This window comes from Arachis hypogaea, chromosome 16 (assembly GCF_003086295.3).
Source record: "Arachis hypogaea cultivar Tifrunner chromosome 16, arahy.Tifrunner.gnm2.J5K5, whole genome shotgun sequence".
NCBI classification, from domain to species: Eukaryota; Viridiplantae; Streptophyta; class Magnoliopsida; order Fabales; family Fabaceae; genus Arachis; species Arachis hypogaea.
Window position 1 is genome coordinate 131,495,002 of NC_092051.1, and position 72,089 is coordinate 131,567,090.

At 33.8% G+C, this 72,089-nt stretch overlaps 2 protein-coding genes and 2 non-coding genes across 4 annotated transcripts; 1 reads left to right on the forward strand and 3 right to left on the reverse strand.

The window, feature by feature from the left end:
- Positions 1 to 8,000: 8,000 nt before the first annotated feature.
- On the reverse strand, positions 8,001 to 8,108 carry LOC112761255 (small nucleolar RNA R71). Its single transcript, XR_003181659.1, has one exon. It is a non-coding gene; the product is annotated as a small nucleolar RNA R71 (small nucleolar RNA).
- Positions 8,109 to 19,553: 11,445 nt separating this feature from the next.
- On the reverse strand, positions 19,554 to 22,491 carry LOC112755039 (GLABROUS1 enhancer-binding protein-like). The gene is made up of 2 exons (XM_025802921.3): positions 21,184 to 22,491; positions 19,554 to 20,221 (listed from the first exon to the last, which is right to left on the reverse strand). Exon 1 carries the CDS (start codon positions 22,372 to 22,374, stop codon positions 21,184 to 21,186), a length of 1,191 nt encoding a protein of 396 aa, XP_025658706.1. The 5' UTR covers positions 22,375 to 22,491; the 3' UTR covers positions 19,554 to 20,221.
- Positions 22,492 to 30,153: 7,662 nt separating this feature from the next.
- Positions 30,154 to 30,262, forward strand: LOC112761844 (small nucleolar RNA R71). The gene has a single exon (XR_003182217.1). It is a non-coding gene; the product is annotated as a small nucleolar RNA R71 (small nucleolar RNA).
- A 17,785-nt stretch (positions 30,263 to 48,047) lies between these two features.
- Positions 48,048 to 48,756, reverse strand: LOC140179853 (chloroplastic group IIB intron splicing facilitator CRS2-B, chloroplastic-like). The gene is made up of 3 exons (XM_072219604.1): positions 48,682 to 48,756; positions 48,513 to 48,589; positions 48,048 to 48,183 (listed from the first exon to the last, which is right to left on the reverse strand). Exons 1-3 carry the CDS (start codon positions 48,725 to 48,727, stop codon positions 48,067 to 48,069), a joined length of 240 nt encoding a protein of 79 aa, XP_072075705.1. The 5' UTR covers positions 48,728 to 48,756; the 3' UTR covers positions 48,048 to 48,066.
- Positions 48,757 to 72,089: the final 23,333 nt, after the last annotated feature.

Sequence of the window (72,089 nt, forward strand, 5' to 3'; positions counted from 1 at the left end):
CTGATGAGGCTCATCTATCGGTTATCCAGCCAACCCGACAAGTCTGAATTGTACTTAGACTGTCCCCCGACGTGCATCCCCAAGAGTCTATGCATAGCTTTTTCTCAAATAATCAATATTACTCAATGGGGGTAACATTCCCGGGAATTTATATAGTGCCCGGTCACACACTTACGTCGAAGGGTCAACAGAGTATCGAGTTTTCAACCTGGTACACGTGGTGGCAAGCCACGGCACTTAATCCAGGGAACCTCGTATCTCAGATATTTCAAATTCATAAGCCATGTGAATAATTCAAAGTTCACATCTCAACATTCTCAACTTCATAATCATTTATTAATCCAAATCTCATTTCCAAGTTCATTTCAAAGCCATATTTCAAGTAAAATCCTCATCATCCTCTTTTTCATTCTGTTCGTTAACAATCTCAATTTCAAAACAAAATTCTTTCTTTGATAGACAAATCAATCTTAAAACGTATAATGCTTAAAAACAAATCTTTTTAATTAATTACTTTAAATAAAACTTTCAATTTTATAAAATTTCGGCAGCATCCCCTCTAAAACTCGGACACTGCCACCCTTTTCGGGTCCCATCCAAACATTTCTCAAACCTTTTCTCAATCATTTCCAAACCTCAAACATTTTCCATAATTGAACCTGTTCCAATGTCAAATTATTTTCAAATCAACCAATTCTAATAATAAAACTCTTTTTAAAATTGAATCAGCTCAAATATTAAATCATTCATAAAATCAAACCAACTCACAATCAAACCGCTCCCAGAATCAATTTATTTTCATATCTCAAATTATTTCCAAAATCGTTTCATTTATGTTACTAAGTAAATTCTAAAACCAAGAAAATTCACCTTTCTTAATAATCAAGTAAATGACATTCTAAACCGGTTTTTATCCACAATCACATACCACTCACGCAATCAAGCACCCAATAACTCAGTCCAACAAACCATCACATCCATAAGACAAATATAATCGCAGAAGTAAATCCCTTTGCATCGATATCTATTTATCACAACTCTGTAATATAAAATAGATTTTAAGAAAACCCCTACCTCAGAAAGTCGAATCCGTAGGAATTAACTGTGATAAATCCGTTTATTTTAAATTCGCAGCAACAGTGATAATTCCAATGAAATCGAGGACACCGCATCCATTGGAACAACAGCAACGTTAATTTTGCGGTGATGATGATGGTTGCAGCAGGACAAGAATTTTGAATCTAATATGATCAAGGACAGAAACAGCCCTAGGAATTCAAGACAAAGCAAAAACTAAAATTGAATTAATACAAAAATATGATAACTATAGCAATGACAAAACAGAACGTGCAAATGGATTAAGCCCAAGGGAAAGTTTAGACCAGTACCAGGATAATAGAATCAGAACCAGCAATAGCCCCATCGTTGGTTTTCAGCAGCGGCAACACCTCCACCAGTGACTCCAATTGAGACAAACCCCACCAAACAATATAGCCAAGGACATCAGAGACAATACAGGGTATTTTACAGAGCAATAAGGGTTCAGAGATGGTGTTCTCATGGCTAGGACTTAACTGACTCACCATTAATGATGGCAGCGACGACTCCAGCGTGGCGACACGATGATTCGATGGTGGCGACGGCAACCGGCGCAGGAAGCTGCACAGCGCGGCGACCCTCCTTCCTCTCCTCTTCCTCTGTTCCCAGCCTCTGTTTCCTCCAATCTCACTCTCCCTCAGCTGGCCCAGTCGACCGTGACGGCGACGCGGGTTCAAAACGGCGACGCCTCTCCTTCGACATGGCTGGACGGCGACGCGACACAGCACGGCAAGCGGCGGCGAGGTAGCTGCGCGACCTAGCAACGCGACCTCTCTTCTGCCAAACCTTCTCTCTCTCCCATGGCTCCCTCTGCAAACGCCCTCTCTCCATGGTCCGACAGCGACGCGACGGCGGCGGTGAGGCCCAGCGCGCCGGCGCGGTTGTCTTCTCCGCCCTCCTCTGCTCTCCCTGTTTCTTTTCTCCCTTTCTTTCTTTCTTCTTTTCTTTTTCCTAATTTACTGAAGCTGAAGAAAGGGTGCATCTGGACAAGGACGGTATGGGAAAGGGTATGGCGGTGCAGAGACAAGGAAAGGGAGAAAATGTAATAAAATTAGGGTTTTGGTAAAAATTAGGTATAGGGATAGTTTGGTAATTTTAATAAAATTGGAGTATAAAGTATTAATATTTAAAAACTAATTTAATCTCTAAAATTACTTTAAAATATTATTTGTGGTATAAAAGTACTAATTGATTATCAATAAATTACTCTAATTGAAAATCCATGGTAATATAATTAATTTCTCTTTATCTTTATTAAATGATATAAATTAAATTATCATAAATCAAATCATATAAAATTATTATTATTTCATAACTACCAATTTTATAATTTAAATATAGAAAATAATTCAATAATTATAAAATTAGACAAAATTCTAATTTAAATAGCCAAACTCCATTATTTTCAAATTTCTAGAACATTAAATCATAAATAGGAAAATAATTCTTAGGTATAGAGTTTAAATAAAAAAAATCTTAATTTATTTCAAATCCAATTAATTGCCTTTAATTATTTTTTAATAAAAATAATTTCTGAAATTAAAACTATAAATAAATATATATAATTTGGAATTAGTTCAAAATAGGACTTTTCAAAAGTCTTGGGTCTTACATCCTACACATCTTATAAAAATTTCGTCCTCAAAAATTGATACAAAATGAAAGAGATTTTCATATTACTTCACTCGTGAACTTATTTAAGGAAGAACTTATTTAAGGAAAAGGCAAAAAGTTCTCAGTATATTTATTCATATAATTCCAAATACCAGAATTTTCATATGGCATAAAGGTATAAAGGGTATAAGTGTTATGCGAAACAGAAGTTACAAGATAGGCGTGATGTACAAGGCGATATGTTTCAAACATGTGATGGTAAAGTAAGGCGGCAAAAGGTTATAAAACTAGCCGGAGTTAAAACGATGTGCTTAACGTTCGTATACTAATCTCATACCAACTTCAGAGACTCAACTATTCAAACTTCAACATAACTTATCTCCATCATTCTTAACCGTACTTCATTGAGCAACTCATCCGAAGGTTCTCAACTTTGTTAAACACTTTGCAAACCTTACTGCTGGTCTTAAATCCCACATCAACAGAACTCTTTCACGTAAAACAAGGTTTCACAACTCCCTATGATGTCGTATACTTACGAGTTTCACCTTTTACGTTCACCAAACGTGTCCTAAAGGACTAATGTATCGTTTACTAAGTCTAACAGTCGCAAGAAGTTTACTCAGAAGGATAATAGACCATAGAAAAGAAAGAAAAACACCAAGGACCGCGTTCGCGAGAATTTGAAAGAATAAATACAATTGCATGTAAACAAGGATGCTCAAGTAACGAAGTTTGCTAGAAAAAAAATCAATTGACAACTTCAAAGAAGAAATTCAGCACATTAGTTTGAAACATATCCAAGCTGAGTTGAAGAAGTATGAGGTTTCATAGAAAAGGAATGATTAAAGACTATGGTGACGCATTATCGCGGAACAACTTCAAATGATGACGGGGGTTTCATAGTTTGTGGAGGAATATGATATTAATAGCCATGTTGCAAGAGTTTTAACATAGTCAGAAGTATAAATAGTTAAGATATGCGTAAGGTACAAATGGCGAAGTAAGGAAATTTAAATTACATTTCAAGAAAAGAGAAGGAGGAACGACATATCAAACTGAGTGACACAATTTAGAACACATAAGCCAATACAATATAATAAAAGGGGGGTACTTTACATTTCAAAGATTCAAGGGTCGGCATCGTACCCCAAACGATTCCAATGTTATATCAGGAAGTACAAAATTCATAAAGAGAAGTATAATGACAAGGGTAGACGTTCTGAAAGATTCAAACGGTAGTTTACGAATAAGAGGCGGACGCATTGAGAGTTTAAAGGACTTTAATGGAAACAATGAGAGAAAAATTTTGCATTTATCAGAATTAAAGTCAAGCTGAATCAAAGTATAAGATTTACAAGAGAAAAATGATCAAAGTCAATGGCGTCGTTGATGAGCGGATAATTTATACGCTTTTTGACATTGTTTTTAGTATGTTTTTAGTAGGATCTAGTTACTTTTAGGGATATTTTCATTAGTTTTTATGTTAAATTCACATTTCTGGAATTTACTATGAGTTTGTGTGTTTTTCTGTGATTTCAGGTATTTTCTGGCTAAAATTGAGGGATTTGAGCAGAAATCAGATTTAGAGGTTGAAGAAGGACTGCTGATGTTGTTGGATTCTGACCTACCTTCACTCAAAGTGGATTTTCTGGAGCTGCAGAACTCGAAATGGCGCGCTTCTAATTGCGTTGGAAAGTAGACATCCAGGGCTTTCCAGCAATGTATAATAGTCCATACTTTGGCCAAGAATAGACGACGTAAACTGGCGTTCAACGCCAGCTTTCAACCCAAATCTGGCGTCCAGCGCCAGAAAAGGAGCCAAAACCAGAGTTGAACGCCCAAACTGGCACAAAAGCTGGTGTTCAACTCCAAGAAGGACCTCTACACGTGCAACACTCAAAGCTCATCCCAAGCACACACCAAGTGGGCCCCGGAAGTGGATTTTTGCATCAATTACTTACTTCTGTAAACCCTAGTAGCTAGTTTATTATAAATAGGACATTTCACTATTGTATTTGAGATCTTTGGACGTCTGGTTCTTGGATCAGAGGGGCTAGCCATCTCGGCCATGCCTGGACCTTTCACTTATGTAATTTTCACGGTAGAGTTTCTATACTCCATAGATTAAGGTGTGGAGCTCTACTGTTCCTCAAAGATTAATGCAAAGTACTACTGTTTTCTATTCAATTCATCTTATTTCGCTTCTAAGATATTCATTCGTACTTCAATCTGAATGTGATGAACGTGACAATCATCATCATTCCCTATGAACGCGTGCCTGACAACCACTTCCGTTCTACCTTCGACTGAATGAGTATCTCTTAGATCTCTTAATCAGAATCTTCGTGGCGTAAGCTAGAATGATGGCGGCATTCAAGAGAATCCGGAAAGTCTAAACTTTGTCTGTGGTATTCCGAGTAGGATTCAATGATTGAATGACTGTGACGAGCTTCAAACTCGCGAGTGCTGGGCGTTAATGACAGACGCAAAAGGAGGGTGAATCCTATTCCAGCATGATCGAGAACCGACAGATGATTAGCCGTGCTGTGACAGAACATGTGAGCATATTTTTCACTGAGAGGAGGGGATGTAGCCACTGACAACGGTGATGCCCTTGCATAAAGCCAGCCATGGAAAGGAGTAAGACTGATTGGATGAAGATAGCAAGAAATCAGAGGTTCAGAGGAACGAAAGCATCTCTATTCGCTTATCTGAAACTCTCACCAATGATTTACATAAGTATTTCTATCCCTATTCTATTAATTATTATTCGAAAACACCATTATCAATTTATATCTGCCTGACTGAGATTTGCAAGGTGACCATAGCTTGCTTCATACCAACAATCTCCGTGGGATTCGACCCTTACTCACGTAAGGTATTACTTGGACGACCCAGTGCACTTGCTGATTAGTTACACGGAGTTGTGAACCATGGTCTTGGCATCATGTTTTTGGCGCCATTTCCAGGGAAAGAAAGAGCAATGAATTTTACATAATTAAAGTGTAATCACGATTCCGCGGACCAAGTTTTTGGCGCCGTTGCCGGGGATTGTTCGAGTTTGGACAACTGACGGTTCATCTTGTTGCTCAGATTAGGTAATTTTCTTTTTGTTTTCTTTTCAAAAATTTTTCAAAATTTTCTCCTGTGTTTTCGAAAAAATTTTTAAATAAAAAAATTTGTTTTCAAAAATATATTTTTCTTCAAAATTTTTAAGAATGAATTCTAGTGTTTCATATAACATGTTTTAGCTTGGCTGTCTATTAAGCCATGTCTAACTCCCAGGATTTTGATTGAGGATTATGAATTCATTGCTTCCTTTTTCCCAAATATTTTCGAAAAAAAAATAATACAAAAAAATTAGAAAATCATAAAAATCAAAAATATTTTTTGTGTTCTTGTTTGAGTCTTGAGTCATGTTATAAGTTTGGTGTCAATTGCATGTGCATCCTGCATTTTTCGAAAATTCATGCATTCATAGTGTTCTTCATGATCTTCAAGTTGTTCTTGGTAAGTCTTCTTGTTTGATCTTTGCATTTGCATGTTTTGTGTCTTTTCTTGTTTTTCATATGCATTCTTGAATTCTTAGTGTCTAAGCATTAAAGAATTCTAAGTTTGGTGTCTTGCATGTTTTCTTTGCATTAAAAATTTTTCAAAAATGTGTTCTTGATGTTCATCATGATCTTCATAGTGTTCTTGGTGTTCATCTTGACATTCATAGTGTTCTTGCATGCATTCCTTGTTTTGATTCAAAAATAAAAGAGAAAAACATGAAAATGATGTTTTTAATTTTTCTCTCTCATCATAAAAATTCAAAAATAAAAAAAATATCTTTCCTTTTTTCTCTCTTAAAATTTCGAAAATTAGATTTGACTTTTTCAAAAATTTTTAAAATCTAGTTGTTCTTATGAGTCAAATCAAATTTTCAATTTAAAAATCTCATCTTTTTCAAAAATCTTTTTCAAAAATCAAATCTTTTTCATTTTTCTTAGTTATTTTCGAAAATTTTAAAAATATTTTTCAAAAATCTTTTTCTTATTTTTTATATCAAATTTTCGAAAATAACAATAACAATTAATGTTTTGATTCAAAAATTTCATGTTTGTTACTTGCTTGTTAAGAAAGATTCAATCTTTGAGTTCTAGAATCATATCTTGTGATTTCTTGTGAATCAAGTCATTAATTGTGATTTTAAAAATCAAATCTTTTTCAAAACTAATTTCAATCATATCTTTTCAAAATATCTTCTTATCTTATCTTTTTCAAAAATTTGATTTCAAAATATCTTTTCTAACTTCCTAACTTCTTATCTTTTCAAAATTTGTTTCAACTAACTAACTAACTTTTTGTTTGTTTCTTATCTTTTTCAAAACTACCTAACTAACTCTCTCTCTCTAATTTTCGAAAATATCTTCCCTCTTTTTCAAAAATTTCTTTTTTATTAACTAATTATTTTTACTTTTGATTTTAAAATTTTCGAAAATTACTAACCTTTTTCAAAAACTATTTTCGAAAATCACTAACTCTTTTTCAAAAATTATTTTCGAAAATTCTCCCTCTCCCATCTTACTCTATTTATTTATTCATCTACTAACATCTCATCTCACATCTCTACCCTCCTCACAGTTGTGTTTCTTCCATTACATTACATTCTTTGTCTCCCTCTTTTCTCCCACTCACAAAGGGATCCCTATACTGTGGTATAAAGGATCTCTATTATTATTATTTTTCTGCGCCCTCTTCCTTGTCATATGAGCAGGAGCAAGGACAAGAACATTCTTGTTGAAGCAGATCCAGAACCTGAAAGGACTCTGAAGAGAAAACTAAGAGAAGCTAAATTACAACAATCCAGAGATAACCTTTCAGAAATTTTCGAACAGGAAGAGGAGATGGCAGCCGAAAATAATAATAATGCAAGGAGGATACTTGGTGACTTTACTGCACCTAATTCCAATTTACATGGAAGAAGCATCTCCATTCCTGCCATTGGAGCAAACAACTTTGAGCTGAAACCTCAATTAGTTTCTCTGATGCAGCAGAACTGCAAGTTTCATGGACTTCCATCTGAAGATCCTTTTCAGTTCTTAACTGAATTCTTGCAGATATGTGATACTGTTAAGACTAATAGAGTAGATCCTGAAGTCTACAGGCTCATGCTTTTCCCTTTTGCTGTAAGAGACAGAGCTAGATTATGGTTGGATTCTCAACCCAAAGACAGCCTGAACTCTTGGGATAAGCTGGTCACGGCTTTCTTAGCCAAGTACTTTCCTCCTCAAAAGCTGAGCAAGCTTAGAGCTGATGTTCAAACCTTCAGACAGAAAAAAGGTGAATCCCTCTATGAAGCTTGGGAAAGATACAAACAGTTGACCAAAAAGTGTCCTTCTGACATGCTTTCAGAATGGACCATCCTGGATATATTCTATGATGGTTTATCTGAGCTATCAAAGATGTCACTGGACACTTTTGCAGGTGGATCCATTCACCTAAAGAAAACGCCTGCAGAAGCTCAAGAACTCATTGACATGGTTGCTAATAACCAGTTCATGTACACTTCTGAAAGGAATCCTGTGAGTAATGGGACGCCTATGAAGAAGGGAGTTCTTGAAGTTGATACTCTGAACGCCATATTGGCTCAGAATAAAATATTGACTCAGCAAGTCAATATGATCTCTCAGAGTCTGCATGGAATGCAAGCTGCATCCAACAGTACTCAAGAGGCTTCTTCTGAAGAAGAAGCTTATGATCTTGAGAACCCTGCAATAGCAGAGGTAAATTATTTAGGTGAACCTTATGGAAACACCTATAACTCATCATGGAGAAATCATCCAAATTTCTCATGGAAGGATCAAAAGCCTCAACAAGGCTTTAATAATGGTGGAAGAAACAGGTTTAGCAATAGCAAGCCTTTTCCATCATCCACTCAGCAACAGACAGAGAATTCTGAACAAAATACCTCTAATTTGGCAAACTTAGTCTCTGATCTATCCAAGGCCACTGTAAGTTTCATGAATGAAACAAGGTCTTCCATTAGAAATTTGGAAGCACAAGTGGGCCAGCTGAGTAAGAGGATCACTGAAATCCCTCCTAGTACTCTCCCAAGCAATACAGAAGAGAACCCAAAAGGAGAGTGCAAGGCCATTGACATAAGCACCATGGCCGAACCTGTGAGGAGAGGAGAGGACATGAATCCCAAGGAGGAAGACCTCCTGGGACGTCCAGTGATCAATAAGGAGCTTCCCTCTGAGGAACCAAAGAACTCTGAGGCTCATCTAGAGACCATAGAGATTCCATTGAACCTCCTTATGCCCTTCATGAGCTCTGATGAGTATTCCTCTTCCGAAGAGAATGAGGATGTTACTGAAGAGCAAACTGCCAAGTTTCTTGGTGCAATCATGAAGCTAAATGCCAAATTATTTGGCATTGATACTTGGGAAGTTGAACCTCCCTTGTTCATCAATGAACTAAGTGATCTGGATCAACTGACATTGCCTCAGAAGAGACAGGATCCTGGAAAGTTCATAATACCCTGCACCATAGGCACCATGATCTTTAAGGCTCTGTATGACCTTGGTTCAGGAATAAACCTCATGCCCCTCTCTGTAATAGAGAAACTGGGAATCTATGGGGTGCAAGCTGCTAAAATCTCATTAGAGATGGCAGACAGTTCAAGAAAATAGGCTTATGGACAAGTAGAGGACGTGTTAGTAAAGGTTGAAGGCCTTTACATCCCTGCTGATTTCATAGTCCTGGATACTGGAAAGGAAGATGATGAATCCATCATCCTAGGAAGACCTTTCCTGGCCACAGCAAGAGCTGTGATTGATGTTGACAGAGGTGAAATAGTCCTTCAATGGAATAAGGACTCCCTTGTGTTTAAAACTCAAGGATCTCCCTCTGCAACCATGGAGAGGAAGCAGAAAAAGCTTCTCTCAAAGCAGAGTCAACCAGAGCCCCCACAGTCAAACTCTAAGTTTGGTGTTGGGAGGCCACAACCAAACTCTAAGTTTGGTGTTGAACTCCCATATCCAAACTCTAAGTTTGGTGTTGGAGAGTCTCAACAAAGCTCTGCACATCTGTGAGGCTCCATGAGAGCCCACTGTCAAGCTATTGACATTAAAGAAGCGCTTGTTGGGAGGCAACCCAATTTTTATTTATCTAACTATATTTTTCTTAGTTATATGTCTTTGTAGGTTCATGATCATGTGGAGTCACAAAATAAATATAAAAATTGAAAACGGAATCAAAAACAGCAGAAGAAAAATCACACCCTGGAAGAGCATCTGTCTGGCGTTCAGCGCCAGAACAGAGCATGGTTCTGGCGCTGAACGCCCAAAATGGGCAGCTTCTGGGCGCTGAACGCCAGAAATGGCACACAAATGGGCGTTGAACGCCCAAAATGGCCACCAACCTGGCGCTGAACGCCCAGAGTTGTGTGCAAAGGCATTTTTACATGCCTAATGGGTGCAGGGATGTAAATGCCTTGACACCTCAGGATCTGTGGACCCCACAGGATCATCTCAGGATCTGTGGACCCCACAGGATCCCCACCTACCTCATCATCTCTCTTTCCATTCATGATCATCCCTTCTGTTTTCCATTTACCACTCACATCCATACACCCACTACCTTCAAAATTCAACATCTCTCTCCCACCCAATCCCACCCATATGGCCGAATACACACTCCCATCCATCTCCTCCATATCTTCTTCTTCTTCTTCTATTCTTTCTTCTTTTGCTCGAGGGCGAGCAACATTCTAAGTTTGGTGTGGTAAAAGCATAGCTTTTTTGTTTTTTTTTTCCATAACCATTGATGGCACCTAAGGCCAGAGAAACCTCTAGAAAGAGGAAAGGGAAGACAAAAGCTTCCATCAAGGGTCTATAGCTCAGTGGTAGAACATTTGACTGCAAATCAAGAGATCCTTGAGTTACCTCAGGGGATACATTTTCTTCCACACAATTATTGGAAGCAACTAAGGGTGGAACATCAAGAGCACTCCATCATCCTTCATGAAATCAGAGAAGATCTAAAAGCAATGAAGGAGGAGCAACAAAGACAAGGAAGAGACATAGAAGAGCTCAAGGACATCATTGGTTCCTCAAGAAGGGAACGCCACCATCACTAAGGTGGATTCATTCCTTGTTCTTATTTCTTCTATTTTTCGTTTTCTATGTTATGTGCTTATCAATGTTTGTGTCTTCATTACATGATCATTAGTAGTTAGTAACTTTGTCTTAAAGTTATGAATGTCCTATGAATCCATCACCTCTCTTAAATGAAAAAATGTTTTAATTCAAAAGAACAAGAAGTACATGAGTTTCGAATTTATCCTTGAACTTAGTTTAATTATATTGATGTGGTGACAATGCTTCTTGTTTTCTGAATGTATGCTTGAACAGTGCATATGTCTTTTGAAGTTGTTGTTTAAGAATGTTAAATATGTTGGCTCTTGAAAGAATGATGACTAGGAGACATGTTATTTGATAATCTGAAAAATCATAAAAATGATTCTTGAAGCAAGAAAAAGCAGCAAAGAACAAAGCTTGCAGAGAAAAAAAAAATATAGGCGAAAAAAAAATATAGAAAGAAAAAAAAAAGAAAAAGCAAGCAGAAAAAGCCAAAAGCTCTTAAAACCAAGAGGCAAGAGCAAAAAGCCAATAACCCTTAAAACCAAAAGGCAAGGGAAATAAAAAGGATCCCAAGGCTTTGAGCATCAGTGGATAGGAGGGCCTAAAGGAATAAAATTCTGGTCTAAGCGGCTAAACCAAGCTGTCCCTAACCATGTGCCTGTGGCGTGTAGGTGTCAAGTGAAAACTTGAGACTGAGCGGTTAAAGTCAAGGTCCAAAGCAAAAAAAGAGTGTGCTTAAGAACCCTGGACACCTCTAATTGGGGACTTTAGCAAAGCTGAGTCACAATCTGAAAAGGTTCACCCAATTATGTGTCTGTGGCATTTATGTATCCGGTGGTAATACTGAAAAACAAAGTGCTTAGGGCCACGGCCAAGACTCATAAAGAAGCTGTGTTCAAGAATCATCATACTAAACTAGGAGAATCAATAACACTATCTGAACTCTGAGTTCCTATAGATGCCAATCATTCTGAACCTTAATGGATAAAGTGAGATGCCAAAACTATTCAAGAGGCAAAAAGCTACAAGTCCCGCTCATATGATTGAAGCTATGTTTCATTGATAGTTTGGAATTTATAGTATATTCTCTTCTTTTTATCCTATTTGATTTTCAGTTGCTTGGGGACAAGCAACAATTTAAGTTTGGTGTTGTGATGAGCGGATAATTTATACGCTTTTTGACATTGTTTTTAGTATGTTTTTAGTAGGATCTAGTTACTTTTAGGGATGTTTTCATTAGTTTTTATGTTAAATTCACATTTCTGGACTTTACTATGAGTTTGTGTATTTTTCTGTGATTTCAGGTATTTTCTGGCTAAAATTGAGGGACTTGAGCAGAAATCAGATTTAGAGGTTGAAGAAGGACTGCTGATGCTGTTGGATTCTGACCTACCTGCACTCAAAGTGAATTTTCTGGAGCTGCAGAACTCGAAATGGCGCGCTTCTAATTGCGTTGAAAAGTAGACATCCAGGGCTTTCCAGAAATGTATAATAGTCCATACTTTGGCCAAGAATAGACGACGTAAACTGGCGTTCAACGCCAGCTTTCTACCCAAATCTGGCGTCCAGCGCCAGAAAAGGAGCCAAAACCAGAGTTGAACGCCCAAACTGGCACAAAAGCTGGCGTTCAACTCCAAGAAGGACCTCTACACGTGCAACACTCAAAGCTCAGCCCAAGCACACACCAAGTGGGCCCCGGAAGTGGATTTTTACATCATTTACTTACTTCTGTAAACCCTAGTAGCTAGTTTATTATAAATAGGACATTTCACTATTGTATTTGAGATCTTTAGACGTCTGGTTCTTGGATCAGAGGGGCTGGCCATCTCGGCCATGCCTGGACCTTTCACTTATGTAATTTTCACGGTAGAGTTTCTACACTCCATAGATTAAGGTGTGGAGCTCTGCTGTTCCTCAAAGATTAATGCAAAGTACTACTGTTTTCTATTCAATTCATCTTATTTCGCTTCTAAGATATTCATTCGTACTTCAATCTGAATGTGATGAACGTGACAATCATCATCATTCCCTATGAACGCGTGCCTGACAACCACTTCCGTTCTACCTTCGACTGAATGAGTATCTCTTAGATCTCTTAATCAGAATCTTCGTGGCGTAAGCTAGAATGATGGCGGCATTCAAGAGAATCCGGAAAGTCTAAACCTTGTCTGTGGTATTCCGAGTAGGATTCAATGATTGAATGACTGTGACGAGCTTCAAACTCGCGAGTGCTGGGCGTTAGTGACAGACGCAAAAGGAGGGTGAATCCTATTCCAGCATGATCGAGAACCGACAGATGATTAGCCGTGCTGTGACAGAGCATGTGAGCATATTTTTCACTGAGAGGAGGGGATGTAGCCACTGACAACGGTGATGCTCTTGCATAAAGCCAGCCATGGAAAGGAGTAAGACTGATTGGATGAAGATAGCAGGAAAGTAGAGTTTCAGAGGAACGAAAGCATCTCTATTCGCTTATCTGAAACTCTCACCAATGATTTACATAAGTATTTCTATCCCTATTCTATTAATTATTATTCGAAAACACCATTATCAATTTATATCTGTCTGACTGAGATTTGCAAGGTGACCATAGCTTGCTTCATACCAACAATCTCCGTGGGATTCGACCCTTACTCACGTAAGGTATTACTTGGACGACCCAGTGCACTTGCTGGTTAGTTACACGGAGTTGTGAACCATGGTCTTGGCATCATGTTTTTGGCGCCATTTCCAGGGAAAGAAAGAGCAATGAATTTTACATAATTAAAGTGTAATCACGATTCCGTGTACCAGTCGTTTACCGAATTCAAGAGAATGTATAAGATTTTCATATGGGAAGACCTTTTTAGCTATAGGGAGAGTCCTTATTGATGTGCAAAATGGTGAATTGACTCTGAGAGTCAATAATGAAGAGGTTGTTCTTAATGTGCTTGAGGCCTTGCAACATCCTAGTGATTTTGAGGGATGTATGAGAGTTGATTTAATTGAGCCATTAATTGAAGAGGTTTTTGAAGCGGAAGAGCTTGATAGTGTTTTAGAACCCCTTGAAAGGATGGTTTGCTAGAGATTGATGATTCACTACTACAAAAGGGAGAACCAAACACGCAAACTAAGGAGGAAGGGCCACCCAAGTTTGAGTTGAAACCCTTGCCTCCCTCTCTTAAGTATGCTTTTCTAGGCGAGCAGGATTCCTATTCAATGATTATTAGCTCCTCTCTGAGTCATGATGAAGAGGAGGCATTAGTACACGTGCTTAGAAGCCACAAAATAGCTCTTGGATAGACCATTAGTGACTTGAAAGGAATAAGTCCGGCTATGTGTATGCACAAGATTCTACTTGAGGAGGATGCTAAACCTGTAGTACAACTACAAAGGCGGCTAAATCCAACTATGAAATAGGTGGTCTTTGCACCCATCATAGCTCCTCCTAATTGGGATTTACCATTTGAATTGATTTGTAATGCCAGTGATCATGCTATAGGAGCTGTCTTGGGACAGAGACAAGCTTGTGCATGTCATTTATTATACTAGTCGTCTGTTAAATGACGCACAAAAAAATTACACAACTACAAAAAAGGAACTATTAGCTGTAGTTTTTGCATCTGATAAGTTAGGTCCTATTTGATTGGTTCTAAGGTTATTGTTTATACTGACTATGTTGCTCTTAAGTACCTTTTGACCAAATAGGATGTTAAATCAAGATTGATTAGGTGGATGCTCCTTCTTCAGGAGTTTGATATTGAGATTAGAGACAGAAAAAGGTCAGAGAATTAAGTGGCTGATCATCTTTCCAAGATTGAGCCTAAAGATGTTGTGCAATAACCCACAGCTGTGAATGAGACATTTCCTAATGAGCAACTCTTTGTTAGAAAAGCTTCATTTTTGAGTTCTAAAGTGTCGAGATCCAAACTCCAAAGCTTCAAGGTATGGGTGATCAAATTCAAACTGATTCAAATTAAACCGTTCATCCAATTCAATCCAAATTGAAAATTGATTAAAACCGCACTAATTTGGATGTGATTGGATTCTATTTTTTGTAAACCGCTAGATCGGATCGGATTTTAGGTCTACTTTTCATAACCGATCCAATTCAATTCAAACCGCACAATGTGCTATAATATTATTATTTTATTATTATATTTACAATTATACTTATAACATATTTAACTTGTTATATATTTTTATATTATTATTATTATTATTTAATAAATATTTGATGTTTAAAATGTGATTTATTTATTTATTTTAACTAACCTATAATTTTATTTCTATTGTTTTGTTATCGTTAGTTTTTAAGATATTGTTGAGACTTGTTATGTCATTATTAGTTATTTAAAAATTGATATTGAGACTTGTTATATATATTTAATTTTTTTAATTTACAAAACCACAAATCCAATCTAATCCAAACTGTATATTTGAAATTGGATCGGATTAGATTTTTTTAAAAAAAATTATCCAATCCAAATCGCAACGCAAGTAAAATTAATGTTCGAATCAAATAAATTTTTTATTCAAAATCAATCCAAATCACATGACAAACACCCTACTTTTAAGGTACGGAAAAATTTATTGACCGGAGAAATATATCCATATGAGCTAAAATAATTATTGTTGTGTAAATGTTGTAATTTATTACGGGTTCTTGTTGATTGATTAGAGGTTTCGAAAATTGGAGAGCTTGAAAAGCGAGGTAAGGGATTTTTAGTCCAATTATTTTATTATATATAGTTGCCATCAATTAATGTAGAGTATAAATAAATTTAGTTGATGAAATTTTATGAATTTAATTGGAGAGGTTGGAGGAAGTAAAAATGGATAGTTAAAGTGTAATGATTAAGTAATGGTAAACTTCGATTACAAACAATGCTTAACTAGAAATTTCGCATACAACGTTACAGGCTCAGATACATACACCTTATAATCAATTTCTTTAGAAATTGTGTAATTCTTGATTGCTAATTTGCTATGACTATGATTACAGAATTCTTGGAACCGAATTTCATTTCAATAATAAATTTGCCATCTTGAATAGTTAGAACACCTAACACACAACAAAATCACCCAGTAAAAATATGTATCGTTAAAAAAAATATTATCATAATAAAATATAAACTATATAAAATAAAAAATTATAATTAAAAAAATTAACTACATATATCTTAAGAGTACATGATAATTGATAAGCTTATTATTAATAAAAAAATTTAGATATTTTCATTTAATATATATAAATATATAAAATAAATACATTAAAAATTTAAAATTTTTATATTTTTAATAAAAATTTTATTAATTTATAAGTTTAACATGAGCTCTCAAGACATAAAATAGATAAATCCTTAAAACAATACACATTCACATACTTAAATAGTTTATATATTTAGAAAATTCTAGTACATGCATAATATAACTAACTAAAATATTTGTTATCACAAATAATTATAAGATCATTTTCAGACTCAACATCACATAATGCGAGATTCTATTTTTAATATTTTCAAAAAAATTATATAACACCTCTCATTGTTTAAAAAAAGAAAAACTTACTTCTCGCCCAATCCGAAAGAGAAAAACTCTGCGTACAAGCAATTAGGGCTTGTAAGTATTACAAGTCAATTAAACTCTAATCCCCAAAATTCGCTGTAAGTGCTACATTCTTTACACGCGCTACATCCCTTCTTCTTCTCCTTCTTTTTCGATCGTTCTTTTCTCCCCCTTTCTCACTGGTTTGTTCTTCGTCGTTGACGTTAGTTCCTTCACATACTGTTACGGCACGTTTTCATTGCACCTTCTTCTTCTTCTTACTGCACGTTCTTCTTCTTCTTACTGCACGTTCTTCTTCCTCTTCCTCTTCTTCTTCCTCTTCCTCTTCCTCTTCCTCTTCTTCTTCTTCTTCTTTTCTTCTTCTTCTTCTTCATTGCACTTTCTTTTCTTTTTCTTCTTCTTCTTCTTCTTCTTCTTCTTCTTCTTCTTCTTCTTCTTCTGCACGTTCTTCTTCTTTCTTTTTTCTTCTTCTTGCTGCACCTTCTTCTTCTTATTCTTCTTCTTTTTTCGTTATTATTGATTTCTATTATTTTTTGACATCAAGCTCTGAAATCGTTTTTGAAGAAGAAGAAGTAGCAGAAGATGAGGAGGAGAAAGAGAAAGAGTTCTGAATTATGCATGATTTTGGGTGTATTTCTTAAATCCTTTGGGTGTATTTTCTGTAATCTTTTGGGTGTATTTCTATAATCGTTTGGGTGAATTCCTGTAACCGTTTGGGTGTATTTCTGTAATCTCTTGGGTGTATTTTATGTAATCGTTTGGGTGTATTTCTGTAATCTCTTGAGTGTATTTTATGTAATCGTTTGGGTATATTTCTATAATACTTGCTATTTTTTCTGAAATGAAAAATACACCCATAGATATCAGTCAGATATCACTCAAATATACCCAAATGATTACAGAAATACACCCAAAGGATTACAGAAAATACACTCAAACGGTTACAAGAATTCACCCAAACGATTATAGGAATACACCCAAAGGATTTAAGAAAATACACCCAAAGGATTTAAGAAAATTCAGAACTCTTTCTCTTTCTCCTCCTCATCTTCTGCTGCTTCTTCTTCTTCAAAAACGATTTTACCATGAAAAATCGAAAAAAAAAAAGAGAAAACAGCGAGAAAAGACGTAAATGAAGAAGAAGAAGAAGAAGAGGAAAACGAGGAAGAAGAACGTGCAGAAACGAAAGAAAAGGAGAAGAAGAAGAGTAAGAGGAAGAAGAACGTGCAGCAAGAAGAAGAAGAAGAATTTCAGAAACCATGAAAATCGAAAAAAAAACGAAGAGGAAGAGGAAGAGGAAGAGGAAGAAGACGAAGACGAAGAAGAAGAGAAGAAGAAGAAGAAGAAGAAGAAGAAGAAGAAGACGAAGAGGAACCGTTTGAGTGGGGCGCGTGTAGTTACGCTCCATTCAAAATGAGTTAATGCGCGTGTTAATGAAGTTTGGGCTGATAACTTGTAAAATTTGTACGGCCTTTTTACTTGTATGTGTAGCAGGTCCAAAAAAATAATAAAGTAAAAAAGTGAGAATTTAATTACTTTTAAATTAAGGTAGTAAGACTCACGCATAATAAAAATTACAAGCTAAATGATGATTAATATAACTTCTTTCTACGGGTATTGAGTGGGCTAATTTAATCTAATTTGTTTGACCATCGAACTACGATCAATTTGATTATTATACAATAATGGCTTTATTTTTTATATAAACATTCATAATTGATTATTTGCTAATTTACTTTTTGGTGTTACATAACATTCTTATACAAAATACTTAATGATACATGTCTTTAAACTCCAACAAAATAGACCATTATATTAAGGCTTGTCCGGTAAAACTTTTTTAAGATGAGTTTGTGTTTTTCTAAAGGATAAGTTTTTTATTTTGTATTGTTTGTTAAATCAAAAAATCATGAACTTGTATTTTTAGCTTTTAAAAAGTATATATATTTTTAAAAGTATTTAAGGTAAAGCTTTTTAAATTTAGTTTGTATTTATCAAAATAAAAAATTTAATTAATTTCTAAATTTATCTCTAATATTTATATTTAAGTAAATTCTATTCAACCCTCTCTTAAATAAAGGGTAAATTACCTTCTATGATAAATCTAATAGTTATTGGATGAAGTAAATTATATCATCAAGACGATTAATATTAATTCTTAATTTAACTTAAGTTTTGACAACCAAACTAATTAGTTATAGTAAAACCATCCGAACTTCATACCTGTAAAATCACACAATTCTTATATCAATTCCATTAACAACTATAGAATTCACCCTTATTCAATTAACAATTTATCTTCTTTTTTGGTTATTTTAAATTTGTAATTCGACCTTTTAATTTTTCTTTTTATTTGTTCTTTTTAGTTTTTTTAGAGTTTTTTTTGTATCGTTAGATCTACTTAATATATGTGTGGTTTTAAAAAGATAAAAAAGTTATAAAATAAGATCTTTTTTGGAACTCTAATAATTTATAAAAAAAATATTATATTTAATTAGTTGTCAAAACTTAAGTTAAATTAAGAGTTAATGTTAACCATAATGACATAATTTATTTCATCCAATAGTTATTATACATGTCATAGAAGATAATTTATCCTTTATTTAAGAAAAAATTGAGTAAAATTCACTTTATATCCATTATAATATTTTTAAATTTTAAAAATTATTTTATCAAACGCAATTGTTATTGCTTTTACTTATTGAAATCTATTTTTATTTTGATTTATCAAATATAGATACTACAATTTAAAAAATATATATCTTTAATAACTAATTTTTATAAGTTACTTTTAAAAATTAGAAGTTTTATTAAACCACGTCTAAAGACTAAAGCAGCCTAAACTTTCATCATATGTTAAATTATTATTATTACATTTATCATCAATTGCATTATTTAAACATAACATAATTAGAGGATTTAATACTATCAGATTTTTTTAACATCTTCAGTAATTAAATTTAGAATTAAAACCTTAATAAATAGGGCATTGCTATGTCAAATCTCTACAAAATAACAAAGTATTTTTCTTCATGGTAATGAAGAATGAGAGCTTTTTTGTTTTGTTTTTTTAAATGAAGAATGAGAGTTATATCTACGACTACCATCCACACAAAAAGGGCCCAAGTCGAAAATTTGGATGTCAAAGCAGCAAAATGTCCATGGACAGGAAAACCCAACACCTTGATTATCATCATTGACAATATTCAAATAGTACATATCACAATTTGAAAACGTGAAATTTACAATGTGCTCAACATATAGAACCCCCCAACCATCACACTTGAAATTAACAATATGCTTAACATATAGAACCCCCAACCATCACACGAAGACACGAGATGGTGTTGGTAGTAGTGGTGGTTTGTATAAGGGTAAGATTATCATTTTCATAGGATTGTTATTTGTATGTTATGACATATATTTAACTACCAAACAAATTATGTTTCATTACGCGCGCCGAAGGCGGCACGACGGACCAACAGCGTGCACAGGGAACAAAGGAGTAACTGCAACCTCAGTGTAACGCCGCTTTGGGACGTTGCCGTGTCGCACAGCCGCTGGCGACGGACGAAGTAGAGCCAGACGAGGCACAAGGCACGGCTCGATGGTTTGACACACACACAAAAGGGGATAGGGTTTTATTTTAAGTTAAGTATAAATAGAGATATTTTGGTAACTTCAATCATTTCGATCTCTGCTTTAATCTCAAACCAAACAGGATACTAAGACATAACTAAACACAATACTTAAACTTAGTTTCGTCTTTGTCTCCTAATCTCAGTCTCAGTCTCATTCCAAACGCAGCCTTAGATCGTTCAAAGAAAAACCTACAGAACATCAAAAGAACTCAAACAAAAGCTCCAATATTCTCCTCACCAAAAGCCAATTAAGCAATTTTCTACTCATACAATATGCAATAAAATGAATTGTTTCGAGTTTTTGTTTAAAGAAATCCTCAACCATCTATTCCTTAAGAGAAATAGAAAGAATATAGAAAAGTGCAGAGTAATCTCCATCAAACAACCATTATTGAACAAAATAAAAAGTGGCATATATAACACAAAATCGGGAGGCATATAACAAAATCGCGAGGCATATAACACAGCAACCAATTAGTTTAAATATGAACCATACTAAAGATGCACTTCATCCCGTTTCAGACAATGTATCATTCTTAGCTATCTGAAAATAATATAGAAACGGAGAAACAAATATTCTTTGTAAAAAAAATAATCTATCCATTTAACTATTTTCAGTCATAAAAGGATTATTAAAGTTTATTTGCTTTTAACTTCAAGAGAAACATAATTAACAGATAATTGTTTGACTTCGCTTGGTATTCTCTTTCATTGTTTTGTTATGTAATTCTCAAAGCTGAGTTATGTTTCTTCTTGAAGTTAATGATCTGCCATGGAAGTATGCCAAATACTTGAAACTTAAAAAGTTATATCTATATACAGAATTTTGTTAAAATTGCTCATAATCTTACTATGACAGAATAAGAACAAGCCAAACAAACAATAACGTTAAAACTAAGCTGCAGGGAAATCAAAATTGAAAGATTGTCAAATTGGTCTTTTGTGAACAAGCTCTTAATCTTACTATAATTTTTTACTACAAGCCATCCATTTTGCCTCCCTTTCCTCCAACTCCCAAACACAAAATTCTTGAATCAATGGAGATAAATATATATCATAAAATACTAAAACGCGACGAACCTAAACATACCAAAATAAAATGAAAATGCCAGAATCCAAAAAAACAAAAAAGCAACCAAGATATATTATACCTAGGAGGACGAGGAGCTATTTGCTTGACATAGTAACTTAGCCTGTTCCGCATAGAATTCAGCTATCTCCGCATACAATTTATTTTCAGCATCTTCGAACTTTCTCCACTTATCCTCGATCTCTTCCCTCTTTGAGACTCCAAGCAACTCTATTCCCCTTCTAATATAGTCTTCACCGTAAGGCTTACCAAAAGTCCCATCGTATTTCAACATTGAAGTCAAAGCTAAACTAGTCCCAGACAATTCACTCATCCTTGAATCCAAAGGTTCAGATTTCATTTTGGACTTTGCTTCAGCTTTCTCATTTGAATGGGGCACTGGCGCCTTCTTGGGGGTACTCTTCCCAGCCTTATCCTTTTTCGAAGCTTCGTTGCGCACCGTTTTACCGCCACGGCCATCGTGGCCCCAAACATTCTTTCCCAACTGAAATGCTTCCAACTCGTGCGGCTTTAAAGTTGTCCCCTTGCCGTTCTTCTCTTTGGCTAGGTTGTTCTCAAACTTCTTCTTCAGCCGGTGGATCTTATCCTTCAATTGGTTGCATGATGCATTTGACCCAATCAAATTCGATCCCTTCAAAAAATCGTAAAATTCTTCAGCGCATTTATAGGGTTCCTTCCCTGTTTTTGCGTTGAACTCAGCCAGGCCTTTCAAGATACCTATCTCATCTTTCTCGCTGAAAACCCTCTGAAAGAGGGATTTGGACTCGTCACGTGATTTCTTCGGATCCTCTTCATCAGAGGCCGCGTGATCCTCCTGTGCCTTCTTCCCACGTTTTGTTTGGTTCGAGTGATCGATACTGTTCTTCGCTGCGCGCTTCGACCCGGATTTGGCTTGACTCACAGCAGACGAAGGTGGAGACTTCAACTTTGAAGAGGGTTTCGCGTTTTTCAATAGAGCCTCGGGCTCGGGCTCAGGCTCCGGCTCCGGTTCCGGCTCTGGCTCTGGCTCCGACTCCGAATCGTCTTCAGAAGAAGAAGACGAGGGTTTGGAAACCACTTGCGGTTGAGGCTTCCTGGGAAGCAGCACGTGCTTGTCACGTTCATCTTCGCCTTCATCGGTGTCTTCGTCTTCCTCAGATGAAGTTGCTTCATCCTCTTCCTCGCTGCTATCTTCTTGTTCGAGCTGAGGCTTTGGAACCTGCGATTCGTCGTCAGAGTCTTCGGGAGGAGCGACATGCTTCGGCTTCCCCATGGAAACTCGGAAAATCAGGAGGGAAAATGTGAATTTGGATTAGGGTTTGTGTTAGGTTCACTCTGTGGACTGCGGCTCACTGGCTTTATAAATATAGACAGCAATCTCGCGAATTTTAAAAGCATGGTTAGTAAAGTATAATTAAATATTTTTTAATGTGCAAATAAAAAATTAAAAAAGACAGCAAAAAAAATAGAATAAATTATTAAAATAGTATCTAAAAATTTATAACAATGATAAAAATAATTCAAAAAATATTAACGATAAATAAGTTTTTCAAATATTTAAAAACCTGACAAAACGAATTATATATTAAATTTAAATATATATTTTAAAAAAAAAAATTAAATCTGAGTATGATACAATTTTTTGTAAATATTAGTAAAAAAATAAAATTTTATTCTTAAATTTTGGTAATTTTATGTGAAGTAAATTTTTTTTAAATATTTTATTGTAAATGATCACATTATTTTAAAAATAAAAAATATACATAGAGATTGAATTTGACTCTAAATTTTTTTGTACATCTTCTGAATATTTACTAAAATCTTGTTGAAAAATTTTGAATGAAATAAATAAGTTATTTGCTAAATAGAAATTTTTTTTGGTTATTTATTAAAAATAGAGTAAAGTATCATTTTTATCTTCAACGTTTGGGGTAAGTCTTAAAGTTCTTCCTAATGTTTAACTCGTCCTATTTATGTCCACAACATTTAAAAATTGATTCAATGTTATCCTCTCGTCATCTATACTGACGAAACACTAACAGAACTGTCTATATGGATAATGAACGTTACTAGCCCCAAACATATGTATTGACACGTATGTCCCTTCGCGCCTATTATTACTTTTAGCATACGAAACACTCTCATTCAGATGATTGAAAGAAAAACGTAACACTTCAACTTTTACATTCTCTAAATCCTACCATTTTTTCCACTCTTCTTCGAGCTTGATCATAGTGGAAGACAACGGATTGAAAGTAGTTTGGATTTTGATTTTTCATGCGAAGGAGAAGATTGCTTTATCTTGGTCTTCACAACTTTTGAAACAGCACAGAGTAAAAAGGTATGTACAATCTATGTTTGATCTTCGTTTTAAGTGAATAGTTCATGCAAGTAAATCTGTTAATGCATAGGATTTTCGTGATTGCAATGTTATCATTGTTAGGGTTCGGGATTCTTGATGGTAGCAGAAAGTTTTTATTTTACACTTTCTGTCTTGAACATTGATTACCTTTTTTATGATGTTTGAAGCTTGTAATAGGAAAAGTAGCATAAGAGATGAGTGATTTTATCGTAAAAATTTAACATCAAGGTAGGTTTCTTCTTGGAGTGGACCATAGATTTTGTGTCAGACATCTATATGCAAATTTCAAGAAGAAATTTTCAGGACTCCAACTGAAGCTAATGATGTGGAATGCTGGTGCGGGAAATTGAATTTTCGTAACTTCACTGGCAAGTGCACCGGGTCATCCAAGTAATACCTGAGGTGAGTGAGAGTCGATCCCACGAGAATTGTCGGACTGAGCAAGCAATGGTTATCCTTTTGGACTTAGTCAGGCGAATCAGAAAAGAGGTTTGGTGAGTTGTAAACGCATAAACAATAGCAAGGGAAATAAAGAAAGCAATAAACAGTAGGGGTGTTCGCGGTGTGGTTTGGTTCGCTTTTTGAGAGAAAAGTCATCCGATCCGATCGTTTAATTTAATTGCGGTTCGGTTTGGTTCGGTTTTTTTATCGAAGCCATCCGAACCAAACCAAACCAATTAAAATCGGTTTGGTTTGGTTCGGTTTGTTCGGTTTTTTTAATCAATTAAAAAAAAATACTACCATACTATTTCACAAAGTCATAACATTGAAATCAACAAACACAAATACAATAACTAACAAAGTCTTGGTCTAATAAAATTTAACGACAAAAGGAATTCAAATACAACAATTAAAGAAGTTTAAAAGTTTAATAGTCAACACAACTGAAAAACAAAATAAATTTCCATTAAAAGATAGCAAAGTTATGGTGCCTTCTCTAACAAAACAGCTAAACTTCTCAACGCAATCCAACCTGAAATCAAAAAGCAGTTACATAATAAGAACAACAACAACAATAATAATAATATAACACTAGTAGAAAAACATTCTAATCTAGTTATACATTCTAATAATAAAGAGAACAATTCATACCATGATACATGTGCCCGAATCAATGAATCAACTCAAAGTTTAAGAGCATATAAGTCATGCTAACTACATACAACTCGGCAAGAATATTCAGTAAATAAATATTTATCTCTCTATTCTTAATTCTTAGTTGGTACTTTGGCCAACGAAAAAGGTGAATCTTGAATCATATCAGTTATCAGAACCTTCTATGCAACAATAAGAGCAAGACTGCAATTAGATCCATCAATCCAGCAACCATTTAATCAACCCATTGATACATACATACATACATACTTAAGAGTAAGCACTCAACATGATAAAGAATAAAGACATCTACAAAATTTTTTGATTTGATTAATAAAGACATCTATTTAATTCAGAATTACCTCATCAATAATCAATAATAGCAGCAGTGAACCCTAAACTCAAAATAAAAAACAAATTAAAATGAAGAACAAATTAAAAAATTAATAATAGCAGTGAACCAAAAACAAAAATCAATAATCAAGAACAAATTTATAACAAGAAAGCCACAAATTTGAATCGAATGGAAAGCAACAAGAAATGGTGTTGGAAAGTCCAAGTAAAAGCAGAGGCTCAACAAAATCAGACAGCAGCATAGAAATAGAAGTGAAACATATTCAAGGAAGGAAGAAGAAAAAACCGAAATAGTGCTGAGCAAGAGTGCAACAGATATAAATACATAAAATTTATTGAACAATGAATCAACAATGATAGCAAGTCAGCAACAATAAAAAAGCAAAACAACAAAACTAGATATTAGATAATTGGATAATTCATAAAATGCAGGCAACCACCCAAAACAAGGAAGAGCTTTCTATGTTAATTGTTAAGGACATCCTCTGAGCTTGAATATTGGACCATGAACAGTGAACAACATAACAATCAGAAGCAATTTCAGGAAATCAGCAAGAAGTAAATTAAACCATGAACAACAATCAAAAGTAATTTCAGTAAATCAACAACAAATAAATTAAACCATGAACAAAAACCAGCAACAAATATATACTGAAATGGAAATTGAACAACAATATACAAAAATCAACAACAAATTAAACCAAGAACAAAAATCAGCAACAAATATACACTGAAACAGAAATTGAACAAAAATGAATCAATGATTATTGAACAGAAATTGAATACCTGAATTGGAGGCTCTATATCTGACTTTGACTCGGTGGCTGGGTGGTGGGTGTTGTCCGCGTCTCCGTGAGGCCAGAAACAATGCTATGGGTGGCGGCGGGGGTGGTGCTGGCTCCGCGACGATGGTGTCGGCTGGTGCTGTTCGCGAGGAGGTGCTGGGACGAAGGGTTTGGCGGCGCTGTGTGAAAGCTAGAAGGGTTCGGCGGCGCTGGGAGGTGGTGAGAGGAAGGGGTTCGTCTGCACAGGGGGATGGTGGGAGGAAGGGGTTCACGCAGGTTGGGAGTGGGAGGTGCTGGCTGTTGCGAGAGTGGGAGTGGGTTTTGAGAGTAGAGAGCGCAGAGTGAATGTAAGGGTTGGCGGCTAGGTTAGGTCACGTTGTGGGGGGTGGGGGGAGGGGGAGGGTTGGTTTTGTTATTTTTGAACCGGTTCGGTTCGATTCGGTTGGGGTTTTCATTGTTAGAGCCGAAAACCGAACCAAACCGCAATAAAAACAGCAAAACACAATTTTTTCGATTTTTTCAGTTTTTGGTTTATTCAGTTTTCGGTTTTTTCGGTTCGGTCGATCGGTTTTATTCGGTCCGGATCGGTTTTGAACACCCCTAATAAACAGTTTGGTGTGAGAACAATGTGAGAAAATTGTTAAGGTTTCGGAGATGTTTACTTTTTCCGGATTAAAACGTCTTACCAACTATTTTAACAATGAATGATTCATTCTATGGCAAACCATAAGTGTCTGTTGTTAGACCTATTCTGATTGGTTCCACCCTGATTGTTGTGGAAGCCCTGCTGGGGTCTTTGTGGTTGCTCCCTCCATGAAAAATTAGGGTGATTCCTCCATCCCTGATTGAAAGTATTGGCATAGGAATTATTGTTGGGATTTCTAGAGGAATTTTCCATGTAATTAACTTGCTTAGTAGTGGCTTGAGCATAGCCACTAGGGGTGTTTGCGGTGCGGTTTCGTTCAGTTTTTTAGAGAAAAGTCATCCGATCCAATTGTTTAATTAAACTGTGGTTCAGTTTGGTTTGCTATTTTAATCGAAATCATCCAAACCAAACCAAACCAATTGAAATTGGTTTTGTTTGGTTCGGTTTGTTCAGTTTTTTTAATCAATTCAAAGAAAAACCTGTCATACCATTTCACAAAGTCATAACAATAAAATCATAGAACACAAATCCGTAATAACTAACAAAAGTCTTGATCCAATGAAATTCAACGGTAAAAAATTAAAACACGACAATTAAAGAACTTTAAAAATTCAATAGTCAACACAATAAAAATAAATTTCTAGCACCATTGAGACCCTCTTCACGAGCAAGTTCAAGCATGACACCTCACATGAACTACAATCTCCAGCCCCCTTCCCTGTAAAAACAATGCATATATTTAGTGGCAAATGATAAGATTGGAAAAACATTAAATATCTCATATGTCATATACTCAAAACCATGGTTCTGAAAATCGAACCGGACCGGCCGGTTCAACTAGAAAAATCGAAAATCGGTCATTTAATCGATTCGGTTGACTATAAAAACCGTTTTGCAAAAAACCGGTTCAAAAACCGGCCGAATTTTTCTAGAGTTTTCCGGTTCTGTGGCTACCTCAAAACGGCGCCGTTTAAGTTTATATAAAAACAAAAAAAATCCATGCTCTGCCCCAATACCCCCGTATTTACCATCCCAGACCCCACCCTTCTCTTTCTCTCTCTGAAAACTGGAGAACCCTAATCCCCAAACGGCCAAACTCCTCTCCTCCGAACTTCGAACGCAGCCCATAGCCACCATTTCTCTTCGAAGTCATCGTCACTCTTCTCCTCCGCACAGACAGTGGGTGCGGTGTCGCGTGTGGAAGGCTGGAAGCTCTGTTCGGTGGAAGTTCGAACGCAGCCCGCAACCGCCATTCCTCTTCTCATCCTTCCTCATTTCGCCGCTGTCGTAGGAAGGTCTCCTACTCTCCTCTCCTCTCATCGTTCTCGGTCATCGTCTCCTCTGTTCGAGCTCTCTCTCTGTCTTTGCCGGTAGTTCCCGCTCCTCCGCCGCCGTCACTTCCTTTCTTCCCTCACCGCCAGTAAGCACTGTTGCTTGGAATTATTTTTGCTTGCTTTGTAATTTGCACTGTTATTAATAATATTGAGTTGCTGAATGCTGATTTGCAGATTTTGTTAATACTTTTGTTAATACTGGATTTGCTGATTTTGTTAATTTGAACTGGCTTTACTGATTTTCGGTTGCTGAATGATTCTGTATTTTTTTCTGAGTTAATTTTGGTCATGTTTTTACACTTCAGGCTCTCATGTTTTTGCTTTTCTTTTGTGTTGATGTTGAAAATGTAATTCTCACAGTGGATAGAGTAAGTTTCTAAACCCAATAAGAAAGCAGTTAATAAAGCATTGTTAGGTGCAAAAGAAGCTATGCTTGGGATTAGATGAGGCTGCAGGTGTTCCTGTAAGTTCTTTTCATTGATTTTACACTTATTATTATGCTTCTTCTGTCTGAATGATGTTGATTATAAATGGGATCTGCTGCTAGTAACTACTATTTCTTTGCAGTTCATGCAGATTGAACCAGAATCACAAACAAAATTTTTGGATGCTACACTGAACTTGGAAGGAGTTTTGTTGGCTGGAGTTCCAGGAGCAGGAGGATTTGATGTTGTTTTGCTGTTACTTTGGGAGATTCAAGCAGCAATGTGAAAAAAATATAGAGCTTACTCAATGTTATTTAATATTTAAAATTATTGAATTTAATTATTTGAAATTGTATATTAAATTTTTAATAATTTTATTTAATATTTAATTAAACCGGTTGAATCCCGGTTGAACTTCGATCGAACCGCTAAACCAGTGAACCAGTCACCTTATCGGTTTGTTGACCGGTTCAATTTTTGCAACCTTGTTCAAAACTGACCCTTCACATTATTATTTATTTATTAAAAGACCATATATATATATATATATATATATATATATATATATATATATATATATATATATAGGCATTACAAGGTAATTTGTGGGACCAAATGAATTTCTTATGGGGTAACTACATCATCATAACAAATACCGCAGTGTGTGATCTAAAAAGAAAATGTAACAAATAAGTAATGAATCAGCACAGAGTTCATAAGAGCTAAAATGCTAGAATCAAATTTCAGTAAATAATCTCAACTAGAGAAAACAGCACATGGTTCATAAGGTATTAATTAATGACAATATATAACACTAATAAGTAATGAAGAAGAACACATAGTTCATGAAATTAATAAACAAACATAGATTACAGCTGAAGCAAGTTTGATAATCAAAACCAGGGCATTCAATTTTATAGCACACAAATCTCAAATCTAGCATTTAATTATATATAAAATGCAATTAAATATACTTTCTCTAACTATTAGAACCTAGAACCTAACAATCAGAAATATACCTTCTCTAACAATCAGAACCTAGAACCCTAACAATCAGAAACAATACACATTCAGAAACTAAAACCCCCAAAATTAAAAACCATATAATCGCAGAACCTCCCCAATTCATAGAACCAAATTTAGGGAAAACGAAACATACCTTCTTTGTCTCGTTTGGCCATTGTTGTTCATCATCATCATTATAGCCACACGCACCTTCTTCGACACTAAAACGAGAGAGGGAGTGAGGCAATCAGCAAGAAAGAAAAGATAGAGAGTGAGCCAGAGAATGATTACCTAGTGAGCGCACGATGGTGAGCGACGATGGGAGGAAGGGGTTCGGCGCTGGTGGGAGGGGCTGGGTTTGGCACTGCTGGGAGCCTGGGAGGGGTTTCTTTGAGCTTCACTAGGTTAGAGTTTCTTTGAGTGCATCTGATTTGGGGGTGGGATAATGGCAAGGGGTTAGTGGTCTAATGGTTTTTTAGGATTCTTAGTTGACCAGTTCGGTTCAGTTCAGTTAAGGTTTCAGTATCAAAATCAAAAATCAAACCGAACCGCATAAAAAACAACAAAACATGAATTTTTCGATTTTTTTTGGTTTTTGATTTGTCTGATTTTTTATTTTTTCAGTTCGGTTAGTCGGTTTTGTTCGGTCTGGATCGGTTTTGAACACCCCTAATAGCCACCAGCGTCCCCTTGGATGTAGCTTCCAATCATATCATAGGATGCATCTTGATGGTTGGCTGCTAAAACTTGCATCCCAGTCAAGTGTTGAGAGATCATGCTAATTTGTTGGGACATGATCTTGTTTTGAGCCAAGATGGCGTCCAGTGTATCTGCCTCCATGACTCCTCTCTTTTGAGTAGTCCCAGTATTCATAGGGTTTCTCTCAGAAGTGTGCAGATACTGGTTGTTGGTAACCATCTCAATAAGCTCATCTGCCTCTTCAGGCATCTTCTTCATGTGTAGAGAACCACTTACAGAGTAATCCAATGACATCTTTGCCATCTCAGAAAGGCTATCATAAAAGATCTGCAGCCTGGTCCAATCTAAAACCATGTCAGGAGGGCATCTCCTGATCATCTGCTTGTATCTTTCCCATGCCTCATAGAGTGACTCTCCATGTTTTTGTCTGAAAGTTTGAACATCCACACTAAGCTTAGCCAGCTTCTAGGGTGGAAAGAATTTAGTTAGAAATCTAGTGACCACCTTCTCCCATGTGTCCAAGCTCTCCTTGAGCTGAGAATCAAGTCACTGCTTTGCTCTGTCCCTTACAGCAAAAGAAAAGAGCATGAGCTTGTAAATCTCAGGGTTCACTCCGTTCGTCTTAACAGTGTCATAGATCTGTAGGAAGTCAGATATGAATTTGTTGAGGTCCTCCTGCGGGAGTCTATGAAACTGACAGTTCTGCTGCACCAGAGTGACCAATTGAGGTTTAAGCTCGAAATTGTTGGTACCAATGGCAGGTACAGCTATACTACACCCATAGAAGTCAGGTGTGGGTGCAGTGTATGAGCCAAGCACCTTCTTTTCTTGCCCTTCAGAATTCGGATTCCTTCCATTAGCTGCCATGGTGGGTTCTTCAACTTCCTTCTCAAAAGTTTCCTGGAGATTCTCTCCGGCTTTGTAAGCTTTAGCTTGTTGCAAACACCGCCTCAAGGTTCTTTTAGGTCTAGAATCAAACTCGAGAAGGGGTTCTTTGTCCCTGTTCCTACTCATAAACAACAAGAAACAAAGAAAAAGTGAGATTCTCTATGTCAAAGTATAGAGAACTCCCAGTGAGATATCCTATGTAAAAAAAAGAAATTAAGTAAAACAAAATAAACAATTAACCAAAAAAAATTGAAACAACAAGTGAGAAAATAACTTAAAATTTTTTAAAAACTAAAAAGACAATAACCCTAAAATTTTTGAAAATAGAAATAAAAGAAAAACCTTAACAGGACACCAAATTTAAAATTAAAAATTATATGAAGATTAATAAGATAAAATTCGAAAATCAAGAAAAATAAGCAAAATATAAAATCAAAAATTAAGAAGAAATTAAATAAACAAAATCTAAAGAAAAGAGGTTTGGTGAGTTGTAAACGCATAAACAATAGCAAGGGAAATAAAGAAAGCAATAAATAGTTTGGTGTGAGAACAATGTGAGAAAACAGCTAAGGTTTCAGAGATGTTTACTTTTTCCGAATTAAAACGTCTTACCAACTATTTTAACAATGAATGATTCATTTTATGGCAAACCATAAGTGTCTAATTGATCATGACTAGCCATAAAGCAGATTTGTGCTTCATATTCAGAATCTTCATCCTCATCCGAATCATTCTCTAAATCCTCCTATGAAGCCATGAGCATTTTCTTCTTTTCTTTCTTCGCCTTGTCTTTCTTTTTGAGCTTTGGGTAGTTGTATTTGAAGTGACTTGTCTCTTTGCAATGATAACATATGACTTTTCTTATATCCTTCTTTTGCTCCTTTGAACTTGATCCCTTAAACTTGCCTTTACTCTTCATTAGCCTTCTTAATCTCCTAGCAAAAAAGACAATTTCATCATTTGAAAAACTATAATTGGAGTTATCATTCAATGATTCAACTTTTGATTTTAGGGCCACTCCTTTCTTTTTCGTGTCTTGGCTGGCGTATGTGATTTCACATGCTAGAAATTTCACTACAAGAAAATGGAACATTTGTAACAAAAATTTTGTATCAAATTAAAAATTGTTACAAAAAACCCTTTTTTTGTATTAATAGTTGCTGATTGTTACAAAAAAAGTATGTTTTGTAACAACATTACAAGTTGTTACAAAATATCCAGATATTTTGTAACAATACATTTTATTTTGTTACAAATGATGGTAGTTTTTGTAACGCGCCGGTGTTTTGTTACAAAATATTGAAATGTTTTGTAACAAAACATAAAGTAGTTGCAAAAATTCGTAGTATTTTGTAACAAAATAGTTTTTTTGTTTCAAAAAATCAAATATTTTGTAACAAAATATTTTTTTGTCTGAAAAACTTAAATTAATTTGTAACAAAAAATTAATTTGTCACGGAATTTAATATTGTTTGTAACAAGTTTTATTTTGTGTCACAAAATATGTGTATAATTTATACATTTTTTTTTCAAAATGTTAAAAACTTTAAGAATTAAAAAAATTGTCTTTATATTTTTTTAAAATAATTTTATTTTGTTTCAGAAATAAAAAATTTTGTTTATATAATTCTTTTAAAATATATTGTATAGATTATTTTTTACATATCCATTAATTTTTAAATGATGTAAATATTAATTTATATTCCTTTAGAAAATTAGTATATAATTTATAATAATCAGAATTTTAAGATAACTTAAAACTAATTTGTAAAATTAAAATTTTTTTTATTAATTTATAAATATAAATAACAAAGAGTTAAAAATATTCCAAGAAAATGTAAAAAACTAAATGCAATGTTAAAAAAACCAAGGGCTAATAGCTAGTGAATGTAAAATGGTAAAAAAAATCCTAAGGTTCCCCCATTCCCCCACCTCACTCGAAGCCTCACACTCAGTAACTCTCAACCCATGGCACCGTCAACAAACCCTATCTGCGAGGGAAAAAGGAGCTGCTTGCGGGAGAAAGAGTCACCGGCGTAGCCCCTCGGAGACGTCTCCGGCTGCGTCGTGGTCCTCAAGTCGCTGGTCGAATCTGGTTCGTGGGTGCCACTCCTCACCTCCGTCTCTGTCGGCGTGGCCGTCTTGGCTCCGCTGCCTTCCGCCTTCTCTGCCTCTGCGTCTAGCCTCTTCTGTTTCTGCTACCACCGTATCTGTGGTCGTCTTGGTGGGTGAGTCCTCTGCTGGATGTGCGCTATTCCTGCCGAAGCTCTGCTCGTGCCAAAGCTCTGATCGTGCGGTCACATCTCCTCGCCAGTGGCCTGCGTCTTCGATGGTGGAACGGCCCCAACCCGTCGCTGAGAACTGAACTTGGATCTGCTTCTGCCATTCTTCAGTCTAGAGGTGATGATTTTTTCTAATATGTAGTTGTTGTAAATTAATTTTGTGGACGTAATTCTTGCTGTTTTATTGTAGGTTTAGAAGAGAAAAATTGATGCTAATTATGTAAAAATAAATGATTTAATATGTTGTTCTGTTTGTTCTTTTTTCTTTCTTGAGGGTTGTATACTAAAGTTGAAAAACCTGAGTTACATAATAAAGTAGAAGAAACCTCTATTAGCACTAAAAAGTTTGTCTTCTAGCTTGATAGTGAAATGATGAATTTTTAAAAAAGGGTCTTCTTCTTTAAAGTAGTTAAACTTTATGAATTACATCATTTTTGCATTTGCTAAGTTCTTCAATCTTTATTCCACTTGTTTAACTTTTTTGAAAACTATAATATATTTTGAATCAAGTACCAACTTTTATTGATGTGCTTTCCTTTGTGTAATTGTATATTAAACGATGTTGCTATTTTTTTATTTTATTTTTCTAATTTTATCTCTGTTAACTTTATTGTAGATTGCGTAACATAATGGCTACACGGAGATTGACAAGGGCTGCTGCATCTGGTTATACACCACGAGCACCTGCCACGGCCCCTGCAGCGCGTGCCCCTGCCCCGCCCCAGCCCCGGCAGCCCCTGCAGCACCTATCCCAGCCCCTGCAGCACCTATCCCAGCTCTTGCAGCCCCTGCAGCATCTGTCCCAGCCCCGGCAGCCCCTGCAGCCCCGGCAGACCCTGCCCCAGCCCTGGCAGCCCATGCAGCCCCTGCCCCAGCCCCAGCAGCATCTGTCCCAGCCCCGGCAGACACTACTTCAGCACCACCCACTGCCCCTGTTGATAGGCGTATTGGTAAAAGGGGACCTTCACGTGGGATTGCAACAAATAGGGTTATCAAAACAAAGACAAATGGGAAATTGGAATTGCCGATATCTTTAGAGAACTTAGTTCCTAATGGCATCCATGCTGATCTGTTTGCATCTGAAGTGGGTATCGTTACAAGACAAAATGCTCCTTTGGATGTAGAGAAATGGAGCCAAGTTGGAGATGATGTCAAGCAAAAAATATGCGACATCGTTTTGGTAATAGATATTTATATTTTCTGTTATTCAGTTTATTATAGAAGTTATTTCTGCTAACTAACTTTGACAAATCATTTGTAGGAAAAGTTTGATATAGCTGATACGCAAGTAATGCGCAATATGATTTTAGCTAAGGCTAACATATGTTATCGAAGTTGGCGCTCAAGATTGCGTTAGCACTATGAGTTGTATCAAACTGATGAGGAGCGCCTTCAAAATCCACCAAACAATGTTCTACCGGAGACATGGGAGACTTTGGTGTCCTACTTTGGAAGTCCTTCTTTTCAGGTTTAAAATTTTCATTGTGACAACCATTGAGGTTTTTTTTATGTTGTTTTGCTATTTTAGGTCAATGTAAATTATTATAGCTGACCTCCTTTTGTCTTTTGTGAGTTTGGTCTTCTATAGGAAAAAAGTTTAAGAAACAAAGATAATAGAAAGCATCATGTTGTACCCCATATTGTTGGTCGAAGGACATTTCAAGTTGTTAGACGTGATCGGGTAAATAGTCTTAAAGTTTTAATTTGGTCTTCTATTTTTTGCTATATCATGTTTGCACTTAACTACATGCTATATTTTACACTTTCAAAAAATTTGCAGCGCCATCCTAGAACCGGTGTCGAGCCTGACATTCAAGAATTATGGCAAATTACTCATCAAAAGAGTAATGGAGAATGGGTGAATGAAAAAGCTAAACAAATTGATGTAACATTCTTAAGCTTTTTCTCTTTTTGTTGCATGGAAGTTAAATATTATCTCCATTTTCAAATTACAAATTGGATTGTGTAGGATGACATTAGCACTATGCTTGATGACTCCTATGATTTGGAAAATTCTCTCACTCCAAATGAAGCTTTTCTAATTGTGAGAGGTGACAAAAGTGGTGCAAGTTATGGCATAAAGGCTTCAAAGTCTAAGTTAAGGATTCAAGCACAACTTCAAGAGGAAATTCAAGACCGTGAGGAGCTAACAAAGGAAATAGATGTGCTCAAAGAAAAACTTGAAGAGCAACGAACACGGCAAGAGGAAGAATTAGCTCAAATGAAAGCTCAATTGGAAGCTCAACAAGCTGTTGTCAACTCCCTCATAGTGCGCTTTGACAATGAAACAAACTAGACCCTAAAGGTACTCCTAAAGTTGCTTATGTTTTTAATATATTTTTGTAGATGATTCCCATTTTATATTAGTATACTTTAATTTGTATATGGATCTCTTTATCACATTTTACTTGTGTCATGGTTGAAAAATGACAAATGTCCTATTGATTGCTTTGATAAATTTGGTTGGGTATGGCTGAGACATAAGTTGCATATTGGTTGTGTTTGTTGGAACCGTGAACGGTGGAAATATCCAATTTTTAGGGGAGGTTCTGCCGAATTTTTTATAAACAGTTTGGATAAAACTTAGTGGAAAAATTATAGATAGTGTTATATCTTGTTTCTAACTTTTTGGTTTCGGTTTTTCTTATTTACAAGAGTGCTGAAAGGGTGACCATATGCAACCTTGAGGGCTCAAGAATGTTTTGATGCATAGAGACACTAATCTATGTTAGAACTTTTATGTTTTGGTTGAACTTTTATGTTAGAACTTTTATGTTTTGGTTGAACTAATCCATGTACTCACTAGCTAATGTTATTTTGTTTCAAGACAATTTTAGCTAGAAGGATCTTGTTTGACTTATGTATGTTTTTGCATATTAAATAGATGTAAACTAGCTTATTAAAAGCGTTATTATATTAGTTAATTTAAAAACTAATTTACTAAATTATGCACGTAATTTGTAATAAAAATAAAGTTGTTACAAAATAACTTATTCGCTTTCGTAACTGAAGAAAAAAAATGTTACCAAATCATGTTATATTTTGTAACAAATTTTTTTGATAGGAAAAAAATTTACTGTCACGAAAAATACCTTCAAGATTAAAATTTGTTACCAGTTTTGTAACGGCTTCTGGTTTTTTGTATCAGAAAAAATTGTTACAAAATATGGTATTGAATTGTAACAGTTCCATTTTTCGTTACAAAAACTTTTTGTAACGGGACTTACTGCAATGGACCCTTTTTTTGTTACAAAAAACTTTTGTGTCAAAATATCGACGTTTTGTAACAATATTTTTTGTTACAAATACGCCTTTTTCTTGTAGTGTTTGCTTCTCAACTTATCATAGGTTAAAGGATTTAGGTTGTTGCTCTCGGCTAGGACAATAGCTTTTGTTACAAAAACTCACAAGGGTTTGTTTAGTGTAGGTCATGCCTATAGCATCCAAGCTGTTTATGATGATTGAGAACCTCTCAAAATATTTCACGAAAAATATTTCATACTCTTTTCACAGCATATCAATCCTTGTTTCTTTGACTTGTTTGATACCTTCATGTGTGACTTGGAGTTTATCCCAAATCTCCTTTGCTGTCTTGTATCTAGATACCTTCCTATATTCCTCGAAGCTGATAGCATAGTACATCAAGTTGATAGCTTTGGCATTTAACTTGACTTTCTTCTTATCTTCATCATTCCATTCGCCTTCTTTCTTTGGAGTCACCACTCCATCAGAACTTGTCTTGGTTGGCACTTTAGGACCACTCACAATGATTTTTCATATGTTGTAGTCAATGGATTGAACAAAGATCCTCATTCTTTCCTTCCAGTAAGCATAATTCTTCCCATTAAAGAAAGCATACCTATTGTTTAACTAACCTTCTGTTAGAGTGTAGGCCACAATGTTTGCACTCAAGTTGTTAGCTATTGGACTTTTCCCCCAAGTTGTGAAGCTTGATTCTTGAGACCTAGCTCTTGATACCAATTGAAAGTTCTTGTTGGCTTAGAGAAGGGGGTTGAATCTATGTCCTTCTTTTAAACTTGATTAATTTTGCCTTAAACCAGAAAATATAACTTAGCTTCTATTCTGTCTACGAGATGGATTATACAGAGAGAATTTTATTTTGTCTCATAAATCATGAAAAACAGAATCAGTGCAGGGAAGAAGAAGATGACACAGCCATGTATCTTGGTTCAGTTGTCTCGTGTAATGCAACCTACATCTAGTCTTCACCACAACATCAGTGGAATTTTCACTATCATATCAAATATTACATACACCAATTCCCTAGAATTCAACCTGATTCTATCTGGGACAAATCAAGCTTCTACCTAAACTTGACTTGACTAGAAAACTTTCTAGGCTCTTAACACTCTAAGTGCTTACCCAACTTAGCAAAAGGATACAACTCAAACATCAGAAACAAAACAGAGATACAATCAAAGGAGATTTGAAATAAATATTGGCTTTTCTCTCCAAGTTCCTCTCTTTACCTTTTCTCTCAATGGTTGTTTTTTAATGCCTCTCTTTTATGCCTTTTACCATTGAATAGAAACAAAGAAAGACATAACATACAAATAGAATACTTAAAGATAAACTATGAAGGAGATGATGATTTACAGCTCAAACTCTATATGCTGAACCCAAATTCTAAACTCTCAAATATAGCTATTCATCTTGGCAGAATGCTCCCTTTAGTGTAGGTGTAATGCTTCCAAAACTTCAAACTTAGATTTGTGAGGTTTCTCTCTTTTCTTCTCTCTAGTTTTCTCTCCTTGAACAAAAGTGAAGATTGTTTTTCTTTTTGTATGAACTCTATTTCCTCAACTAGCGGTTGTTCATAAGGTCAACTTCTTAAATCTTGAGATGTTTGAAATTTCTCTTTCTTTTTCTTCCATTAGTCCAAAAAATCAAGGATTACAAATCAGTGTTAAGCACGATAGCAGAGGAAAAAGTAGCGGCAATTAGCTTTCTCAGAGATCTTGACAAAATCTAAGCCCTTAATCTTGTGCTTTGTCCTCAAATTTCGTCATCAACCATTGAGTTACAACAGAGCAAGATAGCCACCACTTTCTTCAACTTACTCAAAATAGTGGTGCAGAGGAAAGGAGAAAATGGCAAGCAATTGACTTGCATGTAAATGAAAACAAATTACCTTTAACATTTCTGATTGTGCTTAACTTGCTCTTTTTGATCTTAATTTGACATGACTTCCTTGATTTGTTTTTCCTTTCTTCCTTTTTGGTATTAGAATGAAAAAGTAAAACTCCCTTTCTTCTCTGTGATTTATCCCAAGTGAACTTAGTAAAAGCTTAGGGTTGCTTTCCCTTTGGCTTGATTGGCATTGGGTTGGGTTGTGGTTTCAATTTCCATTCAGCCATCTTCAGATCGCTTTGCTTTTGCATTTGGGCTGCATACTTAATATGAGCCTGCAACACTAAGTCATTTCATCACTCCAATTGGCCTTTTAACCCAAACAACACTATGTTTGTCATCACCAAAATGTTATTATTTGTTTGCTAAACTCAATATTTTGTAAATCATTTCTTTACTGTTGCAGGAGCATATTCGAAGCATGAAAGGTTGAAAATATTTGCTCTAACATAATTTTATCAGTAATAATTTTCCCACACAATTTTAATTGTGAGGTTGTTTTGAACATTGTGAAATTATATTCATCGATGGATTTAAAATCTTGTAACCGCAAATGTAACCATTCATATCGGGCATTTGAAAGAATCATCGGGGTTTTGGTGATAATACCTTTCTGTAGGTTCTTTCATAGTTTTGCTGAATTTTTTATAGTAAGATATTCATTTTTCAATCCTTTGTCAAGATGACGACAAAGAAAAATCATTGTCGTAACGCGATCTTTTCACGTTGTATTATTGTTTATCTTAATGGCATTATGAAGACCCATTGAATCAAGGTAAATTTCATCATCTACAATATTCGTGTTAATAACGTGTTGTGAAATTAAGATAGATAGATAAAAATAGAGCTAGAAAATTATAGGAGAGAGTAAGAGAACTTTGTTATTAATTTTCAATGTGTCACTCAATATAGCATAGCACATTCACACTAATATTGCATACACAATATTCTTCTCAAAGGAATTAAAATACTACTTGAGATAAGTAGTTATGTGTATTCTCTTCTATGTGTTATTCTTAGTGCGTCGAAACCAATATTCTAAAAACCAGACTGGTCGTTGAATCGTTCTAGTTACTGGTTTACTGGTCTAACCAATTCAACTGTGGTCCAACTAGAAGAACCGTTTTATAATAAAATAATAAATAAAATATAAAAATACACTAAAATATAATTATATCCTAATAGAAACCTTAAAATGTCATCCAAATTAAAGCAGTACATCAACCAAAGTCTTATAGTCTCATTAAAATAGTTAATAACAATTATTTTTTGATAATTTTAGAACTCACAAAACTCCCAAAGAGGGATGTGAGATCTTACAAAAATTATAGACATCCATAACAACTCCAACAACCTTAAAGCTAGCAAGACATATCATAACATTTCATCAAGACAACATCAAAACATAAGAATAACAAATAACACCTCCAACTATCAGCCTATATAGGATAAAATACCATTATCAACTAATAGATAGCCTGCATATCTCATTGCTTGAGATTATCTTTACTGAATAGATATCTTCTCTCCCTACACTCCTACCACCAAAGATTTTCAAAGAACTGGGTTTTATTTACAAATGCCTCATAGTTCGCTTCCTTCTTCAGGAAAACGCCACTGTTATGAGCTTTCCAAGCACACTAAATAATTGCAGTCACACTATCGCAGAGAATTAGAGTGGTAGAGAAACTTGTAGTCACAGAGCCAGAGAACTAGAGAAGCAGAGAGTCTTGCACTCGCAAAGTCATGCTCACGCTGTCCAGCCACCACTAGTCCAATTTGACAACACTGGCGGCAAGCCTCACGACGACACTCCAACTTGAAAATTTTGGTCAGGAAAAATTCAAATTTCAGAGGGATAGAGTCAGAGATTGAGACTTGAGAGAGGGATAGAACTGAGATAGAGAAGAGAATAGGGAGGCAGAGGGAGACAGAGAGAAGACAAGAGAATAGCATATATGGCGCGCAATGACAGCGACGAGTGGAGAGAGAGGTTGCAGTGAGTGACGGGCAGTGAGGGTGACGAATAGAGATGGAGGCAGCAACGAATAGTGCAGGCAAGCAACGAGACAATGCGGCGACGTAGAGGGGTCGGCAGGTGACGAGATGGATGCCGGTGAGAGGTGACGACAGAGAAGGTTAAGGCTTTGAGACCTTCCTCTGCCGTATTTGAGTGTTGTGAGTGTGGAAGACTAGGTTAGGGAAGGGGGCCGAGTGGCGTGGCTCCGAGACGAAGGCCGATGACAGAGAGGGTTGAGGAAAGCTTTGCCTCTGTCATGTGTTGAGTGTTAAGAGTGTGAGAGAGTAAGGTTGGGGAGGGATCTCCGGACATGAGAAAAGAAGACCAACTTGCGTTTGAAAGTTTTCTTTATCTTTAAAAAGAACTATGCGACGTCGTTTTTTGAAAATTGACCGGATTCTGGTTCGGTTCGATCAGCCGATTTAGCGGTTCTCAAACAATTTTTAATTTAGCAGTTTGTTTGTTGGACCAAATCGTAACTACTTCTAGTTCCCAGTTGGATCAGTCCAACTGGCCGGTCCAAGCTAATTTTCAAAATTATGGTAAAAACTTTTTTTAGAATTTTTATAAATGAAAATTTTGAATTAAATAATAATAGGATATTATTTATTTTTCTAATCCACTTACTAATTAGTTTAAACACATTATAAAAAATTATGTCCCATTAATTATTAAAGTTTCATACTCTATTATATATGATAATGCTTCATTATATGACAACGACGACGACGACGATGACGACAACAACAACAATATTAATATTAATAATTTTATAACAATTAAAACCATATTTTGAAATATGATTGTTTTGCAATCGAAGCTCGCCAATTAGGAGTGAAAATAGAACAAGTCGAAGCGAGCTTTAGCTTTGACGAGTCTGACCCATGTTATAAATAGATAGTTTAAGTCTAAGATATTTACTTCTCATAAGCTTTTTTTTCAACTAGAGTCCGACCTGTTTAAAACCCAACAAGCTCACAGTCTATTTGAAAAGCCTGTTTCGTGAATTATAATTCAAAATAATAAACTTAAAAATTCTAAGTTAACATTAAATACATTACAAAATTTATAATTCATAATTTCTAAAGCATAATTCATTTATATATCAATCGTTAATAACATATTATAACCATACCATTCATAAACTTTTTTTTTAAACAAAAAAATACAATCTTGACTAATGTTGAGGGTTGATTTTTTTTGTTTTGTTTTGTATTTAATACAAGTAAATAATTAAAAGTCTAAATTAAAAATATTTTATTTTTTTAAAAAAAAATATTTACTAACCCAGCCAATGTCATATATTTTTTTAAAGCCTATAATCTGAGATTTTTAATTAATAGATTTTACCAAAAACACAAATTTTGTCAATTTAATAAAAGGAATCAAGGTGAGTCGAACTTAAAACAAGTTAGCCCAGCCCACTCTCACCCTATCGCCAATTAATGGGGTAGCCTGGTCAAACTCCGCGAGAATGCCGCACGGGTCAGCGAAGATGCCAAACTTTGCCTGCCTTCTGTGCCATTCTCCAATTCTCTAATGAATAGAGTCACAGAGATAGACTTACTAGTAGCAAAAAGTACATTGAATACAGATAGACTTCGAAGTATTGAAGTTGAAGTTTTCTTCTCTCTCTCAAATTCACTCTTAGATTAATATCCATTTGATTATTGTATTTATGAATGGATAGAGTATTAAATTGCTCTCTTGTGTAGTTTTGTGTTTAAAATGTTTTATTTGAATTTAAAAAGTTTTATTTAATTTTAATGTAGTTTTTTTAAAATTAAAATTAAATAATTAATAAAATATTCTACATGACAATAGTATAAGAATAAGGTTAATAATTTAGAGAATAAATATAAGTTTTAAAGACATAAAATTAATGATGGATGCATTAATATATTTATTTATTATTTTTTTTAGTTTTATAAAAAATATTTTATTTAAATTATAAGAAGAATGATAAATAAATGTATTAATGCATCTACAGTTAATTTTACACTTTTAAAATTTGTATTTATTCTTTATATTATCGATCTTATTTTGTATTACTACATATAACACATTTTATTAATTATTTAATTTTAACTTCATAGTAGGATCATACTAAAATTAAATAAATTTTTTAAAATTCAAATAAAATATTTTAAATTTTAAAACCAAAACAAAAATTAGATCCAAACCGATATAAAGACCAATTATTCACAGATTTATATCCATATCTTAATCGTATTTTCCATTTACAGTTTTCATTCACATATACAAATACTCGCATATTATTTGTTGAACTCTATTTTTTTTTGTGGGTATAGATTGGACCCTTGTTTTTGTTCCGACATTCCATAGGTTTTTTTTATATTGATCCATAGATATGTAATGCATATAAATGGGTCAACAGTGGTGTAATTCTTGACAATGAAAAAAAAATAATAATAAAAAAATCATTGGGTGTTAACTTATTAGTTGTTGTTTATATTCGTTTACATTTAAATTTTTTATTTTTTTTCACACGCTGTCCTAACCATACCTTAAATCGTCCTCATCATGCATTAAAATCATTCTAGTAATTTCTGCTTTTTTTTTTTTTTTGTCTTTTTGCTTTTTCTCTATATAAATTGTCGAGAACAATTTCTTTAATTTAAGACAATCTCTAATATATTTAGGATTGGAAGTGAGTCAAATCAACTCATGAACTAGTTCAAATTCGACTTATTTATAGTTTAATAAGCTGAACTTGTGAATTGGTGAGTCGAGTTTGAATTTGGATTTGATCTTATAAATTAAATAAGTCGAGCTTAAACTTGGATACGCTTAGCTCATTAGCTCGTGATCTAACTCGATTATATATATAATATTAAAAATATAGATTAAATGTATATAGAATATGCGTATTAATAATTTAATATATATATATATATATATATATATAGAGAGAGAGAAAATAGTAATATATAATTTTTACATATATATTAATGTTCTTAATTGTTTAAAAATTTATAATCATTTTTATATATAATTTTGATGTAGGACATAAATAAAAAATTTTTAATTGATAGATAGACAATATATTAAATTTATTTTTTTAATATTTTTAATATATATAAGTTATAATTTATTGATATAGAATTATAGATTATGTACTTATTATTTGAGCCAACTCGTGAGCTTCCATTGAGCCAAACTTGAGCTTACGAAATAGACTCAATTGTTAATGAGTCGAGTCGTGAGTTAAGTTTAATTTTTGTGAGTCGAACTTGAACTTGATCTAACTCGACTCAGCTCGACCCACTTCCAACCTAAATATATTAGTAAATATATAGCCACATCATAATTATCTATTATACCAATTTTTACACATTTAAAAAAATGACCCTACTCATTACAATACGCACAACTTTTTTTGTTTATTATAGCTGTCATACTTTATTTGTTAGTTACCAAAAAAAAAGTAGAGCACACTTATTAAGATATTCATCTCTTATTATTGTAGTAACTATTGTATTTAAAATTTTATGATTGTAATTACTTCATTTTCTGATTTACTATTATAATCAAGGTTCTGAGAATTGAATCGGTCATTGAACTGCTCTAGTTATTGGTTTATTGATTTATAGGTTCAACCGATTCAATTGTAGTTGAACCGAAAAAAACTGTTTTATAATAAAATAATAAATAAAATATAAATAAACACATTAAAATATAATTATAGTCTAATGTAAATTTTAAAATATCATTCAAATTAAAAGTACTACATAAACTACTAAAATGTTATAATCTCATTCAAATACAAATTCAAAAGTCAAATAACAAAACAACCAATCAAACATAAAATGGCAACATCAAAATGATCCAAGTTTGTCATCAATACTTTAATATACAATACTTATGTGCTTATTGAATGCGTCACATTTATATCGACCATTAGATTTGATTAGATGAAAATCAAAGGCTAATATGAAAGAAGAGCATTGATGGACTCTAATAAATACAGAATATTTTAGTACATAAATAAATACTTTAAATGACAATACTTTAATATACAATACTTTAAATGGTAATAGAATCTTTTATTTTTAAATAATTAAATATAAAACATAAATACAAAAATATGAGTATTCTTTATTCAATAAGATTAATTATTATGCAAAATTTTTTTATGATATTAAAAAATTATATTAAAATAAAATTTTAAACTGTAACATAAAAATATAAAATAATTAAAATTTTATTTTATATTACTTGACAAATAATTAGATTATTATATTCAAAATTTATTAATTAATTAATTTTGTTAAAGATATTATTATATAAAATAATTTTTTATCAAAATATTTTGAAAATATAATTTATTTAAAATATTATATATAATACATAAAAATATTAACCTTTTTTATTTTTTTCAATTTTTTTTAGGAAAACGGAATGAAAATAATATAATTCTAAATACATGCCTATTACATTATATATTTATTTATATTAGTAAGGCCTAAACTAATCAAACTTACATAATTAAAAATATAAAATATATAAATATAAAAAATAAATATTTTTTATTTATTGAAATTAACATTTAAAGTTTCATATATATAATATTTAAAATTATATATTTATAATAAGATCATTTTTTATTGTTTTAGTTAAATTTTTTATTTTCTAATTCGACCAAATTTATATATATAGGTAAATTCTACTCAACACTCTCTAAAACATGTAAATTAGCCTCTATGACGTGACACATTTTAATTAGATGTTTAATTTTAATTTGAGTTAATTTTACTCAATGAGAGTTCACATCTTAACTAAAGTAGGACCATTTTATAATTAAATATTTTTTTAAGATGGATAATTATATAATTTTTGTAAATATTAAAAAGTAAATTTATATTCTTTTACCAAATCATTATTACTTAAATTCGTTTCACTCTTCTATTGAAAAATATATTCTCTGTTGACTGAAGTATATTTCCTCCCTTCCACTGTTCCTTCATCACTCAAAGCGCGTTGAAGGAACATACCCTGTAACTCGAAGCAGGACGAAGAGTAAAGATGCAAGTATCCTTTGAATATCTAATGCAACGGATCTTGTGTACGATCCAATGATCCATAGCTATTCCAAAGAACGGCTTTGATCTAATTGATATAGTTTAATTTGAATTCTAATAGACGGATGGATCAAATACATATCTAATTCAAGCATCACTTTAATATATGCAATAATTATATATCACAACCCTAAATCATAGATTAATGTATCCTGATAATCAAGAATTTATATGTGACACGAAATTATGTGAACTACAAAATAGCAGCACGACCAAATACACTATCTTCAAATAATCACAGATCCACTACAAATTGAAATCAACACAGAAGAGTAATCAGAGAGAGAAACAATGAGGTTGCAGAGAGCAAAGATTCAGTTTTTAGTATTTTATCAAATTATGCATTTATTCTTTTAAATAATTTTTTAATTACAAAATAGCTTAATCATAGTTAACATAACAACCAATTAGAAAGTAACATGTCATATAGGGTAATTTACATGTTAAAATATAAAGAATAGAGTAGAATTTACCATATATATATATATATATATATATATATATATATATATATATATATATAATTAGTGTACAAATGTCATAATATTTCCAAAATACTTTTATTTTTTTGTATTTATATGTTTTATATTTTTAATTACGTAAGCTTGATTAGTTTAGGTCTTACTAATATAAGTAAATATGTAATATGATAGACATATTTTTAAAATTATATTATTTATTCCTTTTTTAAAAAAATTGAAAAAAAAAATAAAAAAGTTAATATTTTCATGTATTATGTATAATATTTTAAATAAATTATATTTTTAAAATATTTTGATGAAAAATTATATTATATAATAATATCTTTAATAAAATTAGTTAATTAATAAATTTTAAATATAATAATCTAATTATTTATCAAGTTATATGAAATAAAATTTTAATTATTTTATATTTTTATGTTACAGTTTAAAATTTTATTTTAATATAATTTTTTAATATCATAAAATTTCTTTCATAATAATTAATCTTATTGAATAAAGAAGACTCATATTTTTGTATTTATATGTTTTATATTTAATTATTTAAAAATAAAAAATTCTGTTAGTATTTAAAGTATTGAGTTACTATTTCTAATTATTTAAAAATAAAAGATTCTATTAGTATTTAAAGTATTGAGTTACTATTTTTAATTATTTAAAAATAAAAGATTTTCTATTTAAATCATATTTTAATATGATTTTTTAATATCATAAAAATATTTAATTATAAAATGGTCATACTTTTGTTAAGACGTTAGCTCTCATTAAGTTAAATTAACTCAAATTAAAATTAAACATCTAATTAAAATGTGTCACGTCATAGAGACTAATTTAATGTTGTTTTAGAGAGGGTTGGATAGAATTTACCTATATATATAAATTTGGTCGAGTTAGAGAATAAAAAATTTAACTAAAATAATAAAAAAATACTTGAAAATAATAAAAATAAAAATGATCTTATTATAAATATATAATTTTAAATATTATATATATGAAACTTTAAATGTTAATTTTAATAAATAAAAAATATTTATTTTTATATTTATATATTTTATATTTTTAATTATGTAAATTTGATTAGTTTAGGTCTTACTAATATAAGTAAATATATAATGTAATAGGCATGTATTTAGAATTATATTATTTTTATTCCATTTTCTTAAAAAAAATAAAAAAGGTTAATATTTTCATGTATTATATATAATATTTTAAATAAATTATATTTTCGAAATATTTTGATGAAAAATTATTTTATATAATAATATCTTTAACAAAATTAGTTAATTAATAAATTTTGAATATAATAATTTAATTATTTGTCAAGTAATATAAAATAAAATTTTAATTATTTTATATTTTTATGTTATAGTTTAAAATTTTATTTTAATATAATTTTTTAATATCATAAAAAAATTTTGCATAATAATTAATCTTATTGAATAAAGAATACTCATATTTTTGTATTTATGTTTTATATTTAATTATTTAAGAATAAAAGATTATGTTACCATTTAAAGTATTGTATATTAAAGTATTGTCATTTAAAGTATTTATTTATGTACTAAGATATTCTATATTTATTAGAGTCCATCAATACTCTTCTTTCATATTAGCCTTTGATTTTCATCTAATCAAATCTAATGGTCGATATAAATGTGGCGCATTCAATAAGCACATAATGGTTGTGCTCGTTTTAGACATACCCATTGTAGTAACTATTGTATTTAAAATTTTATGATTGTAATTACTTCATTTTCTGATTTACTATTATAATCAAGGTTCTGAGAATCGAACCGGTCATTGAACTGCTCTAGTTATTGGTTTATTGATTTATAGGTTCAACCGATTCGATTGTAGTTGAACCGAAAAAAACTGTTTTATAATAAAATAATAAATAAAATATAAATAAACACATTAAAATATAATTATAGTCTAATGTAAACTTTAAAATATCATTCAAATTAAAAGTACTACATAAACTACTAAAATGTTATAATCTCATTCAAATACAAATTCAAAAGTCAAATAACAAAACAACCAATCAAACATAAAATGGCAACATCAAAATGATCCAAATTTGTCATCAATCATCAAAATCCACCATAACTTGCTGCAGATTTGCGTCGTTGATATCATCACCTTCATTTCCACTACTTGGACCAGAAAAAGCAAGTGGTGCAGCATAAAATGTACTACTACTACTACTACCACCACCACCACCTTGATCTAAATCAGCATCAATCTCATCTAACAAAATATAACACATTATCAATAAATTAAAGATCAGAGCTATTATAATTTATTGTCTTTGTTCATTTATATAATTTATGAAAAGTTAAACCTTATGGTACTTGTATTTTTGCCCTAAGTTGAATCTATAGACATGGTTATTAAACCCATTTAACACTAGGGTCCTCACTGTTTCAACTCCTTGCTCCAATGAACTATCAATCTGTCAAAAACATATATATTTTCATCAAAATTCAAACAAGGGAAAAAAAAGGAAAATAAGTTGCGACAAATAATACAATAATCACATAACTTCGAGGATTTTACTCCTCGAACGGCATCTTGTAGGTTAGATCTGTTCAAATTTGTTAGGATCCATTTATAGTCTATTAGCCAAATAAGTTCTGAACTGTTTTTAAACTGATAGAATATATTAACTATCATAACATGAGTGTAATGTGCAAATTATGTACAAATATAAGAAGAAAAGTGTAATGCAACAATAAAAGAACTAAACCAAATCATGCTAGGTTGAAAGCCAGGAAGTATAACCTGTTTTCGCTCCGCTGAACTGAACTTCTGCAGAAGAAAAGCTTTCACATCCATACTTCTAGGAGGATTTCCAATTCCTATAAACACAATTTTAAACATACCACTAATGGATAAACTAGACACCATAGCAAGTCATCAACTGAAAGCAGATATATAGGAAGGAACTAACCTATGGAAAGCCGAGGAAACCCGTGGGAACCGTCCAAATGGCCCATTACATTTTTCAACCTGTAACAATCTAATACTTGCTATGCATGATTTCACAGATCAGTATCACTATATAAGTATATCATAGTTCATCAGTTCACATTTCAGTGACTTCAGTTCACAGAGCTTCATAAAATCAAACAACTATTCAATCATACTCATCAGGGAGACAGGGACATGCAATAGTTATTCAATCAAACAATCATATCTAAAAAAAATTACCTGGAAGCACGAAGACGCCTTCAATAGAGCATGCAACAGGGAGACAGAGACACTGAGTGACCAAGCAGTGGTGGAGCACCTTCGAAGGAACGACGGCGGCGACACGAGGCGGTGGCTGGACGGAGGTGAGGGACGACCGGACGACGAGCTCGATGAGTCACAGAACCCCTGTCGTGTGAGAGTCTGAGAGAGGCGTTCTCACTTTCTGGAAGCTGGAAGCTCGACGAGATTGGGAATTTAGGATCGAATTAGGGATTTAGGGCTAAGCAGAGGCTGAAACGGCAACATTTGGCTACCCAGCTAAAAAACCGGCCGGATCACAGTTCGGTTCGACCGACCGGTTATCAGTCGGTTCACCGGTTTAATTTCGATTTTCGAGATCCCCGATTTTGCTATTTGCCCAAGTCGCCTTTATGTGCGGTTTCCGGTTCAACTGGTTTGACCGGCCAGTCCGAACCGATTTTTCAGAACCTTGATTATAATTACTTCTAAAATCATCTATTAAATATGTTTTAGAAGTAATCTTGCATTGCTAGATTTATGTCATAAAGGAATCATAACAAGAGGTAAAGAGAAACTCTTGGCCAGTAATTTTTATTATTATTTAATCAGTACAAATATTAAACTATCTTTAACAAATAAAATTTAGAGAAAAGGACAAATAAGTCCCTGATCTTTTGCTCCGCAGACATTTTTATCCCTGACCATCGAAAAATATTTTTAAGTCCCTGACCTTCACAAAACTTGGACGAATCAGTCCCTCCGTCCAAATGCCTCCGTCAGGCCCAACGGAGAAGTCTGACGTGGCTCCCGTAATGCTTGTCACGTGTACGCGTGGTCACGCGTACGCGTCACCTGGCAGACTTTTCTCTCACGTGTACGCGTGGGTCACACGTACGCGTCGCCATGAATTCAAGAAACCCTCATTTATTCATGAATTCTCCACTTTGCATATTTTTTTCTATTTCTTTCAAGCCATTCTTGCCTTCAAAACTTTAAATCACTCAAACAAACATATCAAGGCATCGAATGGGAGAAAAGTAAATTAAATTTAGCAATTTAATAGCTTAGAAAACATATTTTCAATCATTAAGCACACTTAGGAGGAATTCACAAAATCATGCTATTTTTAGTAAATAAATGTGAAAAAGTTGATAAAATCCACCAAATTCAATACAATATAAACCATAAAATTGTGGTTCATCAACTTTCCCACATTTAAACATTAAGATGTGCTCATGCTAAACTCTTGTGGTTCATCAACTAATATATAAAATGCGTCTACCTACTTGGTTAAAATGAATCAATCTCCAAGAACATATATGAACAAGTAGGGCTAAGATAGTATGATGATTTATGAATTCCACTAATTCAAATCTCAAAATGAAGTATAAATATACTTGCAAAAAGAAAGCTCGTGAAAGCAAGGAATAAGGGATTGAGTATCGAACCCTCACCGAAAGTGTTTGCACTCTAATCTCTCTAGTGTTTGAGGGTCGATTCTCTCAATTCTCTTCTAATCTTGCTTTCTAAGGCTTTCTCTTTTTCCACCAATCAACATATATTCAATGCATGGATACACATATCAAGAGGTCTTTTCAAGAGTTGTAATGGTTATGGCTAAATTTAATTTACGTTTCTCCCATTCGATGCCTTGATATGTTTGTTTGAGTGATTTAAAGTTTTGAAAGCAAGAATGGCTTGAAAGAAATGGAAAAAAAAAAGCTTGCAAAGTGGAGAATTCATGAAGAAATGAGAATTTGTTGAATTCATGGCGACGCGTACGCGTGACCCACGCGTACGCGTGAGAGGGAAGTCTACCAAGCGACTAGGGCTGGCAATGGGTAGGGTAGGGTAGGGTTTAGACGCTACCCTAACCCTACCCGCGGGTTAAAAATCTCTCAACCCTAACCCTACCCTACCCGACCCTACCCGTAGAAACAAAAAAATTTTCAAATAAATATAAAATTCAACCATTCCGAATGTCACACATATTAATAAAATAGAAAATAAAAAACTAAGTTCAAATTAAAATTAAAAACAATAAATCTTAAAAAAATTCAACATAAAATTACAAATAATATGATCATTAACTAGTTTAGTGATTATTTCAAGTTTTTATAAGAAGATTGTGAGGACAAGACTCACTTTCTTCACTACATACATAACTTTTACATATATATTATATAATATATTAAGGGTGCGGATAGGGTATACCCACCCGTACCCTACCCTACCCGAACGGGTTGGTCCGAGTTGGGTACCCGCGGGTAGGGTATATATTGCCAGCCCTACAGGCGACGCGTACACGTGACAAGCATTACGGGAGCCACGTTAGACTTTTCTGTTGGGTCTTAGACGGAGAGACTGATCCGTCTAAGTTTTGTGAAAGTCGGGGACTTAAAAGTATTTTTTAATGGTCAAGGACGAAAATATCCGCAGGGCAAAAAGTCAGGGACCTATTTGTCATTTTCTCTAAAATTTATTAATTTATGTATGCAAATTCTAAAAAATATGAATACAAACTATATTAATTCATATGTGTAAATTCTAATAAATATAGGTGCAAATTATATATTTTTTCTGTGTAAAATCCTGTAAATAGAGTACATATTATTACTGGTTAAGTATTGATAAAAAATGATAATAATATTTGTTGGTCCAATAACATTGTTCAAAGATAAACACGAAACATTTCTTTTAAACAATGAACAAAATGTTTTTAAAATTTTATTTTAAAAGAATAACATATTGCTTGTTTGAAATAAAAGATATTTTATTGTTTTTAATGAAGTACTTTTTTAAAATAATAGTCAAACACCTTGTACTTATATAAAAGTATTTTTTAAATGAAAATTATACATTTTTCCTTAAAAAAAATCCAAACAAGCGACGTTATTTAGTCTCAAAATATAAAAAGCAACGTATCTTGAAACAATTTTTTTTTTTTGAAAAGAAAAATAGAACAAAAATAGTAGTTTAAAGGGATAAGTATGATTTTGGTCCCCAACGTATAGGTTGAAAATTTATTTCGTTTTCGGTCTTTTTTTCGCTATAAAATGATCCCCAAGATTTCAGTTTGTTTTAAAATCGTCCTTTTTACCAATTTTATTTTTTTATTACCAAATTACCCTTCATTAAAAAATAATAAAATAAAATAAATACAAAATAAATATAAAATAAATAAAAAAAAAAGAAAAGAAAGGGATAGAAAGAATTGAGGGAGGAAAAAAAAGGGGGAGGGTGGGGCGAGAGGGGGGGGGAGGGAAGAAGGGGGAAGGGAGAGAGCACCACTGCACCGCCGCCGCACCCGTCCTGTCGCACCGCCGATCCGCCACTGCCCATGGTGGGGGCGAGAAGGGGGGAGGGGAAGGGAAGAAGGGGAAAGGGAGAGAGCACCACCGCACTCGTCCTGCCGCACCGCCGATCCTGCCACTGCCCGTTTCTTTTTCTTCTTCCTCTTCTTCTTCTCCTTCTTCCTCTTTCTCGCCGCCCCGCCGCTCTGTCGCCCTGCACCACCGCACCACCACCATTTTTTCTTCTTCTTCGCCGCCCCGTCGTCCTGCCGCCCTGCACCACCGCACCACCACCATGTCGTCTTCTTCTTCTGGATTTTTTTCTGAAATTTCTGGATTCTTTGGGAAACTTGTTGTAGAATATTATTGTTGTTGCTGAAATTTGAATTTGGAATATTATTGTTGCTGAATTTATTGATTATTGTTTAAAGTTCATGTTGCTTGATTTTTCTGATGATAATGGTGGTGATTTTTTTGGATTTTTTTGTGAAATTTCTAGATTCTTTGGGAAATTTCTGGTTGATTTTGGTTGGTTTTGAAAAAAATTCTAATGATGATGATGATGACCATGATGATACTAGTGGTGGTGATGGTGGTTCTGATTGGGCATAGGTTCTGTTCTGGTGGTGGTGGTGGTTGATTTTGGGGTGAAAGGAGAAGGGTATTTTCGTCCGAAGGATGATTTTAAAACAAACTGAAACCTTGTAGACCATTTTGGAGCGAAAAAAAGGTCGGAGACGAAATAAATTTTTAGCCTCTACGTTGGGGACTAAAATCATATTTATCCCTAGTTTAAATAATAACAATAATATATATAACTATAAATTGTTTTCTGCTGGATTATGTCCATGCCCATCTTATAAAGGATTAAGGCTAATTTTGTCAAACTTAATTTAAATCCCAAACCAAAATAAATTGTAAACTTAATCTCACAATAGTTGCTCATATACCATAAAATACCTACTTATTATATATAGGATTAACTTAACGATGCAGGATTTTCACAAAGAATGTTTATTTCTATACATTAATCATATAATGTTATGCCCACTACTTATTTTATATGCACATTTTTTAATGTTAAAAGAAAATAATAAAAAAATGAAAAATACAAATTTGTTGTGACAACAAAGCGGAATTTGATTGTGTTTTAAGGGATGACATTGGAAACTAGATCAAAAGATGTTGTGAAAAGGTTTCTGGCGTGCGTGGTTTAAAAATTAAAGCTTTTCATGAGGGATTGATGCTGACTTGAGAAATGAAATTCAGAAAAGTTGAGTGTAAATCAGATTGTACAGAAGCAATAATCATGACTAAGAATTGGAAAGTATCATTAAATCATGTAGAGTGATATAATCACGAGGCAGGACTTTTAACATGAAACTTCCACATTAGATAGTTGGATTTAATATGTGTTTGACTAAATATAATTTTTATAAGAAAATTATAAAAAAATAATTAATTACATAGTGATGGCTTTATATGTAATATTTATATTTATTTTAATTAAATTAGGTCATTTAATAGTTAGTTTATTTATTTGATTTTTGAAATTGACCTCAAGTAAGAAGTGCGAGAATAATAACGGGTGTAATTCAAATTTTTCGTAAGTACTGTACAAAAGGTAACTGTCAGCTGATATTAGGTTAGTCTATAAATAGAGCTTTAGGTATACATTATGGTTCAATTCAGTTCTTTTGGAAAACACTTAGAAATCCAAAACGCTTTCGGTCTCTTGGCATCACAGAGTAAAATTGGGAATCTTAAGTAATTCCTCTAAACTCAAACACTTGTAATTTGTTTCTTTCCCGTTTTTATTAATAAAATTTCTCTACTTTTACTTGTTCTTCTTTATACATTTATGTTTTTTTCTTCATCTTCTCTTTAATTTCTCGTTTGTTTTAATTTCTGCAATTTACTTTACCACCGGCACCTTGCATTTATTTGTTTATTTGTTACTTTCAATCATTTTTAATTCTTATTGACAACACAATTGCGACATTGAGATACCCACATTTTCTTTTAAACATTAACAAAAATTTGAGTAAAACAAATTGGCACGCCTGGTGAGACCTTGTCAATAGATTATAGTTTGTCAAAAGAAAAAATCAGGAGTTTTGAATTTGTATGTGGTTACGTAGTGGGAAGGTTGTGTTTCCAGAGACCAAGAAATCAGCGTCAGTTGACATGTCAAATACATCTGCAACATCTTCTTCTACTTCCAACGATGAGACTAGAGGAAATGAGTCCGGGAATTCTCCCATGAGTTCAAATGCGGAGCCTACCTTGCTGTCAGTGAGGCATGATGGCATTGGCCATGCCCATCCAGAGTTAAATGCAACTCACATAAATACCGTGGGGTGGCCGCCTTATGACTTGCCATCGGGGTATGTCCCCCCTCCCCCCCCGATGGTGACACAAGGATTACCTGTGCCTCTCTACCCAACTTTTCTAAATCCTCTTTACCAGAATGCATATGGCATGTCAAATGTACCTATTTCTGGGGTGTCAGGTTCACATATATCACAGCAAAATTTTTCACATGCTATTAACACAGGAAATAACAGCGCATCTAATTCTACTACACCAATTGTTACTAGGGTAGAAAATTCCAGGCCTGTGTTTCCTGACATGTCAAGAGCAATGCCTGTTAATCAACCTAGTCAAATCGTTGGATCTTTAGCAAATATTAGGCAACAGATGGATGAAAGCCACCATAATCTAGTAAACATGTTAACTCATCAAATGGTGACGGTTTTGAATCCTCTTTTAGAAAACACAAACACTAGAATTGAACAATTAAACAGGCAAGTTAATAGAATGCTACGATGGTAAATTTAGAAGAAAATGATAACCATGGTTTAGGACTTGATAATGTCAACCAAAATAGTGGAGCAATTCCTAATTATGACATTCATATGCCTAGACATGGTCAAAATGCTGATGATATGTTTGAAAGACTTAGGCAAAACAACTTAGGGGGGCATTATAATCTAGCTAGAAATGTCGAACAAATTTTAAACTGTTTGAGATTTAATGTTGGTTGTTTAAATAGGCCATATTTTGTGTCTATTTTTCCTGAATGTGTCCAACAAGCAGAGCTTCCAAGAGGTTAGAAAATTTCAAAATCACTTACAAAATTTTCTGGAGTAGAAAATGAGTCTACAGTAGAGCATATTTCTCGATATACTGTTGAAATTGGAGAAGCAGCTTCTAATGAATATCTCAAGATGAGATATTTTCCTTCGTCTTTAACAAAAAATGCATTTACATGATTCTCCAACTTGAGACCAAATTCTATTCCTTCTTGGACTGAGTTAGAAAAAAATTTTCATGATCAATTTTTCTGAGGTGAATTGAAAGTTAGCCTTACAAATTTATTTTCTATCAAACGTGCAGAGGGAGAATCAATTGACACTTATTTGGCACGGTTTAGAAACATGAAAAATAAGTGTTTTACTCCGATTCCAGAAACTAAAGTTGTCAAAATGGCTACTAATGGGTTAGAATTTGGAGTTAGGAAGAAACTTGTCAATCAACATACTTTAGAACTTTCCCAGTTAGCTGAGAGAGTAAGACAAATAGAGCAAATTAAGAAAGAAAAAGAAAATTTTAAAAAGGGTTCTAAAAAGGTTGCATATGTTGATTGTTTTTCCGATAGCAGTGATTCAGATGAGAAAGAAATTTATAATGCTGAATTACGTGGGGGTCCTTCTTATGTATGCAAATCTTTGAAGCCTGTTAAAGGAAAAGAAAAAGTTTTTTCATATTCCAAAATTGAAAATAAGACCTATTCTTTTGATATTTCTAAGGCAGATCAAATATTTAAAGTTTTATTAAAAGATAAGCAGCTTATTTTACCGGAAGGAAAAAAGATGCCTTTAGCTGATGAAATAAAGAATAAAAAATTTTGTAAGTTTCATCAAGTATTCTCATACACCACTAATAATTGCGTCCGTTTCAGGGATTTGATACAAAAAGCCATTGAGGAGGCAAGGTTGAAGTTTGAGGATAAAACTGCTATGAAGGTGGACACCGAACAGTTTGCTGCTGATTCAAATTATGTTGAGCCATTCCATTTGTCAGTCAATATGGTAGGAATTGACGCTACAGTGACTAGTGCTCAAGATGAAAAATAAAGACCTGAGAATTATTGAACAAGACAAAAAGCCAATTTATCCTTGTCCTAGTGAGGATTTGTTAGACTTTTTGTTGAGAATTAAAGAATATGACAACACTATCGCTATGTGTCCAAAGTGCAGTGTTGTTTTTGACAAGGAAGCTGCAAAGGAGTTTGAAAAGTACAAAGTTGAAGAGAGAGAAAAGACTCAGTTGAAAAGGAAGATTGCTGAAAAAGAGAATGAAACCAATGAGCTCAAACGAAAGATAGCTAAGGAAAAACAAAAGTTGGGTGGTCAGACTTCTTTGAACAAGTGTGTCAACAGTGCTGGGATACAACCCGTCAACCAGAAGATGAAGACTGTAGTCATGATTGATGGAAAACTCGATGAATTTCCTCAAAAGATAAGGGTTCCTCCCACCAAAATTTCAAACAATAAATTGGTCCAAAATGTGAAAAATGTGCAGAATCAACCTACCGCTATCTCAAGAGGAAAAAATAAGTGGGTGAGGCCTAGACCTTTTAAGCCCAGGTACTACGAGTCTCAGTTATGGAACATGAATCATGCACAAGATGGAGGTAGTGTATATATTCCAAAAAATATACCTATTCTCTCAAAGCCAATTTATTCTTGTTATAATCCTAACATGCAGTAGGTTCCTAATTATTCTCCTTGGCTAAATTGTCAAACTATTCCAAAGTATTCTCTTTTTACAACCTTTGAGCAAAAAGAGAATATACTTGAGTATGTTCCTTTAGATCCATACAAGAGGCACGGTGTAGATTTTCCTCCTTTGCCAATCATGGCTAAGTCTGTAGAAATAGGCAATTTTTTCAATCACCCTAAATGCAATAAGAATATAAAGAAGAATGTTACTGGAAAGAAGGTAATGGTTGAAAACAAGAGAGAAAAAGATGAAGATTTAATTACTGACAATTTTGACACTGGTTTTGATGACAGCTTAGAAGCGATATTTGGTGTTAAGCAATCTATAGCTGTGGTGTCAGTACTGCCTAAGGAGTATAGTCAAGTCCGAGAAGTGGAATCATTAGAAGACGATTGTTATGATGTCTTTCCTGGAAGCGAATGCTTATTGATAGATGACAATATGTGTGGTGGAGGGTTGTTTGAGAAACCTACTGAAAATGACAAGAAACATTTGCGTCCACTGCATATCAATGCTCGTGTTGATGGAAGGATAGTCAACAAGATTTTGGTTGACGGGGGAGCTGCTGTCAATCTCATGCCTGAAAGAATGATGGGAAGTTTTGGAAAGACTGAAAAAGATTTGATCAAAAGTAGCATTGGGGTGACATATTTTAATGGAAGGACTTCTTCTGTTAGAGGTGTGATTCTACTATCAATTGAGGTTGGTTCTGTCAATAGGCCGACTCTGTTTGTTGTTGTTCCATCTAAAGCTAGTTTTGACTTGCTTTTAGGATGTGATTGGATTCATGGAATGGGTGTTATTCTATCCACTTTACATCAAAAATTGATTTTCTAGAATGAAGATGGAGGAGTAGAAGAAGTTCTTGCTGACAATAGTACCTGTTACTATGATGAGATGCATGTGGAGTTCAGGATGTATAATCCTGGAGTCAAGCCGCTGACAGTTGACACCAAGGCATTTAATCCTGAAAATATTGAGATGTGCAAAATAGATATGAATAGTTTTATTTTGGTCCCTAAGGTCGGGGCAGATACAGCCTCAGGACAGACTTAGATGATGAGTTTGACGAGCCAACTGGCTCGGTTGTCAGCCTATATGGCAGACAGAGAAGGGTGCATTGACAGTGTACCTTATGATTGTATATATGATGATGGCCCTTTAGGTTTTGAAAAAAATAATAATGACAATGTGAAAAAGATTGAAGTGTAGGATCCTTTGGAGGAGGTAGATATTGATAACGGTGATCATCCTAGACCAACATATGTGAGCAAGATGTTGCCTGATGATTTCAAAAAAGAAATGGTAGAGATATTAAAAGAATATTGTGAATGTTTTACATGGAATTATGAAGAAATGCCAGGTTTGAGTTGTGGATTAGTAGAGCATCAATTGCCACTGAAGGCCAATGTCAAACCTATCAAGCGGCCACTAAGGAGATTTGCTCCTGAAGTCGTGCAGAAGATTAAAGAAGAGATTGAAAGACTTCTTAAGGCTAAGTTCATAAGACCAACAAGGTATGTCAACTGGATTTCTAATGTTGTTCCTGTCATGAAAAAGAATGAAAAATTAAGGGTTTGCATTGATTTTAGAGATTTAAATTCTGCAACACCAAAAAATGAATATCCAATGCCTATAGCTGATATGTTGATAGATTCTACTACTGGTCATGAAATTTTAAGTTTTATGGATGGATATTCAAGTTATAATCAAATATATATCGCTAAAGAAGATGTGTCAAAAACTGCATTTAGGTGTCCAGGTGCTTTGGGAACTTTTGAATGGCTTGTAATGCCATTTGGGCTCAAAAATGCTGGTGCAACTTATCAAAGGGCAATGAATAAAATTTTTCATGACTTTATTAGAAATTTTATGGAAATTTATGTTGACGATGTGGTTGTCAAATCAAATGCTAAAAAAGAGCATCTAGAAAATTTAAAAAAAGTAGTATTTGAAAGAATGAGAAAGCATAAATTAAAAATGAATCCCTTAAAATGTGCTTTTGGTGTGAGTGCAGGAAATTTTCTTGATTTCTTGGTGCAGAAAAAAGGGATTGAAATTGACAAGAACAAAGCAAAGGCTATCTTAGAGGCTCTTCCTCCAGCTAACAAAAAATAACTACAAGCATTTATAGGGAAGGTCAATTACCTTAGAAGGTTCATTTCCAATCTGTCAGGAAAAACTAAGGTTTTTGCACCTTTGATCAAGTTGAAAAAAGAGGAAGAATTCCAGTGGAAGGTAGAGCACCAGGAAGCTTTTGACAACATCAAGACTTGACTAATCCTCCTATTATAACACCTCCAAGGCACGGAGCACCTTTAAAACTTTATGTGTCAACTTCTGAAGTAACAATTGGCAGAATGTTAGCTCAAGAAGATGAGGACGGCAACAAAAGAGTAATTTATTACCTAAGTCGTGTGCTAAATGATGTTGAGAACCGTTATTCTCCAATTGAGAAACTTTGTTTAGCTTTATGTAATTTAAAACTTAAGTACTATTTAATTCCTAGGAATGTTTATGTAATTTCTAAGTTTGATATTTTTAAATATATGTTGTCTTCTCCAATATTGCATGGTAGACTAGGAAAATGGATGTTGGTCTTAACGGAATTTTCTTTACATTTTACTCCTACGAGAGCCGTTAAGGGTCAGGTTCTAGCTGATTTTTTGGTTGACCATCCTTTTATTGATATTGATGAGAGTTTACTGGGTTTTGTTGGTTTGGTGCCTTGGAAATTATATTTTGACGGTTCATGTCATAAGGGTAGTATTGGTATAGGTATTTTAATTATTTCTCCAAGTGGTGAGCTAAGTAAATTCCTCTTTGAATTGAATTATTCATATTCCAACAATAAGGTAGAATATGAAGCATTAATAATGGGACTGGAATTATTATTAGAAAGAAGAGTAAAAAATGTAGAAATTTTTGGAGATTCACAACTTGTAGTCCGTCAAGTATCACTTGAGTATAGGTGTGTTAGTAAAAATTTAAGAAAGTATTTCAATGTGGCTACAAAGCTATTGAGCGAGTTTGACAATGTCATTGTAAGGCATGTTCCAAGGGAGTTAAATCAAGAAGCAAATGAATTAGCTCAAATTGCTTCAAAATATAAGATCAAGACCTCAACGCTAGAAAAATTGGTAAAAATAAAGGACATATTTATGCCTTTGAGAGAAAGAGAAGTGTTGTTATTAGAAAAACTAGACCCAAAAGATTGAAGAGTACCAATTGTGGAATATTTAGAAAATCCAAGTCTTAGTGTCGATAGAAAACTTAAATACATGGCTCAAAGTTATGTTCTAATGAATAATGTCTTGTTTAAGAAATCGGTTTATGGAAATTTTTTGACATGTTTAGGAGAAAAAGAAGCATATTTGGCTTTTGCCAAAGTGCATGAGAGAATCTGTGGTGCCCATCAGTCAGAAAAAAATGAAATGGGTGATAAATAGGAGAAGATTTGGCCAACTATACAAAGAGATTGTATAAATTATGCTAGGTCCTGTGAGAAATGCCAAAAATATGTAAGCCTTCAACATGTTCTAGCATCAGAATTGCATGTTATAATTAAGCCATGACAGTTTAGAGGTTGGGCTTTAGATCTGATCGAAAAGATTCACCCACCTTCTTCTAAAGGTCATAAGTTCATTTTGGTTGGTGTTGATTATTTTTCTAAATGGGTAGAAGCTGTCCCTTTAAGGGAAGTAACTCACAGTGAAATAATTGATTTCATTGAGGAGCACATTGTGCATAAGTTTGGAATTCCTCAGTCTATTACCACTAATCAAGGAACCATGTTTATTGGAAAAAAAGTCATGGAATATGCCAAGTCTAGGGATATAAAAATGCTTTTTTCTACACCGTATTATGCCCAAGCCAATGGATAAGTGGAGGCAGCGAATAAAATTTTGATTGCATTAATTAAAAAATACATTGGAAGGCAGCCAAGAAATTGGCACTAAACTCTCAGTCAAGTTTTTTGGGCTTACCAAAATTCTCCAAGAGGTTCTACTGGAACCACCCTGTATAAGTTAGTATACAGTCATGATGTGTGTTGTCAATTGATATTAATTTTCAAAGTATAAGGGTGGCTAGACAAGATGAGATACCAGTAGTAGATTATTGGAATTCTTTGTATGATGAGCTCAATGAACTAGATGATGAAAGGTTGATAGCTTTAGAGCGGGTGATTCGACAAAAAGAGATTATGTCAAAATCATACAATCGCCGTGTTAAAGCAAAGATATTTGCGGTTGGAGATTTAGTGTGGAAAATAATTTTGACTATGGAAAAAAAGTCAAAAACTTATGGTAAGTGGTCTCCAACTTGGGAAGGACCTTATGTGATTGACAAGATTTATTTTGGAAATGCCTATAAGATTATTGAAGTCGGATCAGGAAGAAGAATTCCTTCAATAAATGGCAAGTATTTAAAAATATATAGGTCAGGTATTCATGAGATAAACATTCCACATGTTTAAGGATACAAAAATATCCAGTTGAAGTGTCAAGGGATAAAATAAAGAGCTAACTAATATTTTCAATTTAGTTTGTAAAAGCTAACATATCCATATGATTTTCTATGAATTGCAAGTTACAATGACAGTGTAAAGCATTAAAGATTATGAGGCAGATATGTGTCTAAGGCATTAATTTAAAATAGGAGTCAATACAGAATATAACTTATCATTCCTTAAGTGCAGTACAATACATGCCAATATATAGAAATAAAAGGTTTAGTGAATAAACCTGTGTAAAGCTAGAAGCATGTCAACAAATGTACAATTGACTTACTTTGACAGCAATTGAGGCAGATGCACACGAGATGGCATACACCAGTGCAACCTAATATAAACAGATATGGAGGTCATCTCAAATGAAATATAAAAGAGGTCACTATGATATTAATAATTGGTTTAGTGTGAAGTAATATAATAACTTCACAAAGATAACAAGTGTCAACTAGTCTACAAGATAAAGATAAGGTGCATACAAAGACAAATAAAAAAAAACTCAAAGTTCAAAAAGTGAAGATTGTAGGAACATATTAAAATGACAGAAGTTCACAAAAGAAATACAAGACTAAGCTTTAAAGATCTCCTTCAAGCGAGTAATTTTAGTTTGGTGACCGGTTTGGAAGTTTCTGGCTTCTTTTGCGGCTTCATGTGAGGAAAGCATCTTCTCTTCAAGTGACTATAGGGATGCATTGCTATTGTCAAGCATGCTGCTTGCTTTGTCAAATTGACCTTCATTCTTTATCAAAGCAGCATCCAGCCTATTTTTTACTTCTCTCTTGACAGTCAGCTGTTGTTCTAAGTCTCGAATCTCTGCAGATAACTCATGAGCCTGATCTTTAGCTTTTGCAATATGGGCAGCCAGGGTAGTTTTGGCAGTCTCAAAAGATGAGGTGTCTTGTTTCAACTTAGAAAGAGTTTCATTTGATTGTTGATAGGATGAGATAGCCGCTTGAGAGTCCAAAATTTAACGTAAAAGTCCTCATAAACTTTTCGCAAGCGAGCCAACAAAGGATCAATAGTCACAGGATGTGGTGTGATTAAAAAGGTCTGAAGAATATCAGAAAGCTGAGCCTTAAAGTTCAGATCGGTGGAAAGTGTCAAAACAGGTTTGGATAGAACAACACTGAGTTGTTGGGCCAATGGAAGCAGGATGGATTTGTCGCCAGTCTTGGTTGTGGGGCATGTAGTGTGGAGCTGCTCTGTTGGAAGGTGAGTTTGAATGGTAGAGCAAGATGCAACTATGGCCTTCTGTGTATCCATACTACATGCATATGCTTCATTCAAACTTCCTAACTTAGCCAACAAATCATTCACCACATTAGGGGTCTGAGTATGAATGGAAGTGATTGGTATTTTTTTTTTCGACCACTCACTCTGAGGGATTTCAGAATTTTGAAGCTAAACGAAAATACAAAAGAAGGTGTCAACATAATAATAATAAAAAAGAGATACAAGGAAAAGATACTAATAATCAGGCTAAATGACATGTCATACTTTATCAGCGTTGGCATTAGGTGTAGGCTGGTTAGATGTGGCAGCCATTAGATTTTCAATGCTAGACACAATTAAGAAAATGGTAGGAGCTGCAGTGACCTAAAGCAAGAAGTGAAATGACGACAAAGGTAATTAATGAGAGTAAAAATCAGTATGAGAGACATCATCATCATTTAAGGTCTTCAAGATAATGCTATTTTTAATATGGATGATGTGAGAACATATAAAAATGCCTGAGAGGCAAGTTGACCACTGAGACTAAGGGCATTGACATCATTATCTTCCAAAGAGGATTTACTCACTGCTTTATCACTAGACGAGTTGCTCTCATTTTCCTCTTCATTTTCCTGAGAGACTACCGGTCCATCAAGGTTGCCATCAGATGCATTTGATGTGTCATCCTTGTCATCAGTATTTGAAGATATTGACACTGCAATTGGTTCAAGTCTTATCTTTACTTGACGGCTTGAGTAATTAAAATTGAGTTTGTTTTTTCCTACAAGCCTACCAGAAGTTTTCCTCAAAGGAGGATTGGCAGCAAGTGAGGTGGTCTTTTTCTCTGTGAAAAAAAAAATAATAATAATAAAATAATTAAAACAGGTGCCATTTTTAGAAGGCATTATGCATGAAGGAAATAACATTAAACAGAGAAGAGCATAATTTTATGAATTCAAATGGACAAATAATTTGGTTGTAATTACCTTTTTTGACGGTTGATGCTCTCCATACTTGTTGCATTATAAGAGCAGTAGTCATCCTTTGACAATAGGTACTAAAAGTGACCTTCATGGAAGAATAATAGGTTTTCCACCAAGAGAAGAATGAGCATGTGGTTAACAGTAGGGGTGTTCATGGTTTGGTTAATCTAAAAACTAAACCAGTTTTTTGGTTAACCAAAAATATAGTCTTGGTTATTAACCAAATTAGTTTTACATTATAAAACTGGTTATTAACCGGTTAGTAAAATTTAAAACTGGTTTTTAACTAGTTATTAAAATAAAAATCGGTTTTATAAAAATAACCAGTTTTTATATCAAAAAACCGGTTTTTCACTAAAAAATCGATTTTCACCAAAAACTAGCTTTTATACCAAAAAATTGGTTTTTACAATAAAAAATCGGTTTTTACACAAAATTTAATTTTTTTTACATACAAAGATCCAAATTTTTAACCTTTTTTTTAAATTGAATTTTTTATTCTAAAAATTAATTTTTTTTTTCTAAATGATACGAGTAACTTTTTCTTATTTCCTTCTCTCCATCTCTCTCCTTTTCTCTCCCATTCCTCTCCTCTCTTCCTTCTCTCTCTCTCCCCTTACCCTCTTTCTGCCCCTCCCTTCTCTTTGTCTTCCTCTCTCTCTCTCTCTCCCATTTTTCTCTCTTTCCCCTCTTCTCTTCCTTTTCTCTCTCTCTCTCTCTCTCTCTCTCTCTCTCTCTCCCATTTTTCTCTCTCCCCATCCTCTCTCTCCTCCTCTCTTCCTTTTCTCTCTCTCCCTCTCTTTCTCTCTCTCTCTCTCTCTCTCTCTCTCTCTCTCCCCTTCCCTTTCTTTCTCTCTATCATTCTCTCCCTCTCTCTTCCCTCCGCTCTTTCTCTCTCCCTTCTTCTCCCTCCCTCATTCCCTCTCCCCTCCGCTCTCTCTCTCTCTCTCTCTCTCTTTATGTATCTCTCTCCTCTCTTTCTTCTTGCCTTCTTTCTCCCCCTTTTTCTCTCTCATCTTCTCTCTCTCTTTCACTTTTTCTCTCTTCTCATCTCTCTCCTTTTTGTATCTCTCCTCCTCCTTCTCTCTTTCTCTTCTTTCTCCTCTCTCTCTCGCTTTGGAGAGAAGAGGAGAAAAGAGAGAGGAGAGAGATAGAGAGTGAGAAAAGGTTGAGAGAGAAAGAGAAAAGAGAGAGTAGGGGAAGAAAGAGGAGAAAGAGAGAGAAGGAAGAGGAGGAGAGAGAGAGAAGGGGAGAGAGAGAGAAAGAAGGAAAGGAAAGACAGAGGAGCAAGAGAGAGAGAGAAAGAAGGAAAGAAAAGAGAGAGGAGTGAGAGAGAAAGAGAAAGAGAGAAAAGAAAAAAAAGAGAGAGAGAGATAGAAAGAGAGGGGAGGGAAGAGAGAGAAGGGAAAGGGGAGAGAGAGAGAGAAGGGAAAAGAGAGGAGAAAGGAGAGAGAGGGAAGGAGAGGAGAGAGAAGAGAGAGAGAGAGAGAGGAGGAGGAGGAGATAGAAGAGTGGAGAGAGGGAAAGGGAGAGATGAGTAGAGAGAGGAATGGGATGAGAGAGAAAGAGAGAGAAGGGAGAGGGAGAAAGAGGGCAATGAGAGAGAGAGAAAGAGAGAGAGAGGGGAGAGAATGAGAGAGAGACAGAGAGAGAAGGAGAGAAAGAGAGGGGGGAGAGCAAAAGAGAGAGAGAAAGAGGGAAATGGGAGAGAGAGAGAGCATAAGGAGAGAGAGGGAAAAAAGGATAGAGAGAAAGGGAGAGAGAAAAAAAGGGGAGGTGGAGAAAGAGAAAAAGGAGAGAGAGAGAGAGAGGGAAAATGTGAGGAGAGAGAGAGAGAGAGGAGGGAGAAGGGCAAAGAGACAGATAAGGGAGAGAGATGAGGAGAGAAAGAGGGGAGAGAGAGAAAAAGAGAGAGAGAGAGAGGAGAGGGAAGGGAGAGAGAGAGAAAAGAAGAAGAAGAAGAAGAAGAAGAAGAAGAAGAAGAAGAAGAAGAAGAAGAAGAAGAAGAAGAAGAAGAAGAAGAAGAGAGAGGGGAAGCAAGGGGGAGAGAGAGGGAGAGGGGAGAGAAAGAGGGGAAAAGAAGAGAGAGAAAAGGAAGAATTTAATTTGGTTTTGGTTTTGATTAACCGGTTAAAAATCGGTTTTTTTTTTAATTTGGTTTTGGTTAACCAATTCTAAAAAATATGGATATGGTTTTTAAAATTGTTTTATTAAACTGGTTAACCAAAATGTGGTTATGGTTTTTTAACCAGTTAACCATATTTTGGTTTTTTTATGAACACCCCTAGTTAACAGGCAAAGTTTAAAAGTGAATAGGTGGAATTTATTTCTCCGCGAAGCATTGTCCTTTTGGAAGTTCAACATATCTTCTCGTAAAGTAGCTTTGATGTGCAAATATTGAGACCTTTGAAGATGGTAAGGGGACGGAATGGCTTGAGCTAACCCAAACTGTCTAAAAACGGCATTTGGCATGTAGACTACGATCCTTAGGTCATCTTCACCTGGAAATTTAGCAAAAAGTAGTTGGGGAGTCAAGAATTGTGACCAAATAGTGATACTTTCCTTTTGTGAAAGCTTAGCTGGGGTAAGAGATTGCGTCAACCATTTCGGACCAGTTTGACAATTAGCAAAAGGAGTTAAATTGATGATGTGGTCTTTTTCTGACAAATAATAGAAAGTATGAAAGAAGTGTTTTATTTTATCATGTGAGGCCATCAACTTGTCGGAAAAAATTAAGTTGAGCAGATGGTGTCCTGCAATCACAAAATCTGTAGGACCTTTTTGGGTCAAACGCGGTTGTAGCTCAGACTCAAAAATGGCAGACAGCCACAATTGAAAGAAACAAACGGGACCGTCAACATTAGTGATTCTCTTCTTCTTCCTCATAAGGTCAGTGATCCAATCCAAAGTGAGGTATAGTCGACTTAGAAACAATTTGGTTAAACACAACTTCCTACCTTCGGTTAACATAATAGCCAATGGGAGATAAGTGACTTCAACTTGAATACTCCGGATACAGAAAATAATACCGCTCAACTAATAGAGAAGAAAGGCTATGTGCTCATTATCAGACACAGGTGCTTCATCTTGACCTCTGTTATTTAGAATGAAGCTCTGATAAGTGGTGGAAGAGATATCAATGGCATACTTAACTTCTGTGGTCGATTTGGTGGTAGTTAAAATTTCCTCTCCTAAAGGAGGTAGACCAGTTATAGCAGCTACATCCAGAAGAGTAAGCATAATCATACCATATGGGGTGTGAAAAGTGTGAGAAGTCTCATCCCAAAAATACAAAGCACCTCCCATCCTGAATTGACAGTGTAAGAGCTTTTACTAAGTTGAATTAGATCGTATATTCCAATCTCTTTTCACAGGGTCATCTTCTCAGTTTCAACCCTATCCAACCAAGTACGGTAACCTCCAATGTTGGTCTTTGAGAGATTTCTGAATAGCCTGTTATTAGAGTCGAAGTATCCAATAGGAATGGAGTCTTGAAAAGCAATGTGTTTTCTTTGAGGGTGACCAGAAAAAGAATTTTTTATCTTGTTGGCGACTTTAGGAGAGATAATAGGGTTGACGAAAGCTGAGTCTACACCGTCAATGGTGAAAGGGAGTAGCACCAGAGATTCCCATATATTTTATTTTGAGGCCTCTGGTTCAGGAGCAAAACCTTTGCTGTTTTTTACAACAAGCTTATCACAAATGACCACTTTAGATGAAGAAGGAGGACTTGTTGACAGATGGTAGCTTGAGGTTGCCATAAAAATGCAGATTGAAAAAATTCAAGTATTGGGTGCCGAGGTTGTCAACGATCAACAAACAAGCTGTAAAGGTAAAAAATAAAAAAAATGAATAAAACTTGAACTTATATGGATTTAATTTGGTTGAAGTAGTAAGCAAGGATTTAACATGAAATAAAACTTAATACTGCTTGTCAACACTCATTAATATTAGAAAAAAAATTCCATAAATGAAGCATATGAAAAAATTCATTATCTACTATATTGATCATTGCTAAAAGTAAGGAGAATGTGTATATAATATAAGCAAGATAGAAGCATATAATATAGGTATGCATCCCATTGTTTTCTATTTCATTTGTGTAACGTACTTCAGAGCATTGCCAGGGATCCTAGAATTGCATTTTTTATTAAGAAATCCAATGGCAAAAATATTGCATAAGCTAAATTATTCCTAATAAGTAGGGCCACAAGATAGCAATTATTTCTACTTACATTGAAAAAAGTTTAGTTAAATTAAAATATATCATATTAGTGAAGGGAAAAAACAAGTTCACTTACTATTGAAAGAAACTGACAAGTACATACACAAAGAAGTCTGGTAAAGCATCTCCTTCAGCAAGATCTCGAGGATTAGAAGACAGTCGAACCAGCGGAAAGCAAACTGAAGAAATTCAAGACCTTGATCCTCAACACGTCGTGAAACAGGTTCTGAAGCAGCACATAATTTTCAATTAGGGAACATCAGGTTATATCTGTAGATATAATAATATATATTACCAACAAAAAAAGGGGGGATGAAATTTTGACAAGTTTGTGCCAAAAAAATAAACTATCTCTTTTATCCTGTTTTTGAAAAAAAATTGACAGAAATATTCTTCTTTTTTCCTGCCTCCTTTTTCATATTTGAAAACAGAAAAAAGACAACAACATAGCAGAATTGAAGAATAGGAATTCAACAGTCAAATTGTAATTTGAGTCAAAGAATTTAAAAGAAAAAAAGAGAATACTCTTTAAAGTAAGATTCTAGTACTAATAGATAACACAAGGGATATTTTGCATACTATTTTTTGGGGTTAAGGTTCCTCTAAATCAACAATAAAAAAGAGAAAAATAAAAATGGAGCTAGAAATGAAATCTTACCTGAAATATCAGAAAGAGTTAAGTATAGTTGAACCCTTGTGAATGGAGGAAGCTCACCATAGTAAATAAAATTTGGAAGAATGAGAGACACAGAGTTGAAGAAGAAGCCTTTGGACGTTCAAACACTAACGTATTCTCTCTCTCACAAGTATTACATAACAATAGGGTATTGGGCTGTTTATTTTTGTTTAGCCAAAATAAAAATAAATAAAGAAAGAAATAAAATAACAAAAAAAAAGAAAGAGTACAAGTACTAAATGATATTTCAAAATGTCATTCTTGTCGACACGTGTTTTTATAATAATAATAATAATAATAATAATAATAATAAATATACGTTTGTATATACTCCTTTTATTATTATAAATAATAAAAAATTTTCGCTTTGAATTATTGTACGACTTCAAGTGAAAAATTTTGCGGGCATTATGTTAGACAAAATATAATTCTTATAAGAAAATTATAAAAAGAAATAATTAGTTACATAGTGATGTTTTCATATATAATATTTATATTTATTTTAATTAAATTAGGTCATTTGACAATTAGTTTATTTATTTGATTTTTGAAATTGACCTCAAGCAAGAAGTGCGAGAATAATTACGGGTGCAATTTAAATTTTTTGCAAGTGCTGTATAAAGGGTAACTGTCAGCTGACATTAGGTTAGTCTATAAATAGATCAGAGCTTTAGGTACACATTATGGTTCAGTTCAGTTTTTTTGGAAAACATTTAGAAACCCAAAACGCTCTTAGCCCCTTGGCATCACAGAGTAAAATTGGAAATCTTAAGTAATTCCTCTGAACTCAAACACTTGTAATTTGTTTCTTTCCCATTTTTATTAATAACATTTCTCTACTTTTACTTGTTCTTCTTTTTACGTTTATATTTCTTTCTTCATCTTCTCTTTAATTTCTCGTTTGTTTTAATTTCTGCAATTTACTTTGCCTCCGACACCTTGCATTTCTTTGTTTATTTGTTACTTTCAATCATTTTTAATTCTTATTGACGATACAATTGCGACATTAAGATACCCACATTTTCTTTTAAACATTAACAAAAATTTGAGTAAAACAATATGATACAAAGAGAAAGAGAAATGTTCGAGCTAATTTTCTTACAAAATGAGATATCTAGACAGATTCAAACTATGGTGGAATGGCTGGTTCTAGATGATCTTTCTCGAATTCTTTGAATTGATACTGTTTGTCAAGATAGTTATTTTTTTTTTTGGTTTTTCTTTCCTTTGTTGTTTACTAGAATTGAATGAGGTCTACCCATTTTTTTGAATAAATTACTATTTGTATCCATAAAAGATACAGACGCTAACAAATGTACCCATATAAAAATAAAATGACGATTGTAACCACGGAATATGGCTTCCATATGCCAAGAGTACCCGGAAGTTGGTTATGCAATTGGTCCATTAGTTTCTGAACCTATGTGGCAACAAAAACCTCCCAAACTAATGAATCAATTGCGTAACCAACGTCCGAGTACTCTTGACACGCAGAGGCCATCTTTCGCGGTTACAATCGTCATTTCATTTTTATATGGGTACAATTGTTAACGTCTGTGTCTTTCATGAGTACAAATGGTAATGTATTTTTTTTTCTCTTAATAGAAAAGGTAGATCTTAGTATTTAATGTGTATTTATTTTTGTGAAATAATGATTTTTTTTATATTTATTTGAGTTAAAAATTTGGTCTATTTGATTTTTTATCTTTTACTTCTCTCCAATCACCTAACATCTTATTCACAAAATCACATATGTGCACTTTTTTTGGTTATTTGAAAATTACTCATTTTGTTGATAACCATAATGAAATAGTTGAAAAAAAAAATAATTTAAAAATATTAAAATTTACATTTAGTATATAAAAAAAAAATAAGATACTAATGATATTTGTTTTTCAGCTTTGTCTTTGGTGAGAAAAGTATTTTTCGGATCTTGGTGGACCAAGTAGAAAGATGCCATTTTAATAGTGAGGATGGCTTCCATACGGAAATTCTTGAAAATTATGTATTTGACCCAAAGCTTGATCAAATTGCAAACCGATTCAGCTTGGTCTGGTTCGATTTGAATGATAAGATCAGGTTTATTAGTTTTTTTTGGATGAAATGGGTTACCTTTTCTCTTGTAATATAAATAAACGGCAAATAAAATTCAATAATTAAGCTCGAACACAGGATTTGAAACTTGAAGCTTGAAGTTAGAGAGAAGCGAAGAAGATAATCGCATTGGATCTGATCAAATTGAATAAAAATGAGTTTGTTGAGTCTAAAAACGGAGAAGTTAGTGAAAAGGGTAACCATTGCTGCAATCGTCACTGCTTTCTATTTTCTCTTGACTGCTGATTATGGCCCTCAGCCCAACGCTTTCGACCCTGTCTGTAATCTTTCTTTTTTTTTTTTTATCATTCAAAAGCTTTAATCTTTATCCTTTTCTTCATCTGGTTCCTTTTCTATTTTATTATTATTATTATTGGATAGATGTTCTAGTTTTTCACAAACTTCTCAGTTGATTTTCTGGTTTATGGGCTATTACTTATTAGTTGCAAGTTTTATGGCTGCAATTTGGAATTTTTTGTGTTAAACAAATCTTCATACTATGATCATAAACATTTGATTCATCTTGTTGAGTGAAGGTTTTCTTTTTAGCCATTTGCATCTGTGAATTAATGTTGTCTAATAGAATGGTTTAATGACAAGAAATGTCCGTTATACTCATTTTACATGAGAAAGTGTGCCGAATCAAGTTCAGTACCAATGGCATAAATGGCATAAATATTTCGTTTATCTTTTGTTAACTTTTCTCCCCTTTTATTTGGATCCTGTGGCCTATCATATAAAATGATGCATTCACAAGTGTATATTTTCGTTATGAACTAACCTTCATATTGTGTAAAGTGACCAAATAGCTCTCATCATTATTGAATGAGCAACATATCCAACATTATGCATCTTAAGTATGATGAAGAAAGGAAAAACAAAAATACTGCAAAAAAATATCAGATATATGCTCTTCACCTATAATAATCGTTAAAATATTATTTATTATGTTTTATGCTCTTTACTCTTACTTTTTCTCTACAACCAACATATTATTATTTTCTCTCCAATTTCCTTTTATCAAGTAAAAGATAAGAAGAAAAAATATCTTTACTTTCTTCATCCAAGTAACGAGATCATAGGTATTTTTCTTCCCATTTTTTACTTCTCATCCAACCTTTTTTTTTCATTCAATCAAAAGCATTGATATCACAAGATTCAAGACACCAACAAATGAACATAATATCTTGGCATTTCATCAAAAAATAGTGAAAATACAATGCCATGATCAACAAAGCTATTCACTTTTCACACTTTCAACCTTTTATAAAATGAAAAAAAAAAAAAGAAAAATTTTGCCAGAAGTAAGGAGCCATGCTTCAATAAATCAAATCATAAACTAAACTGAACATCCTAACCAACCC

Bases quoted from the DNA above. Each gene is read 5' to 3' on its own strand.
- LOC112755039 (XM_025802921.3), bottom strand. From the start codon at position 22,374: ATGGGGAAGCCGAAGCATGTCGCTCCTCCCGAAGACTCTGACGACGAA.
- LOC140179853 (XM_072219604.1), bottom strand. From the start codon at position 48,727: ATGGGCCATTTGGACGGTTCCCACGGGTTTCCTCGGCTTTCCATAG. The intron at 48,590-48,681 runs GTTAGTTCCTTC...TTGTGTTTATAG, and splicing joins GTTTCCTCGGCTTTCCATAG to GAATTGGAAATCCTCCTAGA. The intron at 48,184-48,512 runs GTTATACTTCCT...TGTTTTTGACAG, and splicing joins GTTCAGCGGAGCGAAAACAG to ATTGATAGTTCATTGGAGCA.